This window comes from Nicotiana tabacum, chromosome 7 (genome assembly GCF_000715075.1).
Source record: "Nicotiana tabacum cultivar K326 chromosome 7, ASM71507v2, whole genome shotgun sequence".
NCBI classification, from domain to species: domain Eukaryota; kingdom Viridiplantae; phylum Streptophyta; class Magnoliopsida; order Solanales; family Solanaceae; genus Nicotiana; species Nicotiana tabacum.
The window spans coordinates 164,595,167-164,667,255 of record NC_134086.1 but is presented as its reverse complement, the minus strand read 5'-3'; the positions used below and the strand labels follow the sequence as shown (position 1 = coordinate 164,667,255).

At 37.1% G+C, this 72,089-nt stretch overlaps 5 protein-coding genes and 4 pseudogenes across 17 annotated transcripts; 7 read left to right on the top strand and 2 right to left on the bottom strand.

The window, feature by feature from the left end:
- The first annotated feature begins 3,464 nt into the window (after window positions 1-3,464).
- LOC107771287 (agamous-like MADS-box protein AGL62) lies at window positions 3,465-4,153 on the top strand (annotated as a pseudogene).
- A 23,422-nt stretch (window positions 4,154-27,575) lies between these two features.
- On the top strand, window positions 27,576-28,439 carry LOC142162410 (agamous-like MADS-box protein AGL62). Its single transcript, XM_075218757.1, has 2 exons — window positions 27,576-27,744; window positions 28,051-28,439. The coding sequence occupies exons 1-2, from the start codon at window positions 27,576-27,578 to the stop codon at window positions 28,437-28,439; spliced, it is 558 nt and encodes a 185-aa protein (XP_075074858.1).
- Window positions 28,440-31,677: 3,238 nt separating this feature from the next.
- LOC107771289 (agamous-like MADS-box protein AGL62) lies at window positions 31,678-32,484 on the top strand. The gene has a single exon (XM_016590629.1). It carries the CDS (start codon window positions 31,678-31,680, stop codon window positions 32,329-32,331), a length of 654 nt encoding a protein of 217 aa, XP_016446115.1. The 3' UTR covers window positions 32,332-32,484.
- A 2,321-nt stretch (window positions 32,485-34,805) lies between these two features.
- On the top strand, window positions 34,806-50,216 carry LOC142162409 (agamous-like MADS-box protein AGL62; annotated as a pseudogene).
- LOC142182596 (agamous-like MADS-box protein AGL62) lies at window positions 37,016-37,767 on the bottom strand. Its single transcript, XM_075256806.1, has one exon. It carries the CDS (start codon window positions 37,756-37,758, stop codon window positions 37,081-37,083), a length of 678 nt encoding a protein of 225 aa, XP_075112907.1. The 5' UTR covers window positions 37,759-37,767; the 3' UTR covers window positions 37,016-37,080.
- On the top strand, window positions 38,111-44,168 carry LOC107771288 (homeobox-leucine zipper protein ATHB-8-like). Of its 13 annotated transcripts, none has more exons than XM_075218004.1 (8): window positions 38,130-38,228; window positions 41,190-41,232; window positions 41,339-41,389; window positions 41,764-41,907; window positions 42,260-42,393; window positions 42,469-42,629; window positions 42,723-42,882; window positions 43,012-43,585. In XM_075218004.1, exons 5-8 carry the CDS (start codon window positions 42,337-42,339, stop codon window positions 43,201-43,203), a joined length of 570 nt encoding a protein of 189 aa, XP_075074105.1. In that variant the 5' UTR covers window positions 38,130-38,228; window positions 41,190-41,232; window positions 41,339-41,389; window positions 41,764-41,907; window positions 42,260-42,336; the 3' UTR covers window positions 43,204-43,585. The 13 variants fall into 13 exon arrangements, 9 of the variants coding, with proteins under 9 accessions (XP_075074104.1, XP_075074105.1, XP_075074111.1 ...); XM_075218010.1 differs by adding an exon at window positions 38,446-38,617 and having other exon boundaries at window positions 42,469-42,882; XM_075218007.1 differs by adding an exon at window positions 43,629-44,168 and having other exon boundaries at window positions 38,131-38,228; window positions 42,469-42,882; window positions 43,012-43,098.
- A 1,644-nt stretch (window positions 50,217-51,860) lies between the features above and the next one.
- Window positions 51,861-52,517, top strand: LOC142182595 (agamous-like MADS-box protein AGL62). The gene has a single exon (XM_075256805.1). It carries the CDS (start codon window positions 51,861-51,863, stop codon window positions 52,515-52,517), a length of 657 nt encoding a protein of 218 aa, XP_075112906.1.
- Window positions 52,518-54,097: 1,580 nt separating this feature from the next.
- Window positions 54,098-57,181, bottom strand: LOC142162408 (agamous-like MADS-box protein AGL29; annotated as a pseudogene).
- Window positions 57,182-66,009: 8,828 nt separating this feature from the next.
- Window positions 66,010-66,663, top strand: LOC142182594 (agamous-like MADS-box protein AGL62; annotated as a pseudogene).
- Window positions 66,664-72,089: the final 5,426 nt, after the last annotated feature.

Sequence of the window (72,089 nt, the reverse complement as noted above, 5' to 3'; positions counted from 1 at the left end):
CTAAGTGAAGTGCACAGATGCGGCGTTTGGACCGCAGGTGCGGTCCCACAGATGCGGATGTGCTGAGCAAAATATTTAAAAAGGCCCCTTCACGAGTTTTGGTCATTCTTCACCATTTTTCATCCGGATTTGGAGCTTTTGGGAGCAATTTGAAGAGGGATTCAAGGGGGTTTTCAATGAGGTGAGTAATTTGAGCCCTAATACTCATGATTATGATAGTTTTCTGTGGTTTAATTATGTAATTAGTGGTGATTAAGGGTGAAATGAGGGGTTAGGGCTTTGGATTTTATAGAGTTTTGATTGAGGGTTTGAGGGGTTAAATGGAGTCAAATTTTGATAAATCTTGTATGTATGGACTCGTGAAAGGAAGGAGTTTCTAGTTTTGCAATTTTTGTCGGCTTTCGAGACGTGGGGTCTGGGTTTGGGTAAATTTCGGGATTTTAGTTCGAAATGATAGTTTTTTGTTTGGAATTGATCCCTTGGCCTATATTGATTGTGTTGCATTACTTTTGGTTAGATTCGAGACGTTTGGAGGCCGATTCCAGAGGCAAAGGCGTAGCGGAGTAGGATTTGGCTTGGTTTGAGATAAGTAACGCTTCCAAACTTGGATCTAAGGGTTCGAAACCCCGAACTATGTGTTATATGATTAAATATTGAGGTGACACAAATGCCAAGTGAAGGGCGAGTGGGCGTGCATCATGAGGATTGTGGCCTGGTTCATTCCATGACACCGCGTAGTGACTCTTTCTTGTTGATATTTGTATTGTGATTATATGATTAAGGAAATGAACTGTAAAACATGCTAATTATCATATTAGGGCTTCACGCCAATACTGTTGAGACCCGAGTGGTCATTTCTTGCTGTCATCTCACTAGTTTCATTGATATTTTGTACTCATTCTTGTTCATGCATATCATATCATGTCTCAGTCTCGGTTGTTGTTATTTGGCATATCATATTATTGTTTCGGGCTAGTTTCATGGCATTGTGATCCCATGTGTGTGAGACTGGAGAGTGATGACTGAGTGAGGACGAGAGCCTGATTATGAGTGACAGTTATGGGATCGGGTTGCACGCCGCAACAGATTACTGATTATGCCTTCATTTGCTAGTTATAGTGCTTGGGCTGAAAGGAGCCCCTCCGGAGTCTACACACCCCCCAGTGAGCGCGGATGATATTATTGAGGGATGGATTTGTCTGAAGTATTGATATATATGGAGATGGATTTCTCCATTGGGATGGATTTCCCTTTTTCCTTGGTACCGGGTGACTTATAGTCAGTGATGAGCATGTTCCGAAATAGATTTCCCTAGGCCGAATGGTCATACGCGGTATCAGGTGGTTGAGTGTATGTGTGTGTGTGTGTGTGTGTGTGTGTATATATATATATATATATATATATATATGGAGATGAATTTCTCCTCAGGGTTGGATTACCCTTGTTCCTCGATACTGGATGACTTGCAGTCAGCGTTGTATATGTTCCAGGATGGATTTCCCTAGGCCTGATGGTCATATGTAGTACCAAGTGGTTGAGCACTCGAGAGTGGGAGCACATGGTGCATTTCATACATTATGTACATCGGCATGTAGAGTTAGGTGAGCTTTATATTTTACATTGTTCAAATCTGTATTTATTTCACTGTTAAGCTGCATTCCTAAAAGATTAGCATGCCTACTTTACTGCACAGCTTATTTCTATTTTCTATTGAGGTTACGTTCGTCACTACCTATCAGTCCAAAGGTTGGACTTGTTACTTACTGAGTTGGTATACTCACATTATCCCCTACATCCTGTATGCAGATCCATGTGTTTTCGGGCCCAGTGGCAGTCATTGATTGAGATCGCAGGCTTTGGAGATTGTTGAGGTATCTGCATGGCATTCGTAGGCCTTGATCCTCCTTCTCTATTCTAGTTGTGTTTCAGTTGTATTCAGTGAACATTGTACTAATCTATGCTATTTCTCTAGACGCTCATGTACTCCGTGATACCCTGGTTTTGGGATGGTTGTATCGTAATATGAATCTTTCTTTTATGTCTTAAGCAATTTATTTAAAATGATGAAAGTTTTTCCGCAAATGATTTGATTTTAGTATTGTGGTTTTGGGTTACGTTGAGTTGGAGCTGGCCTAGTTCCACGATAGGCGTCATCACAACGGGTTGAGTTTGGATCGTGACTCCTTTTGCATTTGTCAGTAACTTTTCCTAAAATGATCGGTTGATGAGTTGGATACTATGACATAACTTGCTCACTCATTTTAGACATGTACTATTTATCACATCGATCATGAAGAGTTTATTTTGTCTAAGTTCCAAATTACTCACTAATTACCTGAAGGTTTCAATCGAAATGCTCAAATATTTTCATGTTTTAATATGAGTAAGCGAATAAATATTTTCATATTATTAGTTCTATGGATTCTTTCTTGTTAGTCTTGCGTAGGAAATGACCTTACATCATAAGCCTTAGATAGGTGAAAGAAACTATTCTCTTTCTCATATTAAAGTATGAAAATATTTGAGCATTTCGATTTAAAATCTTAAAGTAATTGGTGAGTAATTTGAAAACTTTTAAAAATTAAACTCCTCAGGATTGATGCTTTAGATACTCCGGGGAGAAATGTTATATATTTCTACTACTGCCTTCATAAAACCTAATCCTAATACTCATGACAAGTGAAAGAATTTTGTAATTAAAAAAATCTAAACTTTAACTTGGAATAAATTATAACTCTTATAAACGCCCACTTACACTTAATCTGACTCATTATATATCTCAGCAATTACGTAAACAACATATTAGCAAAATAAAAAGTTATACTGATTATTTAATATTTTATTTTTTGATACTATTTTTTAACTTGTTACTCAGATAAAATTGTGGTCAAGTGCAATCCAATAACATAATTCTAATTAAGAAAAATATGTATTATGTAATTATAATCATTAAGGACTAGTGTTGTCGAGACAAAGAAACAATGAATGAAGACCGAATGAGTTTGGTTCAAATCCTTTTAAAAAGAAAGAACATAAATTTATACACTCCCAAGTTATTTGATTTCATTCTCCTCGCTCAAACAATAGAATAGCCTAGTTAAACAACATCTTAGCAAAATAAAAGGTTATATAGATCATTTAGTATTTTCTTTTTAATATTATTTTTCAACTTGTTCTCAAATAAAATGGTGGCCAACTGCAATCCAATAACATAACTCAAACTAAGAAAATATTTATTGTCCAATTATGATCATCAAAAACTGGCTCTGGCGAGACAAAGAAACAAAGAATGGAGGCAAAATGGGTTTGGTTCAAATCCTTCAAAAAAAGAAAGAACATAGGTTTCTAGACTCCCAAATTATTTTAATTCATTTTCCTATCACAATATCTTATATAAAGCACTTGCTGTTGAGACTAAAATCACCAGGTTCTTTGTTTCTCAAATCTTGACTGTTTAATTAGCCATGGCAAAAAGGAGAAAGGGTCGCCAAAAGGTTGACATGGTAAAAATGCAAAATAAGAGTAACTTGCAAGTGACTTTTTCGAAGCGTCGTGCGATCGTCTCTTCAAGAAGGCTAGTGAACTTTGTACACTATGTGGTGCTGATATAGCCCTTGTGGTATTTTCCCCGGGCAAGAAAGTTTACTCATTTGGCCACCCTTGTGTGGATTCAGTGGTGGATAGGTTTCTCACAAAGAACTCTCCACCAAATAATGGCCATAACCAGCTCATTGTGGCTCATCGAAATGCTAGTATTCGTGATCTCAATATGGAGCTCACGAACATTGAGGGGATTCTCCAAATGGAAAAAAATCGCAGAAAAGCCCTACAAGCAAGGAAGAGAGATAACGGTCATTGGTGGGAAGCTCCAATTGAAGGACTTAACCTTTTTCAACTGCAACAACTGAAGGAGGCAATGGAATGCATAAAGAAGAAAGTTGAAAGAGAGGCACAAAACCAACAAATGGTGACTAGTAATGCATTCCCATTTCTCACATTTGGAAGTGCCTTGTCTCCTACGGGTGCTAGAGCAAGATCTTCATATGATTCTTATGGCTCTTTTCCATTTCAAAATAGGGTTTCAGGACTCAACTTTGGTGCGCCTTTTGCTAACAGATCCAGTGGATCTACTTCTTCAGTAGTTCCCAAGTAGTTCGACTGTCATTCCAGAAAATCCTGGGACTTCAAGATTTATCATGCGTAATTGAATTATTGGAAATAACAAGCTTAAATATTAAAAACTTGATTTATAAGTGTCTAAGTTCATTTTCCATTTGAGTCCTATGTGTGTCTTTTGTGTCAGCATATAATGGTCATAAGTTATGGTTCATGTTACTATAGGAATTCAAAGAATTGAAACAATAGCTATACCAGCGTGTTGTTGTAAGAGTGGAGTTATTTTTAATATTATTGGTGTGTTTTATGTTTGTCCCGTTATTCCTTCCTTTTGTGCCTTATAAGTTTTTATATTTTTGAATAGTGCCCTAGTTTGAATTCCAACAAGAATCAACCATACATAGACATGGTGCTTTCAAGTATCTAAGTTTATTTTATTATATATATATATATATATATATATATATACAAAGAAAATTATATGTAGATTTTATCCTCATTGCTAGTGATAGCTTGGTATGTGTAAATATTAACTATTAAGTTTGTAGTATCTATAATTTCTTCTAAAGAAATAACGAAAGGACCTCTTAAGTAAAGATTTTGAAGTTTGTGAGAACTGATAATTAATTATAGATTTATGTATTTCATAAGTCAGGACATCAGAAACAATCTCATAGAAGAAAAAATCATATGGTGTGACTGCATATATTATTTAAAGGGTCATCTTCTATTTTAGAACCTGATTTTGTATTTCGAGACCTTAAAATCTCATTTTATTCCTTATTGATTTATGTGCATAGTCCGGGCGTGTATCCGAAAAGCCTTTATGTGGAAAATTGATGAAATAATAATTTTTGGCCTAAAAAGCTGATTTTTGTTGACTTCGGTCAACGTTCTGATAAACGGACCCGGACCCGTGTTCCGACAGTCTTGGTGAGTCCGTAGTAAAATATGGGACCTGGGCGTATGCCTGAATCGAATTCCGAGGTCCATAGCCCGAGAAATAAATTTTTGATGAAAATTGTAAGACTGAAATTATAAGGATTTAAATAAATTGATTAATGTTTGATCTCGTTGCTATCAGTTCACTATTTTGGTTCCGGAGCCCGGTACAGATTTAATATGATATTTAAGTTATGTCTGTGAAATTTTGTGAAAAACGGAGTTTATTTGACGTGATTAGGACCTTGGGTTGAGAAAGTTAGAAGTTTTAAAACTTTCTTGAAAATTTCATGCAAATTGGTGCTAAATTCGTAGTTCTAGATATTATTTTAGCAATTTGATCGCACGAGCAAGTTCGTATGATGTTTTAAGACTTGTGTTTATGTTTGGTTTGGAGCCCCCAGGGCTCGGGTGAGTTTCGGATAGGCTACGAGATGTTTTACACTTGAAAATTCTGGTGTTTTTGGCTTCAGCTGTCATCTGGTATTTCCATCTTCGCGTTCGTGAAGGGACTCTCACGAACGTGATGAGTAAGTTAGTTTGAAGGAGAAATCCTTCTACGCGAACGCGAAGCACTAGTCGCGAACGCAGAGCGTTAAGGGTATTACCCTTCTCGAACGCAACCACGTTATCACGAACGCGAAGCATGGGACCTAGGGGAGGGGAAAGTTACTCATTGCAAACGCGACACTAGGCTCACGAACGCGGAGGCTGGGGGAGTATTCCTTCTTGAACGCGATGGGTATCTCGCGAACATGAAGGCCTTTAGCCCCTGCGCATCGCGAACGCGACACGCTTCTCGTGAACGCGAAAAAGACATGTCCAATGATTTTAAAACAGAACCAAAGTCGGGATTTGTTCAAAATTTCATATCTTCTCCACTAGAACTCGACCTAGGGTGATTTTGAAGAGGGATTTCAACACCAAATCATAAGTTTGTGTTCTTTAACTCATTTTCTTCAATTTCCATCAACATCCATTAGATTTCTAGCCCTAAACCTTGTTCTTTCATGGTAGAATTAGGGATTTTGGGGAAAATTAGGAATTTTGCAAATTTGGGAATTTAGACCTCGATTTGGCGTCGGATTCTGAAACTAATTACATATTTGGGCTCGTGGTGAATGGGTGGGTTTTGGTCCGAACCTCGAGATTTGACCAAGCAGGCCCGAGGCCGGTTTTGACTTTTTGGGAAGAATGTTGGGAAACTTATAATTATGCATTAGAATTGATTTCTTTAGCGATGATTGATGTTATAAAGTTAATTATGAATAGATACGAGTGAATTGGAAGTGGAAGCTAGAGAAAAAAACGGTATTTGAGCTTTTAGTTGGCTGTTGGATTGAGGTAAGTGTTGTGTCTAACTTTGACTTGATGGATTAGGGATCCCCGGATTATTTTCTATGTGAAAATCCATGTGTGATGTGTATAGTGAGGTGACGAGTACCTATGCGCCGCCAAATTATCTGTTTAGCATGTTCACTTTCAAGTTCCCAATATATTATTTTCTTGTCTTAACTGCTACATGCCTATTTGTGCTTCCATGTTAAATAGCTTCTTGTTAGATGTTGTTTCCGCTATTGAAGGTATTAATTGTTCCATAGTTCACTGTATTACATTATTGGTTTAAGTTGGTTATCGGTACTTCATGGTATGTTTTGGTTGGTCTCGCTGTGTAGCTTTAATTGATGAAGTTTCATAATTGTATAGATTTCTATTTGTTTTCATTTGAAGCACAAATATTGTGGAGGGTTTTGAGCTAAATTGTGAAATACTTGTTCTTATTGTGTGATTGGTAATAATATTGTGGGATCCGGTTGCACGCCGCGACAGGAAGAATAAGGGTGAAATGTGATTGTCTGGTGGGATCGGGTTGCGCGCCATAATAGAAGTAATAAGGGTAGACTGGTGGGATTGGGTTACACACTGCAATAGGAGGAATAAGGGTGATATATTGAGGAGCAATAAGGGTGGACTGATGGGATCGGATTGCATGCTGCAATAGGAGCAATAAGGGTGAATGTTCATATTGTACTGATTATATGGCGGGATCGGAATACGCGTCGCATCATTTTGTTGTTTATATATTCATCTTCTACTGTTATTTTATTCTGTAACATCGTAACTCTCTTAAGGATTAGTTATAGCTGCGTATTGGCAAGATAATTGGGTCCCGTAATTATTTACTGCAAGTTATTGTTCCATTTCGTTTCGTACTTCCTTTTGCTTTATTATACATTGTATATAGGTTATATTGTAAATGCCCCATCGTAGCCTCGTCACTACCTCGTCGAGGTTAGGCTCGGCACTTACCAGTAGATGGGGTCGGTTATATTGATACTGCACTCTGCACTTTCTGTGCAGATTTTGGAGCTGGTTGCGGCATATCGAGAGGTCGGTTGTAGGCATTCATCAAGGAGGCCCAAGGTAGTCCTGCAGGCATTCGCATGTCTTGGCGTTCCCTCCTATTTTCTACATTCTTGTTTTATTTTCTTTTGAGACAAATGCACTTTTCATTCGACCAATACTTGTAGATATTCATAGAAAATTCGTGGGTTGTGACACTAGTTTCTAGGTGATAACAAGTTTCAGTATTTTAATAGTATATAGATTACCGGTTTATTATGTACTTCCGCATTATCCCAATTTGACTTAGTTTTGTTAATTTTAAATATAAAATGTAAAGGAAAAGGCGAATAGAAATCTAACGTTGGTTTTCCTAGAGAGTGCGATGGTAGGCGCTATTACGGTCCCGACGGTGGGAAATTTGGGTCATGACTAGTTGGTATCAGAGAACTAGGTTGCCTACGTCTCACAATTCACGAACGAGCTTAGTAGAGTGAGGGATTGGTACGGAGACGTCTGTGTTTATCCCTTAGAGGCTACATAGTTAGAAACAATTTCACTTATATTCTTCAATGTCGTGCAATTTGATCTTTCAATGCTAATCAAACTCTCTACTTTGTTCCTTCGCATATGGCGAGAACATGTATCGCATCATCAGTTGATCATCATCCTGAGCCCCTAGTGGAAGCTCCTATGAGGGGAAGAGGACGAGGACAAGGCCGAGGCAGTGCTAGAGGCCAAGATAGGGGCAAGGCTCAGCCCAGAGCTCCAGCAGAAGCAACAGCGGCGGAGCCTCAAGTAGAGTTTGATGAGGAGGCTCCGGCTCAGACCGCTCAAGCGAGGCCAGCGCAGGTTCCATGGGGTTCATCGCTACCCCGGTATTTCAGGATGCTTTGGTCCGTCTAGTGGGCCTTACGGGAATGTTACTCAGGCCGGTACATTCCCTGTAGCACCAGCCATCTCTCGGGCTGGGGGAGGAGCACAGACTCCCGCTACTCACACCCCAGAGCAGATGGCTCCCCAGTTTCAGACTCTAGCAGCTCAGCCAGTTGCGGTAGTTCCGCTGGGTGTTGCAGCACAGACCGGCAATGGATCAACTATGTCCTCTGAGGCCTTGTGGAGATTGGATAGGTTTACCAAGCTTTTCACCACTACCTATGGCGGTACTTCTTCAGAGGATCCACAGGACTATCTGGACAGTTGTCACGAGGTATTACAGAACATGGGGATAGTGGAGACCAATGGGGTCGACTTTTCTACCTTTCGTCTGTGAGGTTCCGCCAAGAAATGGTGGAAGGATTATTGTTTGGCCATACTAGCTGGGTCACCGCTCTCATTTAGGACCAGTTCTCTCAGCTATTTTTGGAGAAGTATCTTCCTATCACTCAGAGAGAGGACTATCGGAGGCAGTTCGAGCGCCTTTAGTTTGGTTCTATGACCGTCACTCAGTACAAGACTAGATTTATTGATTTGGCCCATCATGATCTTCTTATACTTCCTATTGAGAGAGAGAAAGAGAGAGAGAGAGAGAGAGAGAGAGAGAGAGAGAGAGAGAGAGAGAGAGAGAGAAAGAGAGATACAGCCAACGTGGCCATACGCGTTGAGATGGTGTTAGCTTAGGGGAGTGGTCAGGGGTCTGCCAAGAGGCCTCGCCACTCCGGTGGATTCAGTGGGGCCTCATCTGGAGGTCGAGGTACTTTCGGTAGGGGCCATCCTCCCAGGCCGTTTCATTCAGCACTTCAGGCATTCCATGGAGCTTCAGGGGTCGTGGTCCTTATGTACCTCCTTTAGGGCAGCCAGCTTATAGTGCACCACCAACTCCTATTAGAGAACTTCCTCTTCAGAGTTATTATCGAGGTCATCCATCCCGTCAGGGTCAGTCTTAGTTTCCTCGGCTACAGTATCAGGATGGATGTTTCGAGTGTGGTGAGTACGGGCATATCTAGAGGGCCTGTCCGAGATTAGTGGGTGAGCCACAGCAGCAAGGTTCTCATGCCATGATTCCGGTACCGCCCACTCAGCCAGCTAGAGGTAGGGGTCATGGAGCCATAGGTAGGGGTCAGCCCACTAGAGGTGGAGGTCAGGTCGTTAGAGGTGGAGGCCAGGCCGCTAGAGGTGGAGGCCAGCTAGTAGGAGGTCGTCCCAGGGATATGGTTCAGAGTGGTGGGGGCCAGTCTTGATATTATGCTTTCCCAACCAGGTCTGAGGCTGAGGGCTGAGGCATCCTATGTTGTCATTATAGGTACTGTTTCGGTTTGTAGAAGAGATGCTTCAGTTCTATTTGATCCAGGATGTACATACTCTTATGTGTCATCTTATTTTTCTTCATATTTGGTTGTGCCTTGTGATTCTTTGAGTGCTCTCGTGTATGTGTCCACACCGGTGGGGGATTTTATTATTGTAGATCGTGTCTCGCTCGTGTGTGGTTATTATTAGGGGTCTTGGGACCAGCGTAGATCACCTGCTTCTCGATATGGTTGATTTCGATATCTTTTTGGGGATGGATTGGTTGTTACCTTATCATGCTATATTAGATTGTCACGCCAAGAGCGTGACCTTAGCATTTTCAGGGTTACCTCGGTTAGAGTGGAGAGGGACTCCTGGTCATTCTACTAGCAGGGTTGTTTCTTATATGAAGGCTCGGCGTATGGTCGAGAAGGGATGTTGGGCTTACTTGGCTTATGTTCGTAATTCTAGTGCAGAGGTTCCTTTCATGGATTTTGGACCAGTCATTCGGGAGTATCTAAAGGTGTTACCTGTAGACCTGCCAGGGATGCCACCCGACATGGATATTGACTTTTGCATTGATTTGGCTCCGGGCACTCAGCCCATTTCTATTCCGTCGTACCGCATGGCCCCGCCAGAGTTGAAAGAATTAAAGGAGCAGTTGCAAGATCTGCTTGATAAGGGCTTTATTAGACCTAGTGTCTCACCCTGGGGTGCGGCGGTGTTGTTTGTAAAGAAGAAGGATGGATCGATAAGGATGTACATAGACTATCGGCAGTTGAACAAAGTCACCATCAAGAACAAGTATCCATTGCGAGGATTGATGACTTATTTGATCAGCTTCAGGGTGTCAAGGTGTTTTCAAAGATTGAATAGTACGCTCTGACTGTTCATCCGTCTGAGGATGAAATGTTGTGCTCAACTTGACCCACGTACCCAACTCACGCTATACTGCCCTCCAGAAATGCGAGGTAAACTGCGTACCTCGATTAGAAATGATAGACACTGGCATACCATGAAGATGAACAATCTCACGGATATAAATCTCTGCCAACTGCCTCGAAGAATAGCGAACTGCCACAGGAATGAAATGCGCTGACGTGGTCAGCCTATCCATAATAACCCAAATTGCATCAAACTTCCTCTGAGTCCGTGGGAGTTCAACAATGAAGTCCATAGTGATATGCTCCCACTTCCACTCAGGAATCTCAATCTTCTGAAGCAAACCACCAGGTCTTTGATGCTTGTAATTCAAACACCGAGCTACATATACAACGATATCCTTGTTCATCATCCTCACCAATAATGTTGCCGCAAGTCTTGATACATCTTAGCGGCGCCAAATGAATAGAATACCGGGAACTGTGGGCCTCCTCTAAAAGCAACTCACGAAGTTCATCCACATTAGGCATACAAGCATGATCCTGCATCCTTAAAACTTCATCGTCTCCAACTGTAACCTGCTTTCCATCACCGTGCCGCACTATGTCCCTAAGGACAAGCAAATGAGGGTCGTCATACTGCCGCTCCCTGATACGCTCAAACAAAGAAGACCGAGCAACTGTACAAGCTAGAACACAGCTGGGCTTAGAAACATCCAACCTTACAAACTGATTGGCCAAAGCTTGAACATCTAAAGCAAGAGGTCTCTCCCCAACCAGAATATATGCAAGGCTACCCATACTAGCTGACTTCTTACTCAAAACATCGGCCACCACATTGGCCCTCCCCGGATGATACAAGATGGTGATATCATAGTCTTTAAATAGTTCCAACCACCTTCTCTGCCTCAAATTTATCTCCTTCTACTTGAACAAGTACTGCAAACTCTTATGATCCATGAACACCTCACACGACACGCCATATAGATATCTTCAGCGCGTGAACAATGGCTGCTAGCTCTAAGTCATGAACTGGATAATTCTTCTCATGAATCTTCAACTGTCGCGAAGCATATAAAATAACCTTGCCACCCTGCATCAATACCTCACCAAGACCAACACGAGATACGTCACAATATACTATATAGGGTCCCAAACCTATGGGCAACACCAATACCGGTGTCGTAGTCAAAGTTGTCTTGAGCTTTTGAAAGCTCGCCTCACACTCGTCTGACCATCTGAACGGGGTACCCTTCTGGGTCAACCTGGTCATCGAGGCTGCTATAGATGAAAACCCCTCCACAAACTGATGGTAATAACTCGCCAAACCCAAGAAACTCCGGATCTCTGTAGCTGATGTGGGTCTAGGTTAGTCCTTGACAGCCTCAATCTTCTTAGAATCCACTTGTATACCCTTTGCTGATACAACGTGACCCAAGAAAGTAACTGAACTCAACCAAAACTCGCATTTTGAAAACTTAGCATATAACTAGCTGTCTCTCAGAGTTTGAAGAACGACCCGAAAATGTTGCTTATGCTCCTCTCGACTACAGGAGTATATCAAGATATCATCAATAAAAACAATTATGAAGGAATACAGATAGGGCTTGAACACCCAGTTCATCAAATCCATAAATGTTGCTGGGCATTTGTCAACCCAAATGACATCACCAGAAACTCATAATGCCCATATCGAGTTCAAAAGGTTGTCTTAGGGACATCGAATGCCCTAATCCTCAACTGATGGTAGCCAGACCTCAAATCGATATTTGAAAATACCTTATCACCCTGAAGCTGATCAAATAAGTCATCAATCCTCAGTAATGGATACTTGTTCTTGATGGTGACTTTGTTCAACTGCCAATAGTCTATGCACATCCTCATCGACCGATCCTTCTTCTTTGCAAACAACACCGGTGCATCCAAGGGCGAGACACTAGGTCTAATAAAGCCCTTATCAAGTAAATCTTGCAACTGCACCTTCAATTCTTTCAACTTTAGTGGGGCCATACGATATGGCAGAATAGAAATGGGTTGAGTGCCCAGAGCCAAATCAATGCAAAAGTCAATATCCCTGTCGAGTGGCATCCCCGGCAGGTCTGCAAGAAATACCTACGGGAACTCCCAAACAACTGGTATAGAATCCATGGAAGGAACCTCCGCACTAGAATCACGAACATAAGCTAAACACCCCTTCTCGACTATACGCCGGGCCTTCACAAAAGAAATAACCCTACTGGTAGAATGACCAAGTGTCCCTCTCTACTCCAATCAAGGCAACCCCGGCAATGCTAAGGTCACATTCTTGGCGTGATAATCCAATATAGCATGATAAGGTAATAGCCAATCCATTCCCAAAATGACATCGAAATCAACCATATCGAGAAGTAGGAGATCTACGCTAGTTAGAAGACCCCCAATAATAACCACACACGAAAGTTAGACACGATCTACAACAATAGAATCCCCCACCTGTGTGGACACATACACGGGAAAACTCAAAGAATCACGAGGCACAACCAAAGATGAAGCAAAATAAGAAGACACATAGGAGTATATAGACCTTGGATCAAATAGAACTGAAGCATATCTACTGCAAACCGAAATAGTAACTGTGATAACAGCATTGCATGACTCAGTCTCAGGCCTAGCTGGAAAAGCATAACATTGGGGCTGGGCCCGACCACTCTGAACCATATCCCTGGGACGGCCTCTTGCTGGCTGGCCTCCATCTCTAGCAGCCTGGCCTCTACCTCTAACAGTTTGACCTCCACCTCTAGCGGGCTGACCTCTACCTCTGGCTCCCTGACCCCTACCTCTAGCTGTCTGAGCGGGCGGTGCTAGGATCATGGCACGAGAACCTTGCTGCTGTGACTGAACACCCACTAATCTCTGATAGGTCCTCCGGATATGCCCATACTCACCACACTTGAAACATTCATCCTGATACTGCAGCTGAGGAAACTGAGACTGACCCTAACGATTAGACTAACATCGATAATAACTCTGAAGAGGAGGTTCTCTCATAGGAGCTGGTGGTGCACTATAAGCTAGTTGCCCTGAAGGAGGTACATAAGGACCACGACCCCTTGAAGCTCCATGGGATGTCTGAAGTGCTAAATGAAATGGCTTGGGAGGATAGACTCTACCAAAAGTACCTTGACCTCCAGATGAGGCCTCATTGAATCCACCGGAGTGACGAGGCCTCTTGTCAGACCCTTGACCACTCCCATGAGCTAAAACCATCTTAACTCGTCTGGCCACATTGGCTGCATCCTGGAAAGAAATCTCACTCCTTGTCTCCTTATCCATCTGCAATCTGATAGGCTGAGCAAGTCCCTCAATAAACCTCCTCACCCTCTCTCTCTCTCTCTCTCTCTCTCTCTCTCTCTCTCTCTCTCTCTCTCTCTCTCTCTCTCTCGGTAGGAATTATAAGAAGAGCATGATGGGCCAAATCAACAAATCTAGTCTCATACTGAGTGACAGTAATAGAACCCTACTGGACGTGCTCGAACTACCTCCGATAGTCCTCTCTCTGAGTGATAGGAAGATACTTCTCCAGAAATAGCTGAGAGAACTGGTCCCAAGTAAGAGTTGGTGACCCAGCTGGTCTGTCCAAACAAAAATCCCTCCACCATTTCTTGGCGGAACCTGACAGACGAAAAGTAGCAAAATCGACTCCATTGGTCTCCACTATCCCCATGTTCCGTAATACCTCGTGACAACTCTCCAGATAGTCTTGGGGATCCTATAAAGAAGTACCACCATAGGTAGTGGTGAAAATCTTGGTAAACCTATCCAACCTCCACAAAGCCTTAGAAGACATAGCTGATCCATCGCCAGTCTATGCTGCAACACCCGGCAGAACTACCCCAATGGGCTAAGCTGCTGGAGTCTGGAATTGGGGAGCCACCTCCTCCGGAGTGTGAGTAGCAGGAGTATATACTCCTCCCCCATCCCGAGAGACGGTTGGTGCTACAGGGAATGTGCTGGACTGAGTAACACTCTCCATAAGGCCCACTAGACGGACCAAAGCATCCTGAAGTACCGGGGTAGTGATGAACCCCTCTGGAACATGAGTTGGCCCTGTTGGAATGGTTTGGGCCGGAGCCTCCTCATCAAACTCTACCTGAGGCTCCGCCGCTAGTGCTGCTACTCAAGCTCTAGGCTGAGCCATTCCCCTGCCTTGGCCTCTAGCATGGACTCGGCTTCGTCCTCTGCCTCTCGTAGGAGCTGCCACTAGGGGCTCAGACTGTTGATCAGCTGATGAAGTGGTACGTGTTCTCTCCATCAACGAAGGAACAAGAGTAGAGAGTTCAATTAGCATTGAGAAACCAAATCACATGACAAAGAAGAATAGAAGTGAAATTATTCCTAACTCTGTAGCTTCTGGGGATAAGAATAAACGTCTCCATACTAATCCATCAGACTCTACAAAGCTTGTTCATGAATTGTGAGACCTAGGCAACCTAGTGCTCTGATACCAACTTGTAACGACCCAAAATTTCCACTATCAGGACCGTGATGGCGCCGAACATCGCACTCGCTAGGCAAGCCAATGTTAGAGTTTTATGCACCTTTTTTCATTTACAGTTCATAGATTAACATTAACAAAGTTAAATCAAGTTGAAATAAATGCGGAAGTACGTAATTAAACTATTATCTATATACTATTAACAATCCCATAATTGTCACCACCCAAAAACTAGTGTCACAATCCACGAACCTGCTATGAATAACAACAAACATTAGTCTGAAAGAAATTACATCTATTTCAAAAGAAAAGAAAATAAGAATGTAGAAACATAAGAGGGGACGCTAGGGCCTGCAGACGCCAGCAAGACTACCTTGGGTTTCCTAGATGAAATGTCTGCTACTGACCTCTCGATCAGCCACTACCAGCTCTAAAATCTACATAGAAAGTGCAGAGTGCAGTATCAGTACAACTGACTCCATGTACTTATAAGTGTCGAGCCTAACCTCGACGAGGTAGTGACAAGGCTATGGTGGGGTAATTACAATATAACCTGCATATAGTAAATAATAAAGCGAAAAAGAAGTATGGTACAAAATGAAACAGTGACTTGCAACAAAAATGAATATGGAACTTCAAATATCTTATCAATACCAGATATAACAAATCCTTGAGTGAGATATAACACTACAAATAACTTCACAGCAGAGAAGGATACATAAAAAAATAACCTGATGCAGAGCGCATCCCGATCCCACAATTTAATCAGTAACAATATGAACATTCACCCTTATTACTCCTCAATATATCACCCTTATTCCTCCTATTGCAACGCACAACCGAATCCCACAAGGCAATCACATTTCACCCTTATTCCTTCTCAATATATCACCCTTATTCCTCATGTTGCGGCGCGCAATCCGATCCTACGAGAGTATCACATTTCACCCTTATTCCTCCTCAATATATCACCATTAGTTCTCCTGTTGCGGCGTACAACCTAATCTCACCATATCAGTACCAATCACACAATAAGAACAGAAATTTCACAATTCGGCTCAAAACCCTCCATAATATTTAAGCCTCAAACCAAAGCAAATAGAAGGCCATACAATTATGAAACTTCACTCAATTACTACTACACAACGAGACCAACCCAAATATACCATGAAACACTGATAAACCAACTTAAACTAATAATGTAACACAATGAAACTACAGAATAGTTAATACCTTCAATAAAGAAAACAACATCTAACAAGAAGCAATTAAATATGGAAGCACCAATAAGCATGTAACAGTTAAGACAGGAAGACAATATATTAGGAACGAGAAGGGAATAGTCAAAACAGATAAATTGGTGGCATATAGGTACTCCTCACCTCACCTATACGCCACACACATATTTTCATATAGCAATTAAGTCGGGGATCCCTAATCCCTCGAGTCAAAGTTAGATCAAACACTTACATCAATCCAATAGCCAACTTAAAGCTCAACTACTGTTTTTCCTCTAGATTCTACCTCCAATTCACTCGTATCTAGTCATAATTAACTTAATAACATTAATTATCGCTAAAGAAATCAATTCCAATGCATAATTATAAGTTTCCCAACATTTCTCCTCAAAAGTCAAAAATCGACCTCGGGCCCGCTTGGCCAAAACTTGAGGTTCAGACCAAAATTCATTCACCCATTCATCCACGAGCCCAAATATATAATTAGTTCCGGAATCCGACCTCAAATCGAGGTCTAAATTCCAATTGTTCAAAAATCCCTAATTCTACCCAAACCCCCAATTTCCACCATGAAAATCCTAGATTTTAGGTTGAGAATTCATTAATGTAATGGGTAATTGGAAAAAAGTAGTTTAGAATCATTTACCAACATTTTGGGGAAGAAATTGTCTCTTAAAAATTGCCTCTAAGTCTTCTAGTTTTTGAAAATATGAAAGAATGGCTTAATCCCGTATTGAGTTCTGTTTTTAAAAGACTGGCCAGGCCTTCTTCGCGTTCGCGAAGGGCCTGCCGCGTTCGCGAAGAGCTTCCTTTCTCAGGCTTATGCGATCGCGAGTTCTTCCACGCGTTCGCAAAGGCTATGCCCCCTGTCCTTCTCATTCACGGTCCATTGTACGCGTTCACGTAGAAGAAATGGCTGCCCTTCCACCAAGTCCCTAACACTTTGCGTTCGCGTTGAGCTGGTCGCGTTCGCGAAGGGTAAATCCCCCAACTAGGGCTGTTCATTCGGATCGGATATCCGAAATCCGAATCGATCCATTCAATTTTGAATTTCGGATTTCGGATTATGTTTATTAAAATTTCGGATTTCGGATCGGATTTCGGATTGGTATATTTTAATCCAATCCAATACGAAATCCGAAATTATTAGGACATGTATAAATACTACACTTTAATTTACATCAACCTCCAAGTTATTACCTTTACAATTGCTAGATTTAGCTATATTGGCACCATAGTACTCTCATAATTACATAAACATGAATTTTTCTTAATGTATTGCCTCTTTTACAAAGAAAATATACATATTAGTTTAACTTTGAGGCATAATAATACGATCCGATATCCGATCCGATCCAAACTTTAAAATCCGATCCGATCCGATATAATTCGGATCGGATTCGGATTGCATTTTCTAGAATCCGAAATTCGAATCCGAAATATGCTAAATCCGATCCGATCCGATCCGTGCACAGCCCTACCCCCAACGCTCCACGTTCGCGACCCAATCTCCGTGTTCACTTAGAGGAAATTCCTCTTCAGACCAATTCACTCTTCCGGTCGCGAGAGTATCTTCAGGAACGCGAAGAAGAACATACCAGATGACAGCTGAAGCCAAAAACCTGATTTTTCTAAGTTCAAAACATCCCGTAGTCTATCCAAAACTCACCCGAGCCCTCGGGGCTCCAAACCAAACATGCACACAAGTCTAAAAACATCATACGGACCTGCGCGTGTGATCAAATCGCCAAAATAACATCTAGAACTATGAATTTAGCACCAAATTACATGAAATTTTTAAGAAAGTTTCAAAACATCTATTTTCTCAACTAAAAGTCTGAATCACGTCAAATCAGTCCCGTTTCTCACCAAATTCACAAATAGGATATACATGTTATATTAAACCCGTATCGGGTTCCAGAAACAAAATACGGGCCCGATACTAACGAGTTCAAACATTAATCAAATTCTTTAAATCATTCGGTTTTCAGTCTTACAATTTTCATCAAAAATTTATTTCTCGGACTTGGGACCTCCAAATTCGATTCTGAACATACGTCCAGGTCTCATATTTTACTATGGACCTACCGGGACCGTCAAAATACGGGTCCGAAACTGTTTTCTTAAAACGTTGACCGAAGTCAACTAAAATCAAATTTTAGGTCAAAAATTATTATTTCATAAATTTTTCACATAAAAGCTTTCAGGAAATGTGCTCGGATTGCGCACGCAAATCAAGGCAAGATAAATTTGAGGCTTTTAAGGCCTCAAAATGCGTAATCGAGTTTTAAAATATAAGATGACCCTTTGGGTTATCACATCCCTGTTGTTTATTTATTTCGAAATATGAACTAAGTTGATGAGTTTTCCTCAATTCTTAAATGATTAAATGATGTGCAAGTCAGCAACAAAGGATTTTTCAAAATCTTAAAACTTCCTTTAAGTTAAATTGTCAAGATATGACTTTAAGTTTTTTCTTGTTCCTTAAATGACTTATGTTTCAAATTCTTAAATGATTAAATGGCGAGTTTTTCGCGTTGCACTACGAAGAGCTCAACTTAGAGATGTGCTAGCTTTGGGGCTTAATGTTACCAGGTATTTATTCTTGTACTCTTAATAAACTGGTTAGTTGCATGATCCTATTAAGCAATCATCAGATATCATGAAAATATTATCTTGCACAGAAGGAGAATGCTAGTAAGTAAACTTCACATCCATATGTACCATTAGGTTTATATACTAAGGGCTTGTTTAGTTAGTACAGTGTGGTAATTAACTCTTGGCTTTCGAAGGAGAAATGCTATAATGATAAATCTGCTATATCTACATATAGGGTGCTATCTACTTTGCTAATTATTTTTGTCCCTGCGGAAATTATGCAATCGGTCGAACATCTTTAGAATTTACTAAGTTGAAATGTACTGATGGCTATGTTGGTTGATTAGGTGAAGAATAAGGTATCACACATGTACTGGCCTGTGTGTGTGATATGGAGTTGCAGTGAGAAAGTCCAGAGTATGGCAACTTATGGTAAGGTCCTTGTAAATTTGATGGCCATATGGCATCTTTCTTTCTTAAAATTATGTGCTTTTACTAAGGGAATTTGTTTGTTGGTGGCAAATAACTTGGGGAATACTTCAATTAGTAATCTTATAAAGATACTCGTGACAATTGTTGCACTATATAAATTCATTTTATTATATCATTGTTCCAAATAGATTATGCGATCTTCTTTTGATTTTCAATCACTTGCTAATTTATTTCTAGTTTATGAATACATAGGTTGATTACCTCAGACAACCTTGTTGTCTCAATTCAATAGTGTCAAATGGGTGAAAGCACAAGGAAATTGGAGCTGAAGGGATGTAGCAGAAAAAGTGGAAGAAAGAGTTGAAGTTGTGGGTTCCATATTGAATAAAAGAAAAAGAAAAAAAAAAGGAAGAAGAGAAAATAGGATTGGAGGAAAAGAAGGCCATGGTAGGCGCTGGTAACACAAAACCATAATAAATTGGTTTTGGTTTTTAGTTGTTACCAATCTTGCAACTTGCAAGAACCAAATCTGATTGGTTCACTTGGACGGCAAATTTGCCTATAAAAGGAACTATTCGTTCCTCGTTAAAAGCACACCAAAATAAGAGAAGTAATAGAAGTTAGAGAGGGTAATCTGAGATAAATAGTGAGATAAATAGTGAGTGTGAGTAATATTGTAGTGAGGTATTTAAAATAAAGAGTGTTATTTCTTTTGAAGTTGTAGTAGTTTTTTGATACTACTAAGTTTTAATATTATAGTGGTAATATTGCTCCACTCGGGTATTATATTTTACCTCGTTAAAAAATTTGGTGTCGTTGTTACTCTCTTGTGTTATTGTTATTTACTGTGGATATTATTTCTGGGCGGGATATTATTATTTTATCTCAACAACGTGGTATCAGAGCCATGGCGAATAATAGTCCGATATCTTTTCAGTACCCCCGTCTTACAAAAGATAATTATGAGAAATGATATCTATGCATGAAAGCCATTCTTGGCTCCCAGGATGTGTGGAAAATCGTAGACAGAGGGTATGCAAAACTCAATAATAAGGAAGCTCTACCTCAAAATAAAAATGATGTATTGGCAAAGACAAGGAAGAAGGATCAACAAGCCCTCACGCTCATCCACCAATGTTTGGATGATGCCATGTTTGAGAAGGTGGCCGGTGCTACCACCTCAAAGGAAGCTTGGGAGATTTTACAAAATTCTCTTCAAGGAGTTGACAAGGTGAGGAAAGTAAAACTTCAAACTCTAAAGGCTGATTTTGAAGTTTTACAAATGAAAGAATCTGAATGCATTTCGGATTATTGTTCAAAAGTGAAAGTTGTTGTAAATCAACTAAGAAGATATGGGGAGGACATAGAAGATGTCCGTGTGGTAGAAAATATCCTTCGCACTTTAATACCTAAATTTAATTTTGTGGTGTGTGCTATTGAAGAGTCTAAAGATTTAGACTCTATGACGGTGGAGCAATTGGAGGGTTCTTTACAGGCCCATGAAGAAAAGATTAAAAGGAGACAAGAAGTGCCAATTGAGCAACTACTTAAAATTCAGGCATCTTTCAAGGATTATGGAGGTGAAAAGAGCTATCGGGGAAATGGACGAGGACGAGGCCGTGGTGGTCATGGAAGAGGAAGAAGTAATGGTAACAATTTCAACAATGAAGTTAAAATCCACCATACATTCAGAGATCGTGGTCGTGAACAAAGAGACGGAAGAGGACGCAGCTATTATCAAGAAAATAATGGACAAAGGTATGACAAATCAAAAATTGAGTGTTATAATTGTCATAAATTTGGCCATTTCTCTTGGGAATGTCGTAGCAATGTTGAAGAAAAAGCTAACCTTATTGACGACAAGAAAGAAGAAGATGAGTCAACATTGTTGCTGGCACTCAAGGAAGAAGAGAGGGATGATTGTAGCTTGTGGTATTTGGACAATGGAGCCAACAATCATATATGTGGATACAAAGAGAAGTTTGTGGAGATCAATAAAACTGTGAGAGGTAATGTGTCCTTTGGAGATACCTCAAAGATTCAAATCAAATGGATAGGTATGATTCTGATCTCCTATAAAGATGGTAGTCACAAGTTAATTCAAGATGTTTATTATGTGCCAAAATTAAAAAGTAATATTTTGAGTTTGGGCCAACTTCTTGAAAAGGATATGACATCCACATAAAAAATATGCATCTTTGGCTTAGAGATTCAAGTGGAACTCTAATTGCTAAAGTGTACGTGGCAAAGAATAGATTATTTTCTCTGAATCTTAAGACAATTGATGCAAAGTGTTTAAAGGCTAATGTGCAAGATGAATCGTGGTGTTGACACATGCTATTTGGGCACTTGAATTTTGAAGCGCTCAAATCAATGGGAAAAAATAACATGGTACATGGGATACCATCAATCAACCATCTAAATCAATTGTGTGAAGTTTGTCTTCTTGGAAGACATGCAAGGAGGATTTTTCTAAAGGAGACCATATCAAGGTCAACCAAGCCGCTCTAGCTTGTTCATACTGATGTGTGTGGACCAATCAATCCACCTTCCTTTGGTAAAAGTAAATACTTTCTCCTTTTTATTGATGACTTTAGTAGAAAGACTTGGGTTTATTTCTTGAACCAAAAATCTGAAGCTTTTGCTACTTTTAAAAAATTTAAAGTACTTGTGGAGAAAGAAAGTGGCTATGAAATTAAAGCTCTAAGATCCAATAAAGGGGGCGAATTCACTTCAAACGAATTTAATGACTTCTGTCAATCTTATGGAATTTGTTGCCCTCTAACGGTACCTTATTCACCCCAACAAAATGGAGTTGTAGAGAGAAAGAACCGAACCATTCTTAATATGGTTAGATGCATGTTGAAAGTTAAAAGTATGTCCAAGGAATTTTGGGCTGAAGCTGTTTCTTGTGCAGTTTATTTGAACAACAGGTCTCCAACAAGAATGTTAGAGATCAAACCCCTCAAGAAGCTTGGAGTGGAAGAAAGCCAAGTGTCAAGCACTTGAGAATCTTTGGGAGCACAGACTATGCTCACGTGCCACATCAAGGGAGAGTGAAGCTTGACGATCGAAGTGTTAAGCATGTGTTTGTTGGCTATGATGCGAGTTCAAAATACTATAAGTTATACAATCCAAGCAGTGTCAAGGTGGTGGTAAGTCGCGATGTTGAATTTGATGAAGAATTGGCATGGGATTGGGAAGCTCAGGAAGAAACTTCATATGATTTTCTTCTGTACTTTGGTGATGAAGAAGAACCAGAGACCGTTGAACCTGTGCAGGATACAACTCCACCTCCTTCTCCAACCAATGTTGCATCTCCCTCTTCTCAAGAAAGTTCAAATGAACAGCCGGAAAGGACAAGGAGTATTCAAGAGCTCTATGATAGCACAGAAGAAGTTACTAATTTTGATTTTTTGTATTGTCTCTTTGCTGACACTGAACCAATGAACTTTGATGAAGCTGTTACAGACAAAAGGTGGAGACAGTCCATAGAGGAGGAGAACGAGACAACAGAGACGAATAACACTTGGGAGTTAACAACTCTTCCCAAGAGTGATCGAGAAATTGAAGTAGAATCGATTTACAAGACAAAGAAGAATGCTGATGGAGAAGTGGAGAGATACAAAACACGACTTGTGGCTAAAGGCTACAAGCAAAGGCAGTGTGGTGCCAAGAATAAAGTAGAGCTCAAATATGTGAAATCTCATGATCAAGTTACAGATATTTTTACAAAGCCACTGAAGTTTGAAGATTTTCAGAGATTGAGATCGAGACTTGGAATGAAGAAGAAAAATTAAAATTAAGGGAGAGATTTATGGGATCCATATTAAATAAAAGAAAAAGAAAAAAAAAGAAGAGAAAATAGGATTGGAGGAAAAGAAGGCCATGGTAGGCGCTGCAGCAAAACAAAACCATAACAAATTGGTTTTGGTTTTTAGTTGTTACCAATCTTGCAACTTGCAAGAACCAAATCTAATTGGTTCACTTAGACGGCAAATTTGCTACTATTCGTTCCTCGTTGAAAGCACACCAAAATAAGAGAGAAGCAATAGAAGTTGGAGAGAGTAATCCACATATTGTAGTTTGTGAAATAAACAGTAAGTGTGAGTAATATTATAGTGAGTGTGAGTAATATTATAGTGAGGTATTTAAAATAAAGCGTATTATTTCTTTTGAAATTGTAGTAGTCTTTTGATACTATAAAGTTATAATATTATAGTGATAATATTGCTCCGCTCGAATATTGTATTTTACCCCGTTAAAAAATTTGGTGTCGTTGTTACTCTCTTGTATTATTGTTATTTACCGTGGATATTATTCCTGGGCGGGCTATTATTATTTTATCCCAAGAGAAGTGAAGAAATCTGTTGCAGAATTTGTTACAATTTGCTTGAATCCAGCCTAATAGTTTCTTTCTACATTGTTTAATTGTAAGGATGTGTTGCTATGCACAAATACATTCTTGTAATTAGCTACAGAGATTTTTTGTTTATTCATTTTAATACAGTTCAAATTATATATATTTATTGACATTTATAGGTATTTATTTTAGAAATTTGATGTTTATACTTTCATGTATAGCAGCGTATAATATTAGTTTTATATTTATATTATAATTGTCCTGTTACATCTCATATTTTCGTATGTTAAAATTTTCGTCTTCAGTTAATTGACATAGACTCGGGGATGAGATCTTCTTGACGTTAATATATTTACGCTATTTATAACAAGCGATAAATAAGTGTCATGAAGGATAAAGGGTACACGAATTAAAGAAAACGAGTTTCGTTGAATTTGGCCAATTTGGAATAAAATACGGGTCGAGCGATAATACCCGATAATTATGAACTAGTACCATGCAAGGTACCATATGACTACGGTAGTATAATATATAAAGTATATAAAAAATAAGTAAAATTTTAAGTAATTTATGGTAATTTTTAAAATTATGCGGGTAATTACTTAATTATCGGATAACAAAATATTACCCAGTTAACTAATAAGTGGATAAAAAATTAACAAAATCTCACTCCAAAAACGTGGCACAAATGCCACAAGGCTAAGAATGACTTATAAGTCATCTATGCCATTTGGCTACATAATAGTAAAATTAAAAATCTAACTAACATAAGACTTGAATCTAAGTCTTATCTATTATTCATTCTTAGGTTCAAATACATTAAGAAGATCAGAAACAATTCCTTCTTAAAAGATTCAAGAAAAACGTTAAATACAGAAGGTAATCTTCGTTCCAAACAAAAGTTTCAAAACAGATGATTTGTTGGAATAGTAGTAACGTAAAATTTTGCGGTTCTAGTAGAGTATGGTGCAATCTTTATCAAGAATAGTATACGGAATTGTCCCTACTCCGGGTATGTTAAGGCTACCTCTTCCTTCTTTTTGGCATGGTCCATATATACAGAAGAAATGAGCAAATACACAGTTTTTATAAACGACTCTATTCATAGAAATAATAGGGGTCTCTTTGTTCTTGATTCCCCATGTGACATTGTTATATCTTCTGTTTATTGGTCTCAAAATAATACGCAGTTGATAAAGTTTATCTGAAAAGAATATTGAGATTTTTAACATATTTTTATGCATGCATATACATTGACCCATGACCAGACGGCGTTATATACACGTATTTATATATATATGGGATACGGAAAAAAGGTTACGACGTTATATATGCACCACCACCTGATCAGTTGGTATATGTTGATGATGTTGCCCACAGTGACCGAGATGATATGATGGGATTTCCTCAGTGGCTTGATGATGTTATGTACACCTATACCCATGCATGACACGTCATTAATATGCACGTGCTTAACATTATAAATGTTTTAGATTTACGAATGGATTTCTTTATTCTATGTTTCATCTATGCCTTCTATGTACAGATTTTCATGCCTTACATACTCAGTACATTTTTCGTACTGACGCCTTATTTCATGGGGCCTGCGTTTCATGCCCGTAGGCGTAGGTAGGCAAGCTGACGGTCCCCCTTCTTAGGATCCCTGATCAGCGAGAGTTGGCGTGCTCCACTTGATCCGGAGCTGCTTTTGATTTTGGTACAATATGTTTGTATATATATATATATATGGGTATGACGTGGCTCAATCCCGTCTTTGTACAGTTATATTTCTATTAGAGGTCTGTAGACAGTATATCTAGTTGGATTGTATGTTGCCTTGTCGGCTTTTAGTTTTGGATGTATAGTTGTCTGTAGCAGCCTTGCCGACTCTCCCACTGTATTCTGCATGTATACGTACATATGCCTTGTTGGCAGGTTTCCTTCATGTATGTTATTTTCGTAATTCAGCAGATGATATTCAGATTCATCTTTTAGACGCATGCTTAGAGGTGTTTGACAGGTAGGACTCGGACACCCGTCGCGGCCCATCGGTTTGGGTCTTGACATGTCCTCTCAAATGTCAATGAGTAATTTTGAATTTAGCAATATGTATTGTAAGTGTTGCTAATAACTCAAGAATTTCTCGACACTTCTAAATATAAGTTAGAAACCAGTATTAACTTGCCAACATTATGGGAAATGTCACAAATTTTAAAGTGACATTTTCATAAAAGTCGATAAATAAATGTCATAAATCTTTTCCCAACATTAAAATAAATGTCAAAAAATTTCCAACATTGAAATTTATGATATTTGGATTAAGTGTCAAATAAATGTCGGAAAGTGATTTTGTGACATTTATATAACTTATTACGATATTTATAAAATGTCGTCGTAGATCATATTTTCTGTAGTGTCGTAAAGTTTCGGCAAGCCTACACCCCGACAGACCTTGAAGTAGGGGGCATTTGTAGACATCGAAATTTTAAGGGATCAAGCCAAATCCGAAATTAAAGATACTACATGACTTTTGAAATCCTAGGACTCTATTAGGATTTCTTGGAGATTACTCTACCCTAAACCCTAACTCATACCTATATAAAGTGATACATATTCCCTTGAAGAGGTGTCTCAAAATCCCATAAACTCTTGGGATATTCACAAAGAGATCTAAATATGACCGGATACTTCTTGACAATCAAATAGTTTAAGAAGCTGGAGATCAAATATATCCCCAGGATGTTTATGTCATCTTACATTTGAGAAATACGCGGCTTCAGCCTTCGAATCACGAACATAATCAGGAGAGAAGAATCAAAGGAGAAATAAAATTGTACTCACAATTAATTAGTAAAATTATTTTTCTCGTATTTTGTGATTGTAGTTTATTTTTGGTATGTTGAAAATTAGTTGCAAGTAGCGTCATCAGTAGATAACTAAGAGACTACAATGTCTTTAGGAGAATGGGAAAAGAAAGGAAAGAAATTTATCCACCGAGTTTCAAATTGAACATCATCCTTGGCTTTTCAGGGATTTCTCCATTATTAAAATAAAAAATAAAAAAATAAAAATACTTGCTTCCCTGAAACAATATTTCTAGTTATGCCTATTTGTAAGAGGAAATTTTTTAATTATATAATCTATATTTCGGTGCTTGTATCAAATTGCATCCATTTATATGGTTAAGAAATTTGAAATGATTTTATATATATATATATATATATATATATATATATATATATATATATATACACGTGATTAAAATGTATGTAAATGATAACTTCCATGTAACCTTCATCGATTTGATATAAACATTAAAACATGTCCTAATCTTCCCCGACAACTTGAATATCACCAAAAATAGGAAAATAAGAAAAAATCGAATATAAAGCAACGATAAACTAAAACAGGAATATTAAAACATGTCCTAATCTTCCACGACAGTTCGAATATTACCAAAAATTGAATTAACAAGAAAGAGAATATAAATAAAAACATGTCATACTCTTCAGCGACAACTAGAAAATTACCAAAAATTAAAAGTAGTAAACAAGAGAATAAAAATAAAATAAAAATAATGGTAATTCAAATGGGATACTTATTCATCCATATGCAAATTAGGGATATTATTAAGAGAGTATCAAATACTAATAATCTTAGAACAAAGCCTGGGCCTGGAAATTGACTTGACCATTACAATATTGTAGAGGTAAATTTTGAAAATCTTTTGAAAAATAGAAAGTACAGTTACCACTATGATTAAGTATCTAAATTTACTTGCCTCATAACATGTGAACACTAAAAAAATGAACTGGATTCATATCTATGAAGTACCAAAATTGAAAAACCAAAGGCTTCAATATGTTGGTAAAACTCTATAAATACTAGGCTCCTGCATTACAAAGTTCATATCACATACTCTAAGAAACACTTACTAGTTATATCATTATATATCCTTGAGAATGAGTACTAGGCTGATTAAGGGTCGCAAAAAAGTTCGTCTCGCGAAGATAGACAATGAGACTAATCGACAAGTAACCTTCTCAAAACGCCGAAATAGCGTCTTCAAGAAAGCAAATGAACTTGCAGTTATGACTGGTGCTGAAGTTGGCATCATCGTGTTTTCACCAGGTAATTAACAAGCCTTATATTTTCTTGGTCATCTAGATATACATGATATATACCATCAACAAATATAACTAAATGTACATGCATCATCATAATTAAACATGCAAATCCAAGATTTTGAACGTGATGATTATTCTCAGGTTAACCTAATGCGATAGATATTATAATAGTAGATAAACTGATTTCTCTCCACTTACCCTATTTTATATTACTGATTTCTCTCTGGTTGCCCTATATAACAGTAGATAAACTAATTTCTCTCATCTTATCTTATTTTATATTACTGATTTTTCTCCTCTTGCCTTATAGCTAATAAGCCTTACTCTTTTGGTCATCCAAATGTAAATGAGACCATCGACAAATATGTTGGCGAAGAAAGGCGTCCATCACCATCATCACCAGGCATTGATGATAAGTATGTTCAGATGTACCGAAAAGCCAATTCTAGAGCACTTAACACACAACTCGATTATCTGCAAGATCAACTGGATTTTGCGTTAAACTTGAAAAGCAACCTCAAGGAAATGAATAAGAATTTGGATAGCCAACAAGAGTTGTTCAGAGATCCTATAGAGAAGATGAACTACACGGAGGCTTCAATGTTGAAAGAGAGATTGGAAAATCTTCTCTTGAAGGTGAAGAATTATGGTACTGAACGTGGGTATGGTTACGAAAATGGAAGGTGGAAAGATGAATAAAAGCTATTACCATTTTTTTATTAATCGTTCTTGTTGTTGGCGGTTTATGTGATGTTTTGACGATATGTATGCTTAATCAAGGGAAACCTTATGTTTTATAAATGTGATCTTTCTATCTTTTAATAGCACATCCTGATCGAATTATAAGATGAAATAATTAAATATTGATTCGGTTGAGCTTTAATATGCAAAATAATAAAAATCTTGATAAGAAAATTATTTTTTATGAAAAATGTGTGATTTTTGTATAAAAATTATCATTTTTAGAAGTGTGGTCTTTCTGTCTTTTAAGAGGACAACCCGATCTAATTATAAGATGAGATAATTAAACATTGATTCGATCGAGCTTAAATATGCAAAATAATAAAAATCATGATAAGAAATTTATTATTTTTATGAGAAAATTGCGAGTTTCAGCAATCCAATATTACACGACTATGACATATGAGATTTGAGATACAATATTTATCATGTACTCATGTTTTAATTTTAAAAACTTTTCCTCTTCTTTCTTCTTTTTTTATTACTATTCACGTCCTCCCCAAGAAGGAAAAGAACGAAATATGTAACATGATTATGATTTCAACTGATTTGTTTACATGATAAGCTACATTCAAGAAAAATGACTCAATTATTATCGGAGCCTAAGATACTAATTTGCTTGGAATTCACTGCAAGATTCATCAGTCCAATGGTACGTGATTATGAAAATCGACTTATAATCTAATGATTGTTAGTACGTTTTGCATCATCCAAGGGAGGTTTTTAATTTTTAAGGAATAATTTCCTCTTCTATATTCAATTCTCTTACTATTCACATCCTTAGCCACACACACAAAAAAAAAAAAAGAAATAAAGAAGAGATAATATGTGATTATGCTTTCAAATGAACTTTTTACCTTGATAAGTTCTATATTCAAGAGGAAGGACTTGATAACAAACGAAACCTAAAGATATTATTTTGACCTAGATTCCCTTCATGATTTAAGCGATCAATTTTTCGATGTAATCTAAAATACTACCCGCCTAAATCATTGACGTGCAAAAAATAAATTTATCAGAAAAATAAATTATTTAGTTGATCCAATTCCTAATTCATTTGATCGTTTTGCGCAGTTACTCAAATTTTATTAGTTATATCTTCAAAAAAGTATTGATAAAAAATAGTTGTAGACAAATCAAACTAACATTTTCTCAAGTACAGAGACGTCGTAATAAAATTCAAAAAATAAAATATTTAGGGAAAGAATACGTACAGTATAAAAGGACACACAAGCAATATCAAATCCTACTTTACAAAAGCAAAACAAAGTTAGAAGAAAGGAAGAAAGTTATTGTAAGAGGAACTAAAATTATTGAAAAATCAATTCCTGCCATACAACAGGCAAAACAAATTACAAGAAGAAATAAACCAAGTTCTCGGCCTCGTAGACGAACTAAAAAGATTCGTTCTCCTATAATAATTAGTACTCGAAACTTATTCACTTTATATATTAGCAAGTTATATAGTTAATGTAATCATTTTTTCCTTTTTCTTTTCTTTTCAAAATACGCGCATGTACAAAGTGTGGAACAATTGCTTACCTCTCTATACCATATATGAAACCTTATTACCCTCAATGTTTAAGGATTGTGTTAATTACATTTCAGCATACCAAATTACCATTTATATACCATAATTCAAATTAAGGATATAATTAATGTTTCATTTATATTAGGCGTAATTTAGGAGCGTATATTCTCCCATTTTCGTTTACCCGCCTCTCTCTCCTCCCACCCCCCACGTTTTACCTTCAGTTAATTCCCCCATTTTCGTATACTTGTCTCTCACCCACGTTTACCATCAGTTACCCACGATTCTACTTTTTTCTTTTCCAGTTAATTTCACAAAATCCTATTTTGAAGTTGCATCTGTTTTTTCAAGTCCCAAATCATGAAAAAAATCAGATCTGTGAAAAAACCCAAGGTCTCTCCTTCTTCATCAAAACCGAAAAAGAAGAAACCCTCCAAAAAAGTACCAAAATTGGTTCACAAAAAGATTTTGGTAAAGGTAAATACTAATTATTTTTCTTTACAGTTTTTAGTGTGATTTTGGTTGTAAAAATCTGTTGTTCAAGTGTTTTTTGGTAAAATGTGGAATTGTCCAAATTTTGTAGATTGTTTGTCTCAATTTTGTAGGTTAATTGTAATTGTGATTTTTAGACAGTGCATAAATGTAGTCATTTTGTAGTTGTTTTGTAGTCTGCTGGATAAATTGTAGATAAGGTATATTTTTCACTTTTGTATGCTGCTACATTTACCTTCATACTAACTACAATTAATCTATATTTTGTGAGTTACTTGAACTAACTGTTATATTTTTGTAGTTATAGAGCTATGGTTACCCTTTTCTTCCTTATTGTTTTGAGATAATGTTTACATGTGTAGATGTCCTGTATTGTTTTGTAGTTATATGTAGATTACTGCTTCTTTTTTATGCTAACTACTAATGTTCAATAATTTTTTATTTTCTGCAGAATGGCCATTAGAATTGTAGTGAATGAGAGAATTACGCAGCAATTGTAGTGAATGAGAGAATTACGCAGCAATGAGATCTCTTTCCGTTTCAAAATTCGAATTTAATGTGGAAAGAATCAAACACAGATTTCGTGCCTTCTTTTTAGCGCGTTTTAAATGGCAGAATCTGCCTAATTATGGATTGGTATATAAATTGTAGTAAAAGTATGAACTGGACGGGTAATTAACAAATTATGAACATTTTTAGTAATAATGTTTCATATATGGTATAGATATGAAAAAATCCCTATCGAAATTCAGAGAATAATGACTTGGTAGGCCTTTACCACAAACATAGTAAGGTATTTACATTATTCTTTAATTATAATCTTACCGATGCATTTTGTTCACAAAAATTAACAAATCTAAAGATTCTCGAGTTTCAGTTACAAGCCAGTTGGAAAAATTAAATTTTCGAGAAACCTTATCGACTAAGTTCGTAGAGTTTCATTGAACTTTCACACATGTACATGAATGGCTCGCACATCATTGAAGAGAAATAATTTTTTTCCCCAATTTGTGAACTCAAATCATGGAATCAAATGGAAACAAAAATCACATGTCTCACAAAATCCATGAAAATAAGTTGTTCAACAATTTTCCCTGAATTGGACCAAACCAACAAAAGCTATATAAGTTTCTCTTCTACATAAGGAAGAAGAGATTAAATTTTATTTTAGCTATGGCAAGAAAGATGAGCAAAGGTAGACAAAAGATTCAAATGACCAAAATGTCAAAAGAAAGCAACCTTCTTGTAACCTTCTCAAAACGGCGTTCTGGACTTTTCAAAAAAGTTAGTGAACTTTGTACACTTTGTGGTGTTGAAATAGCCATTATTGTTTTTTCTCCTGGCCATAAAGTTTTCTCTTTTGGTCATCCTAATGTTGAGTCTATTATCGATCGTTTCCTTACTCGTAATATTCCTAGTAGCACTACTGCAAATTTTTCTTCTACAACTTGTCAACTTGTTGAGGCTCATAGAAATGCAAATGTTCGCGAATTGAATAAGCAGCTCATGGAGATTCTTAATCAATTGGAGTTTGAGAAAAAACATGAAGTTGAACTTGCGAAAATTAACAAGGCAAAAATAGGAAAGAATTGGTGGGAAAGGCCAGTAAATGAACTTGGGCATGCTGAATTGGAACAGTTGAAATTAGGAATGGAAGAACTCAAAAAAAGTGTTACAAAGCAAATGCAGAAAATATTTATTGAGTCATCAAATACTCCTGCATTTTTTCTTGGAGCTTCTTCATCTAATGGAGGCCAAGCTGATGTTAAAAATATCACAGGCCTTGGACTTTCTATGGCCACTCATGGGCACACAATTTTTCCCTGATTAACCGAGTTAATCAAGAAATATTACGATTTTAGGTCAAGAGGTTGATCATATCGAGAATTTATTTTAATTTTTTGTTCTAATATACTATACTCTACTATATTTGAGTAATACTTGAAATGTTTATTTATTGATACTATGCAATTTGTACGACCAGACGTCTAGACAATATGCATATTAATTTAGGCTATTGTCGTGGTTTGGTGTTTTTATCATCCTAAAGTAAACGAACAAGTTTTTATCATCCTAAAGTGAACGAACAAAGAAGTTTACCGTGATTTCATTCCAAACTTTTTCTGTATTGGGCTTAGTTTTTCCCTAAAAATATTGCTCCAGTAATAATTTTTTTACTTGTACCAAACATTCAAAGTTGTGTTTAAAAAAAAAAAGGAGAAAGGAGGAAAGTTGATAAATTAATTTGACGAGATTAATCAAATAAAATTGTTGTTGGAGCTTTGTCCCATAAATCTTGAACCTTCTTGTTCTTTTTTAAAGGCATTTTTTACTCATTAGGTCACTTAAAATATTTAGATGTAATTCTCTATAAAAAGTGGGATTTGTAATTCTGAAAAGGAGTCAAGTTTCATTGTATACGGTAAAGGTGACTGACCCATAGTGAATTTTTTTTATATTGTCGATATATTTAAGTAAAATTCTAAAATTTGAACAGTTCGAGGGCAAGAGAGCCATATTTAAAGGATTTAAGTTATATGCACCGACACTGCAAAGATTTTCTTGCACTTTTAATGAATTTTAACCTGTAATGATAAGTTAGTTATTAATTTTACCAGATTATCGATTAATATTTATCAAGAGATTTATCTGTAATTACATTATGTACATAATAAATGATCTCATTGTCTATACATTTTTAAAATCTTCAACGCATAAAACATCAATTCACATTTAAAATGGTGGTATATGCTAATGACCGTTTTCTTACTTATTTAGTAATTTCGAACTAGTTATATTGACGAATATGGCGAGGTGATCAGGTAGGACATGGCGCGGCTTCAAATTTCCGAGGACATGGCTCTTGATAGGAACATATGGAGGTCGAGCATTATGGTGGTAGGCTAGGGGGTAGTCGAGATTTATTCCCTCTTTGTACTGGTAGTCGGATAGAATTTCGTTTAGGTTTGTTAGCGGTCTTTGTTGTATTCACATTGTTGTTTTGTATAGTTTTGTGTTATTGTCCTTTCACTTATTTGCTGTGGTTATTTTGTTTCTGGTATCTTTTGTTGTCACGGGTCTTGTCTCTTATTTCTTTTCTGATATTATTACCTTTCCTGTTGAGCCGCGAGTCTCCTGGAAACAACCTCTTTACCCTTTTCGGGGTAGAGGTAAGGTCTGCGTACACTCTACTCTACTCAGACCCCACTAGTGGAATTTTACTGGGTATGTTGTTGTTGTTATATTGACAATTTTTTCAAAATCGATACTTCTATGCTTGACGTGCTACTTTTCTTTTATCTTTTGCTTTCATTTTGCTCGGTGGTGGTGATGGTGTTTCTCTTGATCTTATATACAGAAAAAAAACCAATTACCTTTAAGTGATTCTTGTAAAAATAAATAAAGACATTGATTATCGGCAGAGGCGGAGTCAAGATTTGAAGTTTATGGGTTTTGATTTTTTCATCGAACCCACAGCTCATTTTAGTTACTGGATTCGTAGTTAAATATTAATACATATTTACTAATTTTTTAATACAAATATAAATCTAATAAAAAACTAATGAATTTGTCCGAACCCGTAAATAATAGTCTAGCTCCGCCTCTGATCACCGGAAAAGACAAAAAATCATTACAAACGAAAAAGAGGGTAAATGCAATTGCAGAAGGGTTTTAAACCTTTTAGGTAGAAAAGATGTCATATAAAAAGCTCCCCGGATACATAAATTAAATTTTGCAGTAGATAATATAAAATATACAAAAATTATCGTATTATATGATTATCTGTCTTGAAATCAAGTTAAATTTTTGATAAAAATGCAAACATGATAGAGTTGGCATCTATAGTCCTTAACTATAAATTAGCACAAAATCATTAAGAAAATTAAAAAGTACAGTAAAAAACCTCATTCATTCTTCCGACCTTTTAGATTTTAATAAGCTCATTTCTGCTAACAATATATTACTTTGCATATTTGTTCCTCTTAATGGTAGTGAATATACATTTTAAGAAATATGTCATATTTTCCTTTATTTAATTCTTATATAACTTTATTATTTGTAACCGTATGATTTGTCTACAGCAATTTAATTCAAGAAAATTCCCAAATTCCGACATAATTTTTGCATTTTTTTTCATATCTTATAATCTATATATGCTATTTAACTTTTGTGATTCATTACTCGTCAATATCTAAACTTACTTATCACCGCCTGATTTCTCAAGCTAAGACACTATTATTATCCAACTATTATCATAATTGGCTTCTCCTTAGGTTACAACTCAAAAGTAAATGCAATACATGATTGTCTTTAGGTTACAACTCAAAAATAAAATTACATATAGCATCTCCAATATTGGCAGAGATCTCCTTTTCTCACTCACCATCATTTATCTTAATATAATCTTAATCTCAAAACGTCGTTCTGGTCTTTTTAAGAAAGCTAGTGAACTATGCACACTTTGTGGTGTTGAAATAGCTATCATAGTGTATTCACCTGCTAGAAAAGTATTTTCTTTTGGTCACCCTAATGTTGAGTCCATTGTCGATAGGTTCCTCTCAAGAAATCATAATCCAATTTCTAATTAACCACTTCATCTTGTTGAGGCTCATCGAAATGCTAGTGTTCGTGAGCTCAATTTGCAGTTAACTCAGATTCTTGCGGAGCTTGAAGTTGAGAAGAAAATAGGAGAATCATTTGATCAAATAAGGAAAAATAGTCAAAGTCAATATTGGTGGGAAACTCCAATAAGTAAACTTGACTTGCATGAACTTGAACAATTAAAGGATTCAATGGAGGTTTTAAAAAAGAATGTGACAAATTAGGCAAGCAAGTTTATGGTTGAGACTACTAATTCTTCTTCTTATTTTGGTGTTAATGGTAATAGGATTTTTGACAACTATGATATCAAGCCAGCTCGAAACATGGTTGCTTCAAATAATCTTCATAACCATAACTTTGGCTTTGATTCAGTTGGGTTGTTTTAATTCTTTTCTGGTCCGACCCTTTTTCGGATCTCGCGCATAATGGGAGCTTAGAGCACCGGGTTGCCTTTTTTTTCCCCTCTTTTTGTTAACTAAAGCCAACGAGTACCTCACTAGTTGGTCTTTGCTATATGCTTTTCAAGTTCTCAGTTTGTGTATTGATTGCCCATATAAATAAATAAGTTAGTAATTGTTAATATTTTGCAATCCTTTTATCTGCTATTATCATGTTATTAATTACTTCCCCAGTCATAACTTTTCGTTAAGAAATCCTGCCTTTATTTCTTAGTGTAAAGTTGAGTTGTACCTTCTCTAGTTCATATAAATAATATATATATCTGTCTAATTAATTAACGATTTCTCTTAAAGAACATATATCAAGCATTCTCACTGGTGGTGGCAAAGCGGATTAAAAAAAATAGTCATTCATCTATATTATCCACTAAAAAATGGGTTGGATAATGAACTTTTTTAAAAATAGATCAAATATGGGTAAGAACTATATTATCCACTTAGAAAATGGATAACAAATGGATAACTAATGAGTTTAACTTTTACATTTATAAAGACTAAAATTGAGGGTTACTCAAGCTTGGGAGAATATGAATTCTCCCAAAAGTGATCATATTTAAAAATTCATGGATAATGTGGTCACTCATATTATCCGCCGATTAACCCATTTTCTATCCTTATTAAATATGAGTCGGATCGAATAATTTATCCATTTTTTGCATTATCCGTATTCGACCCGCTCATATGGGGAAAAGATACATGCATTTTCTCGTAAGGAGAATAATAAAACATACTGTTGTTATTACAATCATAAGCTTAAGTAATACTCCAAATAAAAAACTGATTAAAGCTTTAGTAAACCAATGAAAAGTGGCACCAAGGTATGATCTCATTGTCAATAAAAGATGGATTAAAAACCATAAGAAACCACATTCAAATTCTAACATTGAAATAAAATACTAAGAAAACATAAAGAAAGAGTGCAACATGACCAGTTTAGTTTTAGCTTTTATCCAGGTCTCATGAACTTCTTCTTCCTTTTGGCAATCTTTCTCAGCTTCTTCACCTTGACTTTGGCAGTATGAGTCTATTGTTTATATTAGTGTTTGCATAAATAATACAAAGTAGCCAACAAGTGTCATTATTGGAACAACTCAACTTGTTAGAAACAAGAAAATAAAAAAGAAGAATAAAATATCAAGATTTAACATCAGTCATTTAAATTAATACAGGGAAATTACTGCTCCACACTTGAACTTGTTGCAAGCACAAAAAAATTGAGATTGGCATAAACCTAGTAATACCTACTAGAAATACAATTGTTCAAAATGCAATCTTTTGTAAATGATTATGCAACTCCGAATTCTTTCATCACTATTTTTTTTAATTAATGTAGTAATACTAATTAGTTTTGTCACTAGAACAATTAACTTGTTCATTGACACAAGGAAGAAGATAGAAGAGATTATTAGTACAAAAACAACAGCTTCTCAAATTTTCTATATATAAAAGATCACGACATGCTATTTCTTTATTAAAATACTCAACTAATCAAGCTTTAAATATGAAAATAATTGCTTCAGAATTGGCCACCTCCTGGGTGATTGAATTGGTAAGGAACAATTGAAGAACAATAGTCGATAGCGGCCTGATTCAAGAATTGGTCTTCAGCCCCAAATCTAGCAATATTATTATTCAAAGTTGAAGTAGTTGGCACTACTGAAGAACCATTAATCATACTCAATTCATCAGCTCTCATTGTTATTTTCTTCTTCAATTCCTCCAATGCACCCATAAATTCTTCAAGTTCCTCAATTCCCATATCATCAATTGATTCATTCCACCAAAATCCCTCATTATTATTATTATTCACAATCTTTGAATTTTCAATAATCTCCTTTTTTTTCTTCTCAGCCTCCAATTCTCTACAAATCTGAGAATAGTATTGATTGTTCTGTTGCACATTGAGTTGATCGACGGTGGATGAGGAGGAGGAGGAGGATTTTCCAGTGAGATAACGGTCGATAACGGCGTCAGCATTGGGATGACCGAAAGCGAAAAGACGTTGTCGTTTTAAAGATTGAACAAGAATAGCGATTTCTGCACCACTTAAGATGCAAAGTTCGCTAGCTTTTTTGAAAAGACCTAAACGCCGTTTGGAGAAAGTAACATGCCTGCTGTTTTGATTGTCTATTGGCTTGATTGCAATTTTTCTCCGCCCTTGAGTTTTCTTCATGGTGTTAATAGTAGTGTTCATGGTAGAAGAAAGAAGAAGATTAATTGGCTTCGTAAATTAAGAACTTGTTGATGTATAATAATTTATAGAAGAGTTGCTTGGTATGTAAATCAAAGATTTTTTACCATTCGAGAATCTGAAAAGATTTAATTACTCGTTTTAGTTGTAGTTGTAGGAAAGGGATTGGGTTTTAATTTGAAAAGTACCGTAATATGGAAAGCTATTTTAGGAAACTTTTCCATAACTTTGTTACTTATTGGAAAAGTAGAATCTTTAAATTATTATTATTATTTATTTATATAGAAGAGAGAAGATGGTCGATCAATGGTATCTTTGCAAATCAAGCTTCTTTTAAGGGCAAAACAGTAATTGCGTCATTAATTGTTAAATAGAAATTCTAGAAGGATCCGATTTTTCATGCTCATCTCTAACTGAAAAATGAAAAGAACAGACGCACAAGCAGCTGCTCTTCTCCTCATCTTCACATCAGGGTATGTTTTCCATTTAATTTTTGCTCAAATTTCTTTCTATTATTTTCAGTCTTTCTACTTTTTGGTCTACCTTTGTTGAATCTGTTTGGTTTTTGCCCCTTTTCCGCTCTTTTGGTTCATTGTTGTTTCCTTAACGATGTCTTTTTCCTTTTCTAATTTTATTACGTTGTTCTCTCGGTATTCTTAACAACAACTTGTTGTTTCTCTCTCCCTCCAGAGTAATTATCGAGGTTGGCATATATATATTTTTGGTTTTTCTTTTGCTTTCAAGCCGAGACGGATCCAAGATTTAAACGAAAATACAAAAAGCCTGGGAACTTCAAATTTTGAGGATTCCAAGTTGAACTGCTCCAATTGGTCAACAATCTGTGTGCATTTTTCAAAACGGGGTATAAATGTTGCTGTATTAGAGTTACTCATTTGTCAATAATGAATATTTTGCTATAACTGTAGAACTTTCATATCTTTTGATCATATACCGGTTTTAGAAGCAACAAGCACGCGTCCTTTTTATTTATTCCCCTATATATCATCTTTTCCTTCCCCCAAAACTTTAGTCTTTATCATACTTCAGATCTTAAAATACCAACATTGTTAAGGTTAAATTTTCTTGAATTTAACTGAGGTTGACTTGAAGAGAACGAGTGCAAGCTAAGATAGTTCATGTGATCCGATGTTTGGCAAAATTGCGAGTATTTGATCGTTTGCATGACATAATTAGACACTTTTTACCAAAAGGTGAGCAATTAGATCTTCATAAAATGACTTTTTTTGGTCAACTTAAAGTAAAATATTCTTATGATTAATTATTTCTTTATTTCTTATTTGGAATTATGGAGTAGTTCCTATTGTTGTAATCTTTAAGGATAGATAAAAATATATCGATATTTTATCCTTGAATGAATAATTTTAAAATATAGTGGAATGTTTCTTCCAGTTTCCCGCTGATAAGCTAGAGGGTCTATAAAAGCTTGACGAAAAAGTAAAGTTTTGAACTTTAAAAGGTTTATCAATGATGCGTATGTACCATGCTTATTCAGATCATGTTAACAATAGCAAGTAAACATAATTCTTCCCTTTAAATACACATTCAAATTTTGGTGGATCTTCTGACTATATGTGAAGAAATTACCAACCTTTTGAGTGGATCTCTTTGATAGAAAAAAATACTTTTGCACAAGTTCATGTATGTGTATATTATAATTGCCTGGTCTAGGACTATGATAAATATCCTTTGCTCATAAAGTCTTGGATATGCACCATGCTAGAAGATTTCTTCTTAGTGATCTAGATCGACCCAGCAAATTAAAGTATTTATAGACTTAGAGAACCTATCATGGATTTCATGAGCCAGGAGCCTACTTCAGATGAAGAGGCTTCCTTTTTTGGCAAAGAACTAAAACTATAGAGTTAGTATCGGTATAGTAAAAGTGCTTCTTTTTTATCCATGGAATGATAACTGATAAGGCGTCATTGACTAACCATATCGGTTTCTTCTTCATTAATTTTTATATGGGCTTAGATACCAAGTTTCTAAATTTATAAGCAGCAACCTGCTACTCTGCTTCAACACTTCCTTAATATCAACAAGTAGGCACGCTAAAGCAATATTATCCTCAGTTTCCATTTGAATGTGAAGCTCACCGTATTGCCACCAGTATTTATTATAATAGTATATATGCATGAATCTTTTACAAATTAGTTCTTGTAGCTTCCAGAATAAGGCTCCCACACCGTTAGATGTCCTTTGCCAAATTTTGCAGCATTACTTATGGTGGCTGTTTTGTAGTTCGTAGCTAACTATTTGGTTGTTTTTGCCGTTATCGCTTGTTCATTTATGTGAAGTAACTACTAAACTAAGTACCATATTCTTTTTGGGACATGTATCTTTTGAAATGTATGCTCCTCAAGTCCATCATTTTGTACTGTAAATTTCTAAAAAAGTTATACTGTTAACTTTCTATTTAAAAGTCAGCAGAAGATAAATATGTAATACTAGAATGAATATTTACACAGGTGGTTAGACGTTTGATTGAAAGAGTTTAAACACTTAATGAAGTTAATACAGAAGGCTTGATGATATTCAAATAACCCTAAGACTGTCAATTGGGTCGAGCATAGAAATTAAATTATTTTGCAGAGCTTAATTACTTCCCTCGGTTTATAGCAAGGCACAAGTTTTCAGTTCAAAAGAATAAATGGCTCAGAAGATATTAAAGCTCCACGCTTTTCTCCAGTTTTGGTCTAATTGCAGTTTTGCTGCAATCTTTTTTTTTTCCCTTTTGCAGTTTTGCTGCAATTTTGTGATCAATATTTGCTGCAGTTTTGGTCTAGCTACGAAGCAGTTTTACTGCAATTTTTGTCCAGTTTTGATGGGGTTTTTTATGGAATGGGTCTCGAAGATATGAATTAAGGTTTTTTAAAAGGTAGAAGAAGATCGTTGATCAAGGGAGAGCTTTTTCTGTGGTGTATAGCCATGTCATTAATTATATTATAGTTAAATATGTGTGGCATCTGATGTGGAGGGCCGTTAATAGTAAGGGTAGATGTAGGCTAAAAATTAGGCGACAGGGGTATAATTGCTACTAAAATTTAACGGAGAATAAAAATGACCTATTTTGAATAGTTCAAGGGTAAAAGTCACATGATTGGAATGCAAGTTCATTTTAGGAACATCAACGTTGGTGGTATTATCTATTGATGCTGTAAAATAGAGTTCCAAGTAGCTAGATATGAAATCAACATATGCTATCTTTTTCAATTTATTCTAATTGCTCTTCACCTATTTTTTTTAAATTTAGTTTTGCTTGGAATTTGCTTTTAAATTTCTATTTCATTCAGATGTTTTACCTGAAAGTACAAGTAGTGGATTGATATACCGTCTTTGCATATTTGGTAGGGACTAATTCACTTGGCCACTTGTAGTTCTTATGCTCATAATCCTTTTTTGTTGCTCTGAAGGTATTGCAAATGCGAGATGCCATATAATCCGGATGAGTTTATGGTAAACAATATTGATGATAATAGTCAAGTAAATTGGATCACTAGGTCTTTCTCTTCTCTTCTCAATTTCTGTATTTGGGCTATGGAAAGACTAATTCTCATGGCAGGGATATAACTTAGAGTCTCAGACAACCAAATTAAAAGAAAAGGCCATTTTGGTAAGTTGATAGTGTATCTAGAATCTAGATAGGCTTGGCTTTACTAAAACTGATTTAGTTGTTCTCCTATGCAATGTAGATAAGTACATTTTGGTGCTTTTAACCCCTTAGAAAATTAAAATTGGTTTCACAATGACTTATGCTGATATGGTCCTCTTGTATAGTGCAAGATAGACCGCCCAAATTGTAGATATTTAATTGCTTGAAAAACGTGAAATGGTAAAATGGAGGACACGATCTACTATTACCAGTGATGTTGCTTGCTTTTCCCAATCAATTTCTTGACACAGTTCCTCCTCCTCCTTATGTACTTTATCTTGACTTGACCATATTCTTATCTTGCTTTTTGACATCTTCCTGTTTCTGTTGTTCAGAGCCAGAGTAACAATAAACAAGAAAGATACATTTATGGCATGCTCGCTTTTGCGCTATTAGAACTTGGTCGATACACAGATGCAGAAGAAGCTGCAAACAAAGGCTTTGAGATTGATAGTGAAGATGCCTGGACACATCATGCTGTGAGTTACTCTTTCCTTTCTAGCTGATATCTGCTAGTGAAAAATGCTAATATTAGTTGGATTGGCTAAAGAAGTCGTCAAAATACATGCAAATATGTTGGCAGCTGGAGGAAATTCATTTATTCATTCAGTGCTATTCTTGTATAATATTTTTGTCTTATCTCATGACAATCTGCATGCAGCTTTGTCATGTTTATCACTACAAGTGTCGTTTTAAAGAAGCAGTACAATTTATGGAGAAGTGCTCAAGAACCTGGAGTTCTTTGTCATCTTTTATGTATCCGCAGAATCCGATACTAGTTCAGCTTTGAATTTTGTAATTTTTAAAAGCTAACCACTAGGATATTTGCAGGTGTACACACAATTGGTGGCATGTAGCGCTTCGTTATTTGGAAGGTCATTCTCCGATGGAAAAAGTAAGAGACGTGTATGACCAGAACATCTGGAAAGAGTTGGAAAGAAGCGATCCCTCTCAAGCCAAAGAAAGTTAGTGGTTTGTAGTCAAACAACTTCTTTCAATAATACTTGATGAGAGTTAACAGTGTTCTTGGAAACATGCAGGTGTACTTGAATGCTGTTGGTTTGTTACTCCGGGTATATGTACGAGGTGGGATTAATGTCTTTGGGGATCGTTTGAAGATCCTAGCTGATTGTCTGACAAATATGCCTAACAACATCACTGGTTTCTACGCAGCTGCAATTCATCAATTCCTCCTCCTCATGTCATTTATCTTGACTTGACCATATTCTTATCATGCTTTTTGACATCTTCCTGTTTCTGTTGTTCAGAGTGTGACTCCTGCAGTACTTCTCAGGTTTCTGTGCGAGCATCGATCAGAATGGGTAGACAACGATATTGATGCCTACGCAGATGCAGCTGTTAAAGTTGGTCCTTGCAGCCTACCTGGGGCCCGAGTCTATAATTTTGGGGGTCAAGTGATACTTCCATTGGCACACACCGCTGAACATGAAGAGGCAAGTGTTCTAGATCCTATTTAAATCAATGTGGGCATGCCTAAAACTGTTCCTTTCTGTCTTCTTTGGATAATATGGGATGGATTCCTCATCATTAATGTTGATCGCAATCTCTTTTATGCTCAGTAGTTGCTGGAGGTCATCAAGTTGGAACTTGGAAGGATTTGCCATTCTCCAGATGATTTTATAATGCCAAGATATATGTTCCTACTGCAAGTAAGTTCTATTTCTGCACATGGATTTTGTTCTTTTGTAGAGAATCTTAACTGGATTTACCAAAGCTCGTACCTCTATATAAGAGACAGACTTGTACAAGAGTAAGAAGCTTAACTTATTGGTTTGAGAAACTTACTCTGGCTCCGGACAACCGTCCAGTACCAAAAGTTAGAGACGATGTTGAGACTTTAGTTGATTATACTTTGGTTGTTAAAGTTTGTTTTATTACACAATTTCGAACTAGTTATATTGATGAATATGGCGAGGTGATCAGGTAGGACATGGCGCGGCTTCAGATTTCCGAGGACATGGCTCTTGATAGGAACATATGGAGGTCGAGCATAAGGGTGGTAGGCTAGGAGGTAGTCGAGATTTATTCCCTCTTTGTACTGGGTAGTCGGATAGAATTTCGTTTAGGTTTGTTAGCGGTCTTTGTTGTATTCACATTGTTGTTTTGTATAGTTTTGTGTTATTGTCCTTTCACTTATTTGCTGTGGTTATTTTCTTTCTGGTATCTTTTGTTGTCACAGGTCTTTTCTCTTATTTCTTTTCTGATATTATTACCTTTCCTGTTGAGCCGAGAGTCTCCTGGAAGCTAATTCATCACTTCATCTTGTTGACGCTCATCGAAATGCTAGTGTTCGTGAGCTCAATTTGCAGTTAACTCGGATTCTTGCTGAGTTTGAAGTTGAGAAGAAAAAAGAAGAATCATTTGATCAAATGAGGAAAAATAGTCAAAGTCAATATTGGTGGGAAGCTCCAATAAGTAAACTTGGCTTGCATGAACTTGAACAATTAAAGGATTCAATGGAGGTTTTAAAACATAAAGAAAGAGTGCAACATGACCAGTTTAGTTTTAGCTTTTATCCAGGTCTAATGAGCTTCTTCTCCCTTTTGGCAATCTTTCTCACCTTCTTCACCTTGGCTTTGACAGTATGAGTCTATTGTTTATATTAGTGTTTGCATAAATAATACAAAGTAGCCAACAAGTGTCATTATTGAAACAACTCAAATTGTTAGAAACAAGAAAATAAAAAAGAAGAAAATTTAACATCAGTCATTTAAATTAATACAGGGAAATTAATGCTCCACACTTATAACTTGTTGCAAGCACAATAAAATTGAGATTGGCATAAACCTAGTAATACCTACTAGAAATACAATTGTTCAAAATGCAATTTTTTGTAAATGATTCTGCAACTCCGAATTCTTTCATCACTATTTTTTTAAATTAATGTAGTAATACTAATTAGTTTTGTCACTAGAACAATTAACTTGTTCATTGACACAAGGAAGAAGATAGTAGAGATTATTAGTACAAAAACAACAGCTTCTCAAATTTTCTATATATAAAAGATCACGACATGCTATTTCTTTATTAAAATACTCAACTAATCAAGCTTTAAATATGAAAATAATTGCTTCAGAATTGGCCACCTCCTGGGTGATTGAATTGGTAAGGAACAATTGAAGAACAATAGTCGATAGCGGCCTGATTCAAGAATTGGTCTTCAGCCCCAAATCTAGCAATATTATTATTCAAAGTTGAAGTAGTTGGCACTACTGAAGAACCATTAATCATACTCAATTCATCAGCTCTCATTGTTATTTTCTTCTTCAATTCTTCCAATGCACCCATAAATTCTTCAAGTTCCTCCATTCCCATATCATCAATTGATTCATTCCACTCATTATTCTCATTATTATTATTATTATTATTATTATTATTATTATTATTATTATTATTATTATTATTATTATTATTATTATTATTATTATTATTATTATTATTATTATTATTATTCACAATCTTTGAATTTTCAATAATCTCCTTTTTTTTCTTCTCAGCCTCCAATTCTCTACAAATCTGAGATTAGTATTGATTGTTCTGTTGCACATTGAGTTGATCGACGGTGGATGAGGAGGAGGAGGATTTTCCGGTGAGATAACGGTCGATAACGACATCAGCATTGGGATGACCGAAAGCGAAAAGACGTTGTCGTTTTAAAGATTGAACAAGAATAGCGATTTCTGCACCGCTTAAGATGCAAAGTTCGCTAGCTTTTTAGAAAAGACCTAAACGCCGTTTGGAGAAAGTAACATGCCTGCTGTTTTGGTTGTCTATTGGCTTGATTGCCATTTTTCTCCGTCCTTGAGTTTTCTTCATGGTGTTAATAGTAGTGTTCATGGTAGAAGAAAGAAGAAGATTAATTGGCTTCGTAAATTGAGAAGTTATTGATGTATAATAATTTATAGAAGAGTTGTTTGGTCTGTAAATTAAAGATTTTTTACCATTCAAGAATCGAAAAAGATTTAGTTACTCGTTTTAGTTGTAGTTGTAGGAACATGATTGGGTTTTAATTTGGAAAGTACTGTAATATGGAACGCTGTTCTAGGAAAATTTAAAAAACAAACGGAAACTTTTCCATAACTTTGTTACTTATTGGAAAAGTAGAATCTTTAAATATATATATATACTTCCCATAATTTTTGTTACTAATTGGAAAACTAGAATCTTTAATAGGAAAAGAGAATAAGAAAAAATATTTATAGTACTTGAGTGGCACGCGTCATCATTGGAATTTCTCGTAAGTGGGAATTTTTTAGATTTTATTAGATATGAAAGCAAAATACCCAAACAAACAAAAAAAATACATAGGAGGACTGTGCCCCAAACCCAAAGGTCCCAAACCCTATATATGAGAACTTCTACCCAAGCATAGGACATAGGAGGCTCCCTTGGCGCACTCCAGACCAGATTTTCAAAGGTTCATACTGAGAAGCTTGTGCAAGGATGGGTGGTGTACGCTAGAGGTGGCAAACGGGCGGGTCTAGTCGAATATGAGACGTGTCGAAAACGGATAATAAAAAATTGATAAATTATTCGATCCGACCCATATTTATTACTGATAAAAAACGAGTTAACCATATTATCCATGGCTTCATAAATATGATCGCTTTTGGGAGAATTTCTAGTTTTTCTCAAACTTGAGAAACCGCAAGTTAAGGTCTTACAAATGTAATAGTTAAACCTATTGGTTATCCATTTTCTAAATAGATAATATGGTTCTTATCTATATTTGACTCATTTATAAAAAGTTCATTATCCAATCCATTTTTTAGTTGATAATATGGGTGGTTGACTATTTTTTTTTTGATTCATTTTGCCACCACTAGTGTACGTAGTAAGACCGTGATCAATAAGTCATCTCAACAGGTAAATAGTGGTGGAGCCACCTTGTTTGACCAAAAAGTATAGTACTATTTGTTAAACTAATTAAAAGATAACTGAGGTGAAAGGTGAATCATAGTCAAGCATAATAACTCTTAGATCTAGCCAAGTGTTGAAGTGATACCGTTTATTTAGTGCCCATAATCGGATACTAAATCATTAAATGCACGCCTTGGGGAATAAATGAAGAATGAATGATGAACAATAAATATAGAAAGTGGCAAAAAATGTAAATAGGAAGAACATTTCGCCCAAATATCGGCCGATGTGGAAGATTCTTCCTCCTGACAACGGAATATGGCAGTGAATAAGAATATGAACAATGCTTTCTTGGATCGTGTGAGTGGAAAGAAAGAATAATCGATAAAATCAATCACTATGGAATGGTATACTTTATTCTCTCTCAAGAGTCAACTTCTTACAACAGTATTTTGAGAATCAATCTCACGTGTCCTTTTTCTTTTCCCTCTCTTTCTATTTATATGGGATATTCTCTAAAACTCTAAAAAGTACAACAAGGAGAATATTCAGAAGAATATTCCTGTCACTAGTTCCAAGACTACACTAGCCGTTATTCCTACTCTTCGCTACTCGACCTCGGCCTTTACGGCTTACTCAGCAACTGATCGTTGTTGGGCTTTGGTCGACCTCGGCCTATCCGCCCAAATCGAAATACAGTCTTCTCACTTAACGATCTTCCCACGCCTGACTTCCTAAGCCAGATTTTGACCCATACAGTTAGTCTAGTTAGTCCCTTCACTTGTCGAGGTCGCCTCTGGTCGGCCCCGATGAGCGGACCTTTTCAGTCGACGATTTGTGAAAAAATATTTTAGCGTGGTGATCGAGTAGAGGCGTCCGTAGCAGAAATAATAATGTATCTCTTTGAGATTCGTGGGTCATGGGGTTGGTGCATGATGACGTCACGTCGCATGCGCCATCATTGTGCATCTTCCCGATGCGTTCCCTCGTTCCTCGAGTCCCTGTCCTTTCGATTCTAGGGCCACTGACAGTTGCCCGCATCAATCCGAACACCTCTGAGGTCTATAAATAAAGAGGGGAACACTTCTCAATGGAAATTTTGCATTCTCTGATTCTTCAACTTTGCACTCGCTTCTCTTTCTTCTTCTTGCGTTCTTGCACCATGAAATTGCAATTGTTTTTATCCTTTTTTCTTTTTCTACTCCACCGCATACATATTAGCAAAGAATGGCTAATGTGACCTCCAATGCTGAGATGATCTCTGACCCTACTCCATTATCGGTGGCCATGCCTTCTGGTGGCGGAGAATCAACGGTTGTAGAGGATGAGAGCTTCCCCACTATGGAAGAGATCATTCCTCGTAACCCTACTTCTAGGTCCGACTTCTCTAAGGAACTCGCCCTTTAGCCGGAGTCTGTGAAACCTGAGATGGAGGCGAAGCACCTTTTTGCCCTTAGGACCAAATATGACATTCCTGCCCACGTCGACTTGGTCCCGACGGGAGATGATGTGGTTCAAGTTCACCGGCCTGGGTATTGTGCATTTTATGCCTACCCATTCCCGATAGGTAATTCTCTTCCTCTTCCTCCGTTGGCGGAGGAGTTCTGTCGCTACTACAACATCTGCCAGACACAACTTTCTCCCTACCTTTACAAGATTTTTCTTATGTTGGCGAAGTTCGTAGGGCTGACCGGCTGCGAAGTCTCTATCTGTTATCTACTGCACCTCTTCGGATTGAGCTTCCATAAGGGCACGATGATTCACATCCGCCACCACGGAAAAAAAGGGTTGGTGGCGGGGATGGATGATAGGATGAACCATTGGTTTTTGGCTCATTACTTCTTCATCAAAACCGAGCATGTAGTGGCGAACCCTAGCGAATTTCCTAAACAATGGAATTTTTCTCGTAAGTGTCATCATTTGGAGTACGTTCTTTCCCTCATCTTCGTGTTTCGTGACTTGTTACGTTGTTTTTCTTTTTGTAGCTGAGAAGTACCCCCCTTCTTTAGTCGCCGATATCAGTGACTGGGTGACTCGCATCTTGCCTCACACCGTAGGGATCCATGACTAGGCGTCCTTCAATAAGAGGCTCGGGCTCAAGCCTTCGACCGGTAAGTCGGGTTTTTCTCTCATAACTACTTCGCTCTTGTTGTGGTGTGCTTCTTTCTGCCGCTTATGGTTTTCTATTGACGCCAAGTTGGAGAACTTCTAAGAAGGCGAAGGCTCCTATCCCCGCATTTCGCCAGGCGGTTGCTTCGACGGGGATGCAGTTTATGTTGGTTGAGTCTGCGCGAAATACTTCTTCCCATGCTCCGATTTTAATCGAGCCTGGTCGTCAGACGGCCACTCCATCAGTAGAGGTCCCTGTCTGCCCAATGTTTTATTTAATGGACGAATCTTTCCCCGGTGAGAAGGAAACGACATCGTTGATAAGGCGACGAGTAGAGGCTTTGGCTATGCCTGAGCGGGCAATAATTGTGGACGTGCAAATGCAGAAAATATTTATTGAGTCATCAAATACTCCTGCATTTTTTCTTGGAGCTTCTTCATCTAATGGAGGCCAAGCTGATGTTAAAAATATCACAGGCCTTGGACTTTCTATGGCCACTCATGGGCACACAATTTTTCCCTGATTAACCGAGTTAATCAAGAAATATTACGATTTTAGGTCAAGAGGTTGATCATATCGAGACTTTATTTTAATTTTTTGTTCTAATATACTATACTCTACTCTACTATATTTGAGTAATACTTGAAATGTTTATTTATTGATACTATGCAATTTGTACGACCAGACGTCTAGACAATTTAATTTAGGCTATTGTCGTGGTTTGGTGTTTTTATCATCCTAAAGTGAACGAACAAAGAAGTTTATAGTGATTTCATTCAAAACTTTTTCTGCATTGGGCTTAGTTTTCCCTGAAAATATTGCTCCAGTAATAATTTTTTTACCTGTACCAAACATTCAAAGTTGTGTTTGAAAAAAAAAAAGGAGAAAGGAGGAAAGTTGATAAATTAATTTGACGAGATTAATCAAATAAAATTGTTGTTGGAGCTTTGTCCCATAAATCTTGAACCTTCTTGTTCTTTTTTAAAGGCATTTTTTACTTATTAGGTCACTCAAAATATTTACATGTAATTCTCTATAAAAAGTGGGATCTGTAATTCTGAAAAGGAGTCAGGTTTCATTGTATACGGTAAAGGTGACTGACCCATAGTGAATTTTTTTATATTGTCGATATATTTAAGTAAAATTCTAAAATTTGAACAGTTCGAGGGCAAGAGAGCCATATTTAAAGGATTTAAGTTATATGCACCGACACTGCAAAGATTTTCTTGCACTTTTAATGAATTTTAACCTGTGATGATAAGTTAGTTGTTAATTTTACCAGATTATCAATTAATATTTATCAAGAGATTTATCTGTAATTACATTATGTACATAATAAGTGATCGATTGTCTACACATTTTTAAAATCTTCAATGCATAAAACATCAATTCACATTTAAAATGGTGGTATATGCTAATGACCGTTTCTTACTTATTTAGTAATTTCGAACTAGTTATATTGATGTATATGACGAGGTGATCAGGCAGGATATGACGCGGCTTCAGATTTTTGAGGACATGGCTCTTGATAGGAACATATGGAGGTCGAGCATTAGGGTGGTAGGCTAAGGGGTAGTCGATATTTATTCCCTCTTTGCACTGGGTAGTCGGATAGAATTTAGATTAGGTTTGTTAGCGGTCTTTGTTGTATTCACATTGTTGTTTTGCATAGTTTTGTGTTATTGTCCTTTCACTTATTTGTTGTGGTTATTTTCTTTCTGGTATCTTTTGTTATCACAGGTCTTTTCTCTTATTTCTTTTCTGATATTATTACCTTTCCTTTTGAGCTGAAAGTCTCCTGAAAACAATCTCTTTTCCCTTTTCGGGGTAGGGGTAGGGTCTGCGTATACTCTACTCTCCTCAGACCCCACTAGTAGAATTTTACTAGGTATATTGTTGTTGTTGTTGTTGTTGTTGTTGTTGTTGTTGTTGTATTGACGAATTTTGTCAAAATAGATACTTCTATGCTTGACGTGTTACTTTTCTTTTATCTTTTGCTTTCATTTTGCTGGGTGGTGGTGATGGTGTTTCTCTTGATCTTATATACAGAAAGAAAACCAATTACCTTTAAGTGATACTTGTAAAAATAAATAAAGACATTGAATATCGGCAGAGGCGAAGTCAAGATTTGAAGTTTATGGGTTTTGATATCATCGAACGCACAACTCATTTTAGTTACTGGATTCGTAGTTAAATATTAATACATATTTACTAATTTTTTAATACAAATATAAATCTAATAAAAAACTAATGAATTCGTCCGAACCCGTAAATAATAGTCTAGCTCCGCCTCTGATCACCAGGAAAGACAAAAAAATCATTACAAACGAAAAAGAGGGTAAATGCAATAACAGAAGGGTTTTAAACCTTTTAGGTAGAAAAGATGTCATATAAAAAGCTCCCCGGATACATAAATTAAATTTTGCATTAGATAATATAAAATATACGAAAATTATCGAATTATATGATTATCTGTCTTGAAATCAAGTTAAATTTTTGATAAAAATGTAAACATGATAGAGTTGGCATCTATAGTCCTTAACTATAAATTAGCACAAAATCATTAAGAAAATTAAAAAGTACAGTAAAAAACCTCATTCATTCTTCCGACCTTTTAGATTTTAATAAGCTCATTTCTGCTAACAATATATTACTTTGCATATTTGTTCCTCTTAATGGTAGTGAATATACATTTTAAGAAATATGTCATATTTTTCTTTATTTAATTCTTATGTAACTTTATTATTTGTAACCGTATGATTCATCTACAGCAATTTAATTCAAGAAAATTCCCAAATTCCGACATAATTTTTGCATTTTTTTTCATATCTTATAATCTATATATGCTATTTAACTTTTGTGATTCATTACTCGTCAATATCTAAACTTACTTATCACCGCCTGATTTCTCAAGCTAAGACACTATTATTATCCAACTATTATCATAATTGGCTTCTCCTTAGGTTACAACTCAAAAGTAAATGCAATACATGATTGTCTTTAGGTTACAACTCAAAAATAAAATTACATATAGCATCTCCAATATTGGCAGATATCTCCTTTTCTCACTCACCATCATTTATCTTAATATAATCGTACTCTCTTAATTAATTTTCATTAATCCCTGCTAGCTAGCTGCATAAAACCAATCAATAGATAGAAGGGTTGACAATTGTAACAAACAATTAAGTCATTACTTATTAAGGGATTTATCAGAAATAAAAGTTGACTTTCACAAGTAATATATATGCCTTATTGTTTTAATAATGCCAACTAAGGTGCATTGAGTATCAACACATTACATAGAAACAATAGTAAAAATATTTTAAAGACAGCAAGTTTGAGAGTACTCCATAGCACCTTTAAATAGTCCATATTTTTTACTCTGAATGTAAACTCAAAAACCACAAGAATTATCTCTAATATTCTTTAGTTTCAGCCATGGCAAAGAAACCTAGCATTGGTCGTCAAAAGATCAAAATTGCCAAAATAGAGGCCAAAAATCATCTCCAAGTTACCTTCTCAAAACGTCGTTCTGGTCTTTTTAAGAAAGCTAGTGAACTATGCACATTTTGTGGTGTTGAAATAGCTATCATAGTGTTTTCACCCGCTAGAAAAGTTTTTTCTTTTGGTCACCCTAATGTTGAGTCCATTGTCGATAGGTTCCTCTCAAGAAATCATAATCCAACTTCTAATTCATCACTTCATCTTGTTGACGCTCATCGAAATGCTAGTGTTCGTGAGCTCAATTTGCAGTTAACTCGGATTCTTGCTGAGTTTGAAGTTGAGAAGAAAAAAGAAGAATCATTTGATCAAATGAGGAAAAATAGTCAAAGTCAATATTGGTGGGAAGCTCCAATAAGTAAACTTGGCTTGCATGAACTTGAACAATTAAAGGATTCAATGGAGGTTTTAAAAAAGAATGTGACAAATCAGGCAAGCAAGTTTATGGTTGAGACTGCTAATTCTTCTTCTTATTTTGGTGTTAATGGTAATGGGATTTTTGACAACTATGATATCAAGCCAGCTCGAAACATGGTTGCTTCAAATAATCTTCATAATCATAACTTTGGTTTTGATTCAGTTGGGTTGTTTTAATTCTTTTCTGGTCCGGCCCTTTTTCGGATCTCGCGCATATCAGGAGCTTAGTGCACCGGGTTGTCCCTTTTTCCCCCTCTTTTTATTAACTAAAGCCAACGAGTACCTCATTAGTTGGTCTTTGCTATATGTTTTTCAAGTTCTCAGTTTGTGTATTGATTGCCTATGCAACAACAAATGGTTGCCCATATAAATCAATATGTTAGTAATTGTTAATATTTTGCAATCCTTTTATCTGCTATTATCATGTTATTAATTACAACCCCAGTCATTACCTTTTTGTTAAGAAATCCTGCCTTTATTTCTTAGTGTGAAGTTGAGTTCTACCTTCTCTAGTTCATATAAATATTATATATCTGTCTAATTAATTAACAATTTCTCTTAAAGAACATAGATCAAGCATTCTCACTGGTGGTGGCAAAGCGGATTAAAAAAAATAGTTATTCATCTATATTATCCACTAAAAAATGGGTTGGATAATGAACTTTTTTAAAAATAGATCAAATATGGGTAAGAACTATATTAGAAAATGGATAACTAATGAGTTTAACTTTTACATTTATAAAGACTCAAATTGAGGGTTACTCAAGCTTGGGAGAATAGGAATTCTCCCAAAAGTGATTATATTTAAAAATTCATGGATAATGTGGTCACTCATATTATCCGCCGATTAACCAATTTTCTATCCTTATTAAATATGAGTAGGATCGAATAATTTATCCATTTTCTGCATTATCTGTTTTCGACCCGACCCGCCAGTTTGCCACCCTTAATTTTTACCATATAAAATGCTTATTATGGGGAAACGATGCATGCATTTTGTCGTAAGCAGAATAGAAAACAGATTAAAGCTTTAATAAACCAATGAAAAGTGGCACCAAGGTATGACCTCATTGTCGATAAAAGATGGAATAAAAACCATAAGAAACCACATTCAAATTCTAACATTGAAATAAAATACTAAGAAAACATAAAGAAAGAGTGCAACATGACCAGTTTAGTTTTAGCTTTTATCCAGGTCTAATGAGCTTCTTCTCCCTTTTGGCAATCTTTCTCACCTTCTTCACCTTGGCTTTGACAGTATGAGTCTATTGTTTATATTAGTGTTTGCATAAATAATACAAAGTAGCCAACAAGTGTCATTATTGGGACAACTCAACTTGTTAGAAACAAGAAAATAAAAAAGAAGAATAAAATATCAAGATTTAACATCGGTCATTTAAATTAATACAGCGAAATTACTGCTTCACACTTGAACTCGTTGCAAGCACAATAAAATTGAGATTGGCATAAACCTACTAATACCTACTAGAAATACAATTGTTCAAAATGCAATCTTTTGTAAATGATTTTGCAACTCCGAATTCTTTCATCATTATTTTTTTTAATTAATGTAGTAATACTAATTAGTTTTGTCACTAGAACAATTAGCTTGTTCATTGACACAAGGAAGAAGATAGTAGAGATTATTAATACAAAAACAACAGCTTCTCAAATTTTCTATATATAAAAGATCACGACATGCTACTTCTTTATTAAAATACTCAACTAATCAAGCTTTAAATATGAAAATAATTGCTTCAGAATTGGCTATCTCGTGGGTGATTGAAATGGTAAGGAACAATTGAAGAACAACAGTCGATTAGCAGCCTGATTCAAGAATTGATCTTCAACCCCAAATCTAGCAATATTATTATTCAAAGTTGAAGTAGTTGGCACTACAGAAGAACCATTAATCATATCAGCTCTCATTGTTATTTTCTTTTTCAATTCCTCCAATGCACCCATAAATTCTTCAAGTTCCTCAATTCCCATATCATCAATTGATTCATTCCACCAAAATCCCTCATTATTATTATCATTATTATTATTATTATTCACAATTTTTGAATTTTCAATAATCTCCTTTTTTTCTTCTCAGCCTCCAATTCTCTACAAATCTGAGAATAGTATTGATTGTTCTGTTGTACATTGAGTTGATCGACGGTGGATGAGGAGGAGGAGGAGGATTTTCCGATGAGATAACAGTCGATAACGACATCGACATTGGGATGACCGAAAGCGAAAAGACATTGTCGTTTTAATGATTGAACAAGAATAGCGATTTCTGCATCGCTTAAAATGCAAAGTTCGCTAGTTTTTTTGAAAAGACCTAAACTCCATTTGGAGAAAGTAACATGCCTGCTGTTTTGATTGTCTATTGGCTTGATTGCAATTTTTCTCCGTCCTTGAGTTTTCTTCATGGTGTTAATAGTAGTGTTCATGGTAGAAGAAAGAAGAAGATTAATTGGCTTTGTAAATTGAGAACTTCTTGATGTATAATAATTTATAGAAGAGTTGCTTGGTCTGTAAATCAAAGATTTTTTACCATTCAAGAATCGGAAAAGATTTAATTACTCGTTTTAGTTGTAGTTATAGGAACGAGATTGGATTTTAATTTGGAAAGTACTGTAATATGGAACGCTGTTCTAGGAAACTTTTCCATAACTTTGTTACTTATTGGAAAAGTAGAATCTTTAAATATATATATATACTTCCCATAATTTTTGTTACTAACTGGAAAACTAAAATCTTTAATATGAAAAGAGAATAGGAAAAAATATTTATAGTACTTGAGTGGCACGCGTCATCGTTGGAATTTCTCGTAAGTGGGATTTTTTTTAGATTTTATTAGATATGAAAGAAAAATACCCAAACAAACAAAAATAAATACATAGGAGGATTGTACCCCAAACCCAAAGGTCCCAAACCCTATATATGAGAACTTTTACCCAAGCATAGGACATATGAGGCTCGCTTGGCGCACTCTAGACCAGATTTTCAAGGTTCATACTGAGAAGCTTGTGCAAGGATGGGTGGTGTACGCTAGGGGTGGCAAACGGGCGGGTCGAGTCGAATATGGGACGTATCGAAAACGGGTAATAAAAAAATTGATAAATTATTCGATCCGACTCATATTTAATTCGGATAAAAAATGGGTTAACCATATTATCCACGGCTTCATAAATATGATCGCTTTTGGGAGAATTTCTAGTTTTTCTCAAATTTGAGAAACCCCAAGTTAAGGTCTTACAAATGTAAAAGTTAAACCTATTGGTTATCCATTTTCTAAATCGATAATATGGTTCTTATCTATATTTGACTCGTTTATAAAAAGTTCATTATCCAAATTCATTTTTTAGTGGATAATATGGGTGGTTAACTATTTTTTTTTTTGAATCATTTTGCCACCACTAGTGTACGCAGTAAGACCGTGATCAATAAGTCATCTCAACAGGTAAATAGTTGTGGAGACACCTTGTTTTACCAAAAAGTATAGTACTATTTGTTATAATAATTAAAAGATAACTGAGGTGAAAGGTGAATCATAGTCAAGCATAATAATTCTTAGATGTAGCTAAGTGTTGAAGTGATACCGTTTACTTAATGCCCAGAATCGGTTACTAAATCATTAAATGCACGCCTTGGGGAATAAATGAAGAATGAATGACGAGCAATAAATATGAAAAGTGGCAACAAATGTAAATAGGAAGAACAATTCGCCCCAATATCAGCCGATATGGAAGATTCTTCCTCCTGACTACGGAATATGGCAGTGAATAAGAATATGAACAATGCTTTCTTGGATCGTGTGAGTGGAAAGAAAGAATAATCGATAAAATCAATCACTATGGAAAGGTATACTTTATTCTCTCTCAAGAGTTAACTTCTTACAATAGTATTTTCAGAATCAATCTCACGTGTCCTTTTTCTTTTCCCTTTCTTTCTATTTATATGGGATATTCTCTAAAAATCCTAAAAAGTACAACAAGGAGAATATTCCTGTCACTAGTTCCAAGACTACACTAGTCGTTATTCCTACTCTTCGCTATTCGACCTCGGGCTTTACAGCTTACTCAGTGACTGCTCGTTGTTGGGATTTGGTCGACCTCGGCCTATCCGCCCAAATCAAAATCCAGTCTTTTCACTTAACGATCTTCCCACGCCTGACTTCCTAAGCCAGATTTTGACCCATACAGTTAGTCCAGTTAGTCCCTCCACTTTTCGGGGTCGCCTTCTAGTCGGCCCCGATGAGCGGACCTTTTCAGTCGGCGATTTGTGAAAAACATTTTAGCATGGTGATCGAGTAGAGACGTCCGTAGCCGAAATAATAACATGTCGCTCTGAGATTCGTGGGTCATGGGGTTGGTGCAGGATGACGTCACGCCGCATGCGCCATTATTGCGCATCTTTCCGATGCGTTGCCTCATTCCTTGAGTCCCTATCATTTCGATTCTACGGCCACTGACGGTTGTCTGCATCAATTAGAACTCCTCTGAGGTCTATAAATAAAGAGGGGAAAACTTCTCAATGGAAATTTTGCATTCTCTGATTTCTTCAACCTTGCACTCACTTCTCTTTCTTCTTCTTGAGTTCTTGCACCATGAAATTGCAACTGTTTTTACCCTTTTTTCTTTTTCTACTCCACCGCATACATATTAGCAGAGAATGGCTAACGTGACCCCCAACACTGAGATGATCTCTGACCCTACTCCATTATCAGTGGCCATGCCTTCTGGTGGCAGAGAATCAACGGTTATAGAGGATGAGAGCTTCCCCACTGTGGAAGAGAACATTCCTCGTAACCCTACTTCTAGGTCTGACTTCTCTAAGGAACTCGCCATTTAACCGGAGTCTGCGAAATCTGAGATGGAGGCAAATTACCTTTTTGCCCTTAGGACCAAATATGGCATTCCTGCCCATGTCGACTTGGTTCCTGCTGGAGATGACTTGGTTCAAGTTCACCGACCTGGGTATTATGCATTTTATGCCTATCCATTTCTGATAGGTTATTCTCTTCCTCTTCCTCCGTTGGCGGAGGAGTTCTGCCGCTACTACATCCTCTGCCCGGCACAACTTTCTCCTTACCTTTACAAGATTTTTCTTATGTTGGCGAAGTTTACGGGGCTGGCCGGCTGCGAAGTTTCTATCTGTCATCTACTGCACCTTTTCGGATCGAGCTTCCGTAGGGGCACGATGATTCACCTCCGCCACCGTGGAACCAAAAGGTTGGTCGCGGGGATGGATGATAGGATGAACCTTTGGTTTTGGCTCATTACTTCTTCATCAAAACCGATCATGTGGTGGCGAACCCTAGCGAATTTCCTAAACAATGGAATTTTTCTCGTAAGTGTCATCATTTGGAGTACATTCTTTCCCTCATCTTCGTGTTTCGTGACTTGTTACGTTGTTTTTCTTTTTGTAGCTACGAAGCACCCCCCTTTTTTAGTCGTCGATATCAGTGACTGTGTGACTCGCGTCTTGCCTCACACCGTAGGGATCCATGACTAGGCGTCCGAGGTTCGGGCTCAAGCCTTTGATCGGTAAGTCGGGTTTTTCTCTCATAACTACTTCGCTCTTGTTGTGGTGTGCTTCTTTCTGCCGCTTATGGTTTTCTATTGACGCCAGGTCAGAGAACTTCTAAGAAGGCGAAGTCTTTTATCCCCGCATTTTGCCAAGCAGTTGCTTCGACGAGGATGTAGTTTGTGTTGGCTGAGTCTCGAAATACTTCTTCCCATACTCCGGTTTTAAGCGAGTCTGGTGGTCAGACGGCCACTCTATCAGCGGAGGTACGTGTCTGCTCGATGTTTCATTTAATGGACGAATCTTTCCCATGTGAGAAGGAAACGACTTTATTGATAAGGCGACTAGTAGAGGCTTCGGCTACGCCTAAGCGGGCAATAATTGTAGACGTAGAAGCGGCGTGCCCTTCAGCTGTGGGGACCGCTCCTCCACTAGACGTTGTCGCGGAAGATAGGCCATTGGAGACAATGGAGGTTGCTATGGAAAGGGATATACCAGGGGCAGCCAAGGCTGGCTCTTCGTCTGCTGGTGGCAGAAGAAAAATGGTCATTGTGGAGGATGACGGGTCCGGTTCCGATATCGACCCTGAAGAGGTACGGGCTTTCGAGGAGAGATTTACTCGAGTGGAGGTGAGGACCGAAGGGTCCACTCGAAATATTGCCATCCACTTGTGTTTCAACTTGTTGGTCAATTTGGAGTGTTTGTTTCTGGCTTTGGCCCCCTTATGCGCGGAGTCCGAGAATAGGACCTTGCAGACATTGAAGGATGCAAACCTATCGTTAGCCATTTTCGGGATGGCCCTACAAGTAAGTCTTCTCTTAGCATTTCAATTTCTTTTTTCCTCTATGATATTTGCCTTTGCTGACCCTTCTTTGTCTGTTTATCAGACTCTCATCCTAGAGATTGAGAGCACCCTTCGGAAGGAGAAGAGGACGACTCTCTATATAAGATGGAGTCAAAATACAGAGAGTGATGTACTAAACACAAGGCCCTGGTTCGCATGCTTGGTGAGGATGCTTTGTTCCCAACTCTCCGTGATGATCTGATGAATAAGAATGAGGAGTTGAAAGAGAAGGATGATGAGCTCAATACATTCCTAAGCCACAACTTGCATAATACGTGCACCAATAAAAAACGGTCCGAACATACTCAAATCATAAAAATGACTCAACTAAGAGAGTTGTACCTCAAACTCACCAGTACTGCCACAACACAAGGCTGAGACCCTGTCTCACATCATAGAAATAGGACACACAAATTTGACCTGCAAGGTCATGTTTCTACACAGCTTTGCTGCAACGCGCGATCCTATCCAATTACTACTCCACATGAAACACCTCAAGTCACTATGCTTGAAATCGACAACCATGCTCAATTGATGTCTGGAGCCAAAGCAAATCGTTACACCCATGGTGAAACAAATAACACACACCACACAAACCTGATAGAACATAACCGGTACGTTATTCACCGAGCAACAGCCAATTACTCATCCCGCTCGACTTCCACTACTACAACTCCTATCGGAGCTAGACGATCTGGTGCCCGGCACCAAATTAATACCGAAATCAACAACCTCGCCCGACGATATGTCTAGCCATATGAAACTCATCTGAAAAGTCCCTCAACACTGGAACTGAATTAATGATAGCAACCTTTGCACTGACATCCATCACGAATGCCCAATTAAGAAAGCAATCCTTCCCAACCGTCCGCTGTTTCTTTGAAATATAAACCACTCTGCTAGAACATAATCCAATGCACTTCATCACTCAACCCGTGGCATTTTCGGTATTTCCCGTAGCGCAATAGTTCAGAATCACTCAACACTAAGACAACCAGTCTGAATTCCGACATCACATCATAAATCTAACATACCAGCAAACAAAGATCCACTCGAGCCTCCAAATCCCGATTGCCGCTAAACGGTGCCGAATCCACACGATCCACCACCACAACCTAGCTTGTACATGAGAACTCTCAGTCTCCAACTCCATATGGCACACAAATCATCATACCTGATTCCAGTTTCCACCGTGCGAATACCTGCACACCTTTAATACCCAATCATCCCACGATAAATACTCTAAAATTTCCATGTTCCATATAAGCAACTCGAATATCAGCAGCCGATCCAGCCTTAAAGTGCCGCAAGACTGTTGAAGTGCCATCAACTTAATCACATTGGCCTTTTTCTGAAACATATACCCTCTACAAATCACTATGATTAGAAATACAATTTCCTTAATCATCTGAAGATCATTCACCCTAATCATCTGAAGCTCATTTCTCTAATCACCTAAAGCTGCCCGTACTGCCTAAAAATGTTATGAATTTCCATTCAGAACTGAACTGTAACCTTACACATGCAAATGTCAATACTTCACAACATATCCCATATACCATACCATCCTAAGGTAACATGAGGACTTCACCTCCTTTCCGAACCATGAACGTTTACGTACTTAACTAGTCAAGAACTTCCATTGATCCCATCTAGAAGAAAAGCATGACACATCCCATGCTCTGCATGACACATATAGGTCTTGTTCAAATTCTTACAATACCGATACGACGGATGAGATCTGTATAAATTCATAACACCGCCGAATCAACAATTCATTGGGTCTATACTTCTGGCAAGAACTATCACCTCATTCTGAACCAAACAATGGTCTTAGCCCCTTAATTTACTTCATATACTTAGATTGCACTAATCTCGAATTCAATGATCTCGTCTCACCCATTACGAACTACTTAGGCAATAAGCCACCCCAGATATAATCAAAAGCCGCATATGATGCTCCAATATGCCAATAGGCTACCAATTCGAACGGGATACAAAAAAAAACGAACTCTGGAAGGAATTACCAATCCCACGCACTAATACAGACTTTCCTTAGAAAACAGTAAGCAAGGCATATAAAATAGCATATAGAAAACTATACTCAACATCACACTGTTGCAAACGTGAAACCCGATACAGATAACATACCCATGGCGGCGTGCCACCCGATCCACACATAGATCTCACATACGGAGATGCACATCGAGCCAAATTTTCTCATTACAACAAAATACCAAGTATCGGTCGTAAGCATTCTAAGTGCATAATAATATCTCTGAGGGACATATAGCATTATAAGCTACAAAACTCAAGCACAACTGAGATGCGATGTACAATCTGAATTTCAAGAGCCAAGATGCTCATATAACGTCATTCCTTCGCGGATTCTCAACACATAGCAATTTCTCAAGCCGTCTCACAACTCACACGGCGCAATGCATCACTACGCGAAATATCTGACAACGAAACATTAACCTAACTACTCCTCCATGAAGACCGCGTTACTAAAATGCACATACCTGGCCTGATATAGAGCCATTATTCACAATAAATCTATCCACCGACTTCAAGCTGATTTTGATACCACTGAACTAGTCTGATAACCTTTCAAAGGTCCATAATAACTCCCATTTTTCTCATAACACACAAGAACAACCATCACAATCGGAGTAATCCTCCCCAGTTCACAACCCAATATGCCCAAGTGTCCTCCAGGCATGAATCTTCAATTTAACGACACCATCACAAACTTCATACTTGGTTTACATCTTTAATCAATCAAGTGATCACATGCCATACTTATATAATCTTCCCGTGGGGACACACTCCCACAACCTACCACAACAATAGTTGGAGCGTACCTCCAAACCACCGGTCGTACTAACGCTGAAGAGCGATCAAGAATCATTAACCAGGACGCAAAGCCCTTTTTACAAAGCATCGATCTTAGGTGACGCTGAAGACAATACCAGCTTACCGTAAACAGCGAAACTTATCTCCTGCTCATCCAAGCTCATGACATCTTTGTCAAAAAATTTCCTTCACCCATGCCATTCTTGGCCCAATTTCCACAACCGGAACTGATTCACCAGCATGCATCAAACCAGAACTAACATAGTACATAACTGCACAATCCGCTAACCAATAGCAAGCTCCCCAACTTGGCTCGAAGCTATAGATCACAACACACTATACTCATAACGCATATACTCCATTGTTGCCTCAACACCATAGTGAGGTTAAACTCAAATCCTCTGTAAGCATGTGTAAACACATTTCATCTAGTACTTCAACTCTTTGGCAATCTCGCAACAGTTAAACTCACTCTCTTAAGTGAACCAAAATTTCAAACTTCAACACTTACAATTCATTTGCACATGAGATCTCCTGTCATTCACATGAGGATCACACCGCCTCAACACACTTCGCGGGAGATAACCCACCTGCTTTGCCTCAATATAACATTTTTGTATACCTTCCACCTCCATAATCATTATGCAGTCACTTGATCTTCCTGAGTCTGTACTCATACCGCAACATAAAATTTACTTCACTCCCAACTAGGAGTCTTGAAAAGATTCTTCAAACGCCCATAACTCGGGCTATAACTTGAATCAAGATAGACTTCAAGCATCTACTAATTCTTCCATCATTCAATAGTCTTCTTCTCGTCGCTTCCAATTCATATGGATACGCCTCGTAGTACTAACATACTCCTCACATAGCCACAACTGTCATTTCCACTGAAGGGGACACTACCGAACGTATAAGTTCAAAAACACTTGTTTATACAATCAGCACCTCGGCGCTCTAGCCATAGGCTAAGATCCAACCTCAAGTCCTTCAGACTGGCCCACCATAAACTCATAGATATAACACCTCGCTCCTCGATCGGGGAATCACAAGCCATCGAGGCACATCTGATACTGAGCGCTCATGCACGCATATGAACGCGTGGAAGGAATTTCAAAAGTTTCCTTTCAAGATGAATCAAGGACGCACGATAAGAATTCAAGAATGTGAAGTTTTCCTAAAGGTTCTACAGCCTCTCGAGGATAAATACAGACGTCTTCGTACCAATCTGCGAGACTCTACTAAATCGGCTCATGAATCGCGAGACCAAGTAACCTAGGCTCTAATACCAACTTTGTCACGACCCCAACCCCGGTCATGATGGCGCCCAACACACTGCTAGGCAAGCCCGACCATTCAACAATATTATCCCAAATTCTTATTTAGATTATAGATAAATATCACTGGGAATTTACTAAGTCATTACATTCAGGTATATAATTAATAATAAAATATGCGGAAGTTCAATTAAAATACCACACCATAGCCTAATAGAATCCGGTGTCACGAATATGAGCCTCTAATACAGAATATCCACCTATTACAAGTCTGTCTAGGAAGAATGCCGAATGAAAGATAGAGATAGAGGGGAGAGATCAAGGCTGTGAACACCATGCAGCTACCTCGATACTCCCGGATACTGCTGCTCAGCTAAACAAATCTTCACTCAGCCTGTAGTGTACCTGGATCTGCATGCAATGTGCAAGGAGTAATGTGAGTACTCCGACCCAGTGAGTAATAAACATAAATAAAGGCTGAGAATAAGAAATCGTGGAAAAATACAAAGTAAACTATAACTGGCAGTTTAGAACAACAAATAGTGAAGCAACAAGTCAATTAAATCAGAGTACCAAATACTGAGACAGGTATAACAGATAAAAACAAATGCATGAGTGCAATGCAATGCATATGATGGTACACTCTAGTACCCACTACGGCGTGCAGCCCGGGCCATCCATTTTATTTATCGTGTACAGACTCTGGAGGGGCTCCTACAACCCAGGCGCAATATCAAGCCATCTCGTGGCATCAAATCTAGGCCCTCGGCCTCATATCAATATCAGTATAATCACCCAGGCTCTCGGCCTCAATATCAATGTAATCAACCAGACCCTCGACCTCAATATCAATGTAATCAACCAGGCTCTCGGCCTCAATATCAATATAACACTGCTGCGGCGCGCAGCCCGATCCATGCTCAGTCCAGAAATCATCATAATCTCCTTGGGCATTTGTAAAACAGTAGTTCTCAGCCCGAAATATCATTAAGTTTTCAAATCTTAGAAAGATGGCTGAGTTTGCAAAACAGTATTTAAAACATTTGACTGAGATCAAATGATATGCATGTATGCAAAAATAGTGATGTCAATCCCTGAAGAATTCAAATAATTGGCAAGAAGCCTAAATGTAACAATTAAATCCAAGTAAGGATGATTCTCAATTTAGTTCAAGTAGAAAATACGATAAAAACATCTCTCGAGACGGACCAAGTCACAATTCCCAATGGTGCTCTACCCCACGCCCGTTATCCGGCATGCAAGTCACCTCAATATAGCGTTACGATGTGAAATTCCGGGGTTTCAAACCCTCAGGACATCATTTACATCAATTACTCACCTCAAATCGGCTATTTCTTTAATTCGCGACGCCTTTGCTCCTCGAATTGGCCTCCACGTGCGACGAATCTGCCCAAAATCACAACGAATATGTCGCATTATGATAAAGAGACAATACCCTATCGAAAGAAATCGAAAAATATCAAAATTCACGAATTTGACAAAACCCGGGCCCCGGGCACACGTCTTGAAACTTAGAAATTTTTATATCATCGGGTTCCTTATCTCGCCACGAGTCTATACATACAAAAATCTCTCAAATCGGACCACAAATGTCCCCTCAAATCCCAAATTTAGAATTTCAATTTTCAAGCCCTAATTTCTTACAATTTGGCTATATTTTCATGAATTTCAAGGATAATTTTACAATATAATCATATTTTTAACTCATAAAACTTACCTCCAATCAATCCCCTTCGAATCCCTCTTCAATTGCTCCCAAGTAGCTCTCAAAATGCCCAAAAATGGTGAAAGAAATGACTTAGCTCGGGGATGAAATGTCTTTAAATATTCTGCCCAGGCATTGTACCTTCCTCTATGCGATCACAGCCCCAGGCTTGCGATCGCGAAGCACAAATTTCCGAGGCCTCCAAATTGGCCTATGCGATCGCGACCAGACTAATGCGATCGAAATGAATAAATTCCCGGCCTTACGCGATCGCAGACATGATCCTGCGTTCGCACTGAACAAGAAACATCCAAGCCCCAGGTTCACTTAACACTATGCGACCGCGACTGTAGCCATGCGATCGCGATGCTTCTGTACCCAATTCTATGCGATCGCAAACGTCCCTATGCAATCGCAATGACCAAAATTCCGGCATCCCATAAATCCTCCTATGCGATCGCAGGGCACCTCCTACGATCGCAAAGAACAAAATCCTGCAGCACTGAACCTGCAATTTTTGCATATTTTCTAAGTCCAAAACTCATCCGTTAGCCATCCGAAATCACCCCGAGGCCCCCGAAACCTCAACCAAAAGCACCAACACATCTTAAAACATTATTGAAACTTGCTCCAATCATCAAAACACCTCAAACAATGCCAAATCCATCAAATTACATCGGATTCAAGCCTAAATTTCTTAAAAACTTCCGAAATACGCATTTGTTCAAAAACCCAACCAAAACACCTCCGAATAATCTAAAATTTTGCACACACATCCAAAATCACCTAATAAAGCTACTGCAACTCTCGGAATTCCATTACGACTATCGGATCAAAATATCACCTATCAACCGAAAATCGCCAAAATACTAACTTCGTCAATTCAAGCCTAATTCTACACCGGACATCTAAAATTACTTTTGATCACACTCCTAAGTCACAAATCATCCCCCGAAGCTAACTGAATCATCAGAATTCAAATTCGATCCCTCTAACACATAAGTTAATGTCCGGTTGACTTTTCCAACTTAAACCTTCTTAAAAAGAGGCTAAGTGTCTCATTTCCTATCAAAACCAATCCGATTTAAATCTAACACCCTGAATACCGATAACGAAACATGAAGGAGCATAAAATGGGAGAAACGTGGCGGTAACTCACGTGACGATGGGTCGAGTCGTCACAATTTTCGAGAAACCTCATCGACTAAGTTCGTAGAGTTTCATTGAACTTTCACACATGTACATGAATGGCTAGCACATCGTTGAAGAGAAATAATTTTTTTTCCCCAATTTGAGAACTCAAATCATGGAAACAAAAATCACATATCTCACAAAATCCATGAAAATAAGTTGTTCAACAATCTTCCCTAAATTGGACCAAACCAACAAAAGCTATATAAGTTTCTCTTCTACATAAGGAAGAAGAGATTAAATTTTATTTTAGCTATGGCAAGAAAGATGATCAAAGGTAGACAAAAGATTCAAATGACCAAAATGTCAAAAGAAAGCAACCTTCTTGTAACCTTCTCAAAACGGCATTCTGGATTTTTCAAAAAAGCTAGTGAACTTTGTAAACTTTGTGGTGTTGAAATAGCCATTATTGTTTTTTCTCCTGGCCATAAAGTTTTTCTCTTTTGGTCATCCTAATGTTGAGTCTATTATCGATCGTTTCCTTACTCGTAATATTCCTAGTAGCACTACTGCAATTCTTCTTCTACAACTTGTCAACTTGTTGAGGCTCATAGAAATGCAAATGTTCGCGAATTGAATAAGCAGCTCATGGAGATTCTTAATCAATTGGAGTTTGAGAAAAAACATGAAGTTGAACTTGTGAAAATTAACAAGGCAAAAATAGGAAAGAATTGGTGGGAAAGGCCAGTAAATGAACTTGGACATGCTGAATTGGAACAGTTGAAATTAGGAATGGAAGAACTCAAAAAGAGTGTTACAAAGCAAATGCAGAAAATATTTATTGAGTCATCAAATACTCCTGCATTTTTTCTTGGAGCTTCTTCATCTAATGGAGGCCAAGCTGATGTTAAAAATATCACAGGCCTTGGACTTTCTATGGCCACTCATGGGCACATAATTTTTCCCTGATTAACCGAGTTAATCAAGAAATATTACGATTTTAGGTCAAGAGGTTGATCATATCGAGACTTTATTTTAATTTTTTGTTCTAATATACTATACTCTACTATATTTGAGTAATACTTGAAATGTTTATTTATTGATACTATGCAATTTGTACGACCAGACGTCTAGACAATATGCATATTAATTTAGGCTATTGTCGTGGTTTGGTGTTTTTATCATCCTAAAGTGAACGAACAAAGAAGTTTACAGTGATTTCATTCCAAACTTTTTCTGCATTGAGCTTAGTTTTTCCCTAAAAATATTGCTCCAATAATAATTTTTTTACCTGTACCAAACATTCAAAGTTGTTGTTGGAGCTTTGTCCCATAAATCTTGAACCTTCTTGTACTTTTTTAAAGGCATTTTTTACTCATTAGGTCACTCAAAATATTTACATGTAATTCTCTATAAAAAGTGGGATCTGTAACTCTAAGAAGGAGTCAGGTTTCATTGTATACGGTAAAGGTGACTGACCCATAGTGAATTTTTTTTATATTGTCGATGTATTTAAGTAAAATTCTAATATTTGAACAGTTCGAGGGCAAGAGACCCATATTTAAAGGATTTAAGTTATATGCACCGATACTGCAAAGATTTTCTTGCACTTTTAATGAATTTTAACCTGTGATGATAAGTTAGTGGTTAATTTTACCAGATTATCGATTAATATTTATCAAGAGATTTATTTGTAATTACATTATGTACATAATAAGTGATCTCATTGTCTATACATTTTTAAAATCTTCAACGCATAAAACATCAATTCACATTTAAAATGGTGGTATATGCTAATGACCGTTTTCTTACTTATTTAGTAATTTCGAACTAGTTATATTGACGAATATGGCGAGGTGATCAGGTAGGACATGGCGCGGCTTCAAATTTTTGAGGACATGGCTCTTGATAGGAACATATGGAGGTCGAGCATTAGGGTGGTAGGCTAGGGGGTAGTCGAGATTTATTCCCTCTTTGTACTGGGTAGTCGGATAGAATTTTGTTTAGGTTTGTTAGCGGTCTTTGTTGTATTCACATTGTTGTTTTGCATAGTTTTGTGTTATTGTCCTTTCACTTATTTGCTGTGGTTATTTTCTTTCTGGTATCTTTTGTTGTCACAGGTCTTTTCTCTTATTTCTTTTCTGATATTATTACCTTTCATGTTGAGCCGAGAGTCTCCTGGAAGCAATATCACTTCATCTTGTTGAGGCTCATCGAACTGCTAGTGTTCGTGAGCTCAATTTGCAGTTAACTCAGATTCTTGCTGAGCTTGAAGTTGAGAAGAAAAGAGGAGAATCATTTGATCAAATGAGGAAAAATAGTCAAAGTCAATATTGGTGGGAATCTCCAATAAGTAAACTTGGCTTGCATGAACTTGAACAATTAAAGGATTCAATGGAGGTTTTAAAACATAAAGAAAGAGTGCAACATGACCAGTTTAGTTTTAGCTTTTATCCAGATCTAATGAGCTTCTTCTCCCTTTTGGCATTCTTTCTCAGCTTCTTCACCTTGACTTTGACAGTATGAGTCTATTGTTTATATTAGTGTTTGAATAAATAATACAAGTAGCCAACAAGTTTATGGTTAAGACTGCTAATTCTTCTTCTTATTTTGGTGTTAATGGTAATGGAATTTTTGACAACTATGATATCAAACCAGATCGAAACGTGGTTGCTTCAAATAATTTTCATAACCATAACTTTGGATGATTCAGTTGGGTTGTATTAATTCTTTTTTGGTCCGGTCATTTTTCGGATCTCGCGCATAACGGGAGCTTAGTGCACCGGGTTGCCTTTTTTGCCCCTCTTTTTATTAACTAAAGCCAACGAGTACCTCACTAGTTGGTCTTTGCTATATGTTTTTCAAGTTCTCAGTTTGTGTATTGATTGCCTATATATGAGCAACAACAAATGGTTGCCCTTATAAATAAATATGTTAGTAATTGTTAATATTTTGCAATCCATTTATTTGCTATTATCATGTTATTAATTACTTCCCCAGTGATTATATTTTTGTTAAGAAATCCTGCCTTTATTACAACGAAATTACTGCTCCACACTTGAACTTGTTGCAAGCACAATAAAATTGAGATTGACATAAACCTAGCAATACCTACTAGAAATACAATTGTTCAAAATGCAATCTTTTGCAAATGATTCTGCAACTCTGAATTCTTTCATCACTATTTTTTTTTTAATTAATGTAGTAATACTAATTAGTTTTGTTACTAGAACAATTTACTTGTTCATTGACACAAGGAAGAAGATAGTAGAGATTATTAATACAAAAACAACACCTTCTCAAATTTTCTATATATAAAAGATCACGACATGCTACTTCTTTATTAAAATACTCAACTAATCAAGCTTTAAATATGAAAATAATTGCTTCAGAATTGGCCATCTTGTGAAGACCTGTGAAGACCCGACCCGTCGTCACGTGAGTTACCACCCCGTTTTCCCCATTTTATGCTTCTTCATGTTTCGTTATCAGTATTCAGTGTGTTAGAGTTAAATCGGATTGGTTTTGATAGAAAATGAGACACTTTGTCTCTTTTAAGAAGGTTTAAGTTGGAAAAGTCAACCGGATGTTGACTTATGAGTTAGATGGCTCGGATGTGAATTCAGATGATTCGGTTAGCTTCGGGGGATGATTTTTAACTTAGGAGTGTGATCGGAAGTAATTTTGGAGGTCCGGTGTAGAATTAGGCTTGAATTGGCGAAGTTAGTATTTTGGCGAATTTCGGTTGATAGGTGAGATTTTGATCCGAGAGTTGTTGTAGCTTTGTTAGGTGATTTGGGATATGTGTGCAAAATTTCAGGTCATTCGGACGTGGTTTGGTTGGGTTTTTGATCGAAAGTGTATTTCGGAAGTTTTTAGAAAATTAGGCTTGAATTCGATGAGTTTTGGGTAATTTGATGTTGTTTGAGGTGTTTTTATGATTGGAAGAGGTTTGAATAATGTTATGAATTATGTTGGCATGTTTGGTCGGGGTCCCACGAGGCTCGGATAAGTTTTGGAAGAGTTTTTGGAAGATTTTTGTCGTTTGAGCATAAGCATGTAATGATCCAAAGGTCCATTTTTAGTTCTAGAGATTGAAATTTTATTTCGAGATTTCCAAAATTTAAATAATGAATTATAGGAGTGATCTAGAAAGTTTGGTCTAATTTCATCAAGTCGCGATTGGGTTTTTGACACGAAACATGGGTTAATTGTTTAACGAGCAAAATGGATATTGCACTGAGCAAACGAGCTCCGAATTGAGTTTCGATTGAAGGACTATGTTCGTATCATTATTTTTGACTCATAGGAACAAGAATTCCGAATTCCGAGTTTCGATTTGGGTCTATTTTTACCCATGACTGCCTGTTTTTGGAGATTTTTGGAGGAAATGAAAGAGGGATTCAAGAGGAATTGACTTGAGGTAAGAATCTTGGTCTCAATACTCGATTATATTGTGAAATCATCCTTGAAATTCATGAAAATATAGCCAAATTGTAAGAAATTAGGGCTTGAAATTGAAATTCTAAATTTGGGATTTGAGGGGCCATTTGTATTCCGATTTCAGAGATTTTTGTATGTATAGACTCGTGGAGAGATAAGGAACCCGGTGATGTAAAGATTTCTGAGTTTCAAGACGTGGGCCCGGGGCTCGGGTTTTGCCAAATTCGTGAATTTTGATATTTTTCGAGTGCTTTCGATTGGGTATTGTCTCTTTAGCATTATGTGACATATTCGTTGTGATTTTGGGAAGATTCGATGCACGTGGAGGCCAATTTGAGGGGCAAAGGCGTCGAAGATTAAAGAAATAGCCGGTCTGAGGTGAGTAATGAGTGTAAATGATGTCCTGAGGGTTTGAAACCCCAGATTTGCACATCGTAGTACTATATTGAGGTGAGACACGCACTGGATGATGCACGCGGGGTCTTTTACTACTGGGGATTGTGACTTGGTCCGTCCCAATTGATGATTTTACTGCATATTTTACTGACACTCATTTGTTATCATCATGATTTAGGCTGTTTGTCATATTTGGGCTTCGTGCCAATTATTTGAATCTTTCGGGAATTTTTATCACTATTTCCTCACTGTTTTGACTTGTATTTGAATTCAGTCCCATCGACAATTTTTGTTTTAAAGGCTCATCCACTTTATACAGATTTGAAACTTAAATGATATTTCTAAATGATATGTCGGGCTGAGAACTACTGTTTTACAAATGCCCGAGGGGCTTATGATGATTTTCGGACTGAGTGAGGTCGAGGGCCATATGTGAGGATATGCTGAGTGATATGAGGCCGAGGGCCTGAGTTACTATTTATGCCACGCGGTGGTTTGAGTGATGTGAGGAGGCTTTCAGGCCTCATGAGTGAGGTGAGGAGGCTTTCAGGCCTTATGAGTGATGTGAGAAGGCTTTCAGGCCTTATGTTATTATTGCGCTTGGGCTGTAGGAGCCCCTCCGGAGTCTGCACACCCATAGTGAGCGCGGGTACCCATTGTTTTGAGTGATTGATACTATGCCTGAGGGGCTGATATGAATGATTGTGAGGTAGCCCGAGGGGCTGATACTATACTGAGTGATTGATACTGAGCCCGCGGGGCTGATACTATTCTGAGAGGTAGCCCGAGGGGTTGATACTGTACCGAGTGATTGATACTGTGCCCGAGGGGCAGATTTCTACTTGTTATTTACTGCCAAATTACCTGTTTTACTGGTTTTAAAAGAGATTTCATTGATATTTCACTGAATTACTATTTTAAGTGATTTTACTACTTCTGTATAGAATGTTTTGTGCCTTTACGTGTTTTTCTTACTTTCAGCCATTATTTATATTTATTACTCTGATGGTAAGCAACATCCACTTCCAACCAAAGAGGTTGTGAGTTCGAGTCTCCCCAAGAGCAAGGTGGGAAGTTGTTGGAGGGAAGGATGTCGGGGGTCTATTTGGAAACAGCCTCTCTACCCCAGGGTAGGGGTAAGGTCTGCGTACACACTATCCTCCCCAGACCCCACTAAGTGGGATTATACTGGGTTGTTGTTGTTGTTGTACTCAAAGAGTCTGAAAAAATCCAAAAACTGCCTGCACCGTGTGTGCAGATTCAGGCATAGCAGATTTCCACTCTTGAGAGCTGATCCTTCAAGTCCAGGCGGTGTTTCGGAGACTACGAGGTAGGTGTTGGCGTCTGCAGACCCCATGACTCCTTTATCTTATTATTTCTATGTTATTCGAACTATTGTATCAGATTTCGTATTTAGTGTAGTTGTGTCAGGATTTCTTAGTTGCTCATGACTTGTGACACCTCGGTTAGGGCTGTGTCGGGCTGAGTTTCCGTATTTTATCTATATTTTCCGCTATTTGGTATTATTAAACCATGTTTTACTATAATTGTGCTAA

Excerpts from the sequence above, each read along its gene's own strand:
- LOC142162410 (XM_075218757.1), top strand. The coding sequence starts at position 27,576 with ATGAGTACTAGGCTGATTAAGGGTCGCAAAAAAGTTCGTCTCGCGAAG. Across the intron at positions 27,745-28,050 it reads CATCATCGTGTTTTCACCAG|CTAATAAGCCTTACTCTTTT; the intron begins GTAATTAACAAG and ends CTTGCCTTATAG.
- LOC107771289 (XM_016590629.1), top strand. The coding sequence starts at position 31,678 with ATGGCAAGAAAGATGAGCAAAGGTAGACAAAAGATTCAAATGACCAAA.
- LOC142182596 (XM_075256806.1), bottom strand. The coding sequence starts at position 37,758 with ATGAACACTACTATTAACACCATGAAGAAAACTCAAGGGCGGAGAAAA.
- LOC107771288 (XM_075218003.1), top strand. The coding sequence starts at position 42,337 with ATGACCAGAACATCTGGAAAGAGTTGGAAAGAAGCGATCCCTCTCAAG. Across the intron at positions 42,394-42,468 it reads TCCCTCTCAAGCCAAAGAAA|GTGTACTTGAATGCTGTTGG; the intron begins GTTAGTGGTTTG and ends GGAAACATGCAG. Across the intron at positions 42,883-43,011 it reads ACACCGCTGAACATGAAGAG|TTGCTGGAGGTCATCAAGTT; the intron begins GCAAGTGTTCTA and ends TATGCTCAGTAG.
- LOC142182595 (XM_075256805.1), top strand. The coding sequence starts at position 51,861 with ATGGCAAAGAAACCTAGCATTGGTCGTCAAAAGATCAAAATTGCCAAA.